Source organism: Emys orbicularis, chromosome 22, assembly GCF_028017835.1.
Source record: "Emys orbicularis isolate rEmyOrb1 chromosome 22, rEmyOrb1.hap1, whole genome shotgun sequence".
In the NCBI taxonomy this organism is placed as follows: domain Eukaryota; kingdom Metazoa; phylum Chordata; order Testudines; family Emydidae; genus Emys; species Emys orbicularis.
In genome coordinates this window covers 2582822-2653467 of record NC_088704.1, presented here as the reverse complement: position 1 = coordinate 2653467, position 70646 = coordinate 2582822, and the positions used below count along the sequence as shown (strand labels likewise).

The 70646-nt window shown below is 52.9% G+C and overlaps 1 protein-coding gene across 1 annotated transcript; it reads left to right on the top strand.

Annotated features, from left to right (window-relative positions):
- Positions 1 to 20653: 20653 nt before the first annotated feature.
- Positions 20654 to 65539, top strand: TRIM62 (tripartite motif containing 62). Its single transcript, XM_065421454.1, has 5 exons — positions 20654 to 21061; positions 34532 to 34627; positions 60252 to 60508; positions 61112 to 61227; positions 64989 to 65539. The coding sequence occupies exons 1-5, from the start codon at positions 20654 to 20656 to the stop codon at positions 65537 to 65539; spliced, it is 1428 nt and encodes a 475-aa protein (XP_065277526.1).
- Positions 65540 to 70646: the final 5107 nt, after the last annotated feature.

Below are 70646 nucleotides of genomic sequence, written 5' to 3'. Positions count from 1 at the left end.
ACGACAGTGGGTGCTATTGACACACAGCTCTGCTATGCAGCCGGTAAAGGGTGGGCACCGATGCCAGTGCCTGCGGGAAGGGTCAGCCCTGCCTGAGCTCAGCAAGCAGTGGGAGCTGGTACACGCACCAGCAGGTCCTTGTGTCAGCTGCAGCATGGGTGCCAGTGCAGGCGTGGCTCAGATGTTGTTCCCAGTATGGAGCAGGGGTTCGTGACACTGAGCCCAGCCGGTACTGGCCCTGATGTTGCCAGGACGAGTGCAGCTGTCCCATTTCTGGAATGTGGGTACTGATTTGGCTAGAGGGCAGTGCCCAGGGATCTACAATGCTGCCTATTGTGTAGTCGCTGTGGGGTTTCCATCTCAGCCTGCTGCCCCTGTCTCTGGAGTGGATTCTCCTGCCCCTCCCCTGGCACGGAAGGGATCCCAGGATGGCCCTGCCCTGCTCAGTGCCATGGGTGGTGGGAGTTTCTGGCATGGCGCAAGTTTGTGGCCTGGGCCCTGCTGCAGAGGCCTATGTTAATCCATCCTTATTGCTGCCGCACTCCATTCCCAGCACCCCACCAGCACACACCAGTGGGGGCTGAGAAATCTGAGGATGTGGGGTCCCCAGGCAGAGCACCAGGTATTGGGCACTGTCAGAGGGAAGCGGCTGGATGCTCGCTGGCCCAGTGGTTTGCTCCGGAGGGGCAGGAGATGGGACACAGCACTAGCCGGATCAGTGTGTCAGTGTCTGCGTTACTCATCAATGGAGAGTGCTGCTCAGAGCGCCGCTGCACTGGGGACATCCCAATATACAACTCTGAGATACAACAGCTGTGTGTCCCACACAAACCGTCTCCCGGCCTGGCACGTGGGGTAGGAGATCCATGGGGCAGGAGATGTGTGTGTATCAGTGGGCCAGGTCTGTGGGGTTCCAGGTGCCTTTCCTGGGTGGAGCTGAGGCTGCAGCTCCTCTATTCAATTCTGTTCTATCTCGGTTCTTATACTGCGTTCATCACCAGATAGGCTGACCAGACAGCAAGTGTGAAAAATCGGGACAGGGGGTGGGGGGTAATAGGAGCCTATATAAAAAAAAGACCCAAAAATCGGGACATCTGGTCACCCTATCACCAGACTACCTGAGCACGAAGATGCTGAGCGCAGTATAGGAGCCTAGACACCCTCCAATGGTGCACTGAGCCCCGTGACTACACAGCTCTCACGTGTTTGGTCTCTCACGCTCACCTCAAAGGAAGAAGCACGTGCAGGGATGGTGCCCTAGCCTCTGTTTGCCAGAAGCTGGGAGTGGACGACAGCGGATGGATCACTCAGTGGCCTGTTCTGTTCATTCCCTCTGAAGCACTTGGCACTGGCCATTGTCGGAAGACAGGATACTGGGCTAGATGGATCTTTGGGCTGACCCAGGGCGTTCTTACGTGCAGTGGCTTGGCTTGGCTTGGCAGTGTGTGTATTTTTTTTAAATATAACCTTGGCTGTGTGTTTCTGTTAGCGAAGGCAGGCCAAAGAATGTGCCTCACACTTGGAGTTGGGGCACTGGAACAGGGGGAAGGGGCAGAGTGAGCAACAGGGGGGAGGAGGCAGAGAGGAATGAGTGAGGGGCAGGGTCTTGAGGGGAAGATACAGCATGGGGCTGGGGCCTTGGGGAAAGAGAGGGTGCAGGGGCAGGGTCTTGGGGGAAGGGGCAGTGCGAGGGCGGCGGCTCAGGGAGAAGGGCGGGGCCTTGGGGGACACATGATGTGGGGGCGGGGCCATGGTTCAGGTGCCTGCAGCCCCTCCCCCCCACTTTTAGGGTGCCTCTGCTGCTCCTGCTTGGACTGGAAGGTGGGTGTGTGTGTGATGGGGGAGTTCACTGCAGTGTCAGAGCAGCCCCCGGAGAAGGGTCTGCCTCCCGCACAGACCAGCTTTGCTCTTGTTGAGATTCCACTGGGCCAGAGGAGCGGAGCTGTCGATCGTGGTCTTCATCCTGGATCTTGCCCCTGGCAGCACCGTGGTGAGGGATATGCACCAACTCCCCCATTCCCAGACATTTTCACAGGGGAGGGGAACCTGGGCCCCAGAAGATTATTGCCCCACTGTGCACCCCTGGGGAGGGGTAATCTGGCAGATCAGACTCAGGTTCAGGTAGAGGGAAACCGAGGGGAGAGCACAGGTCGAGTACCCCTCCTCCTCCACAGCCGGGCTGGAGACAGCACATTCCCCAGGGGAAGAACTGAGCTCTCGGGTCCAACCAGGTGCTAAGCTGGCTGAGGGAAAGCACGGGGCAGGCTAGGGTTTCACTTCACCAGCTCAGCACAAGCCTACAGAGACTTGCCTGGACTCTACAGAGCTGCTAGCTAGAGCAGCTTAGCAGGCGCCTTCTGACCCTGCTCTGTTTATCCCAGACTGGGCCCTGGGGCTGCCTGGCTGTGGGATCGGGGTAATTGTGGAGTCTAACCAAGAGGGAGCGAGCGCGTTCCCAGCAGGCGCCCGGGAGCACATGTAATGTCAGTGTTGATCGGCAGCACTGTGAATTACAAGCAGCAGAGGCTGGACGTGAACAGACAGGTGAGCCTGTCCTGAGCAATGCGCCGGGCTCTGTCAGTGGAGCTGCCCCTCTGCATTATGGCACTGAGCTGGTCAGGAGATGGTTCTGCTCCCACATCGCTGACGTCGGGACATTAGAGCATGTGGCTGTGAAACAAATACATCACTAGCTGCTTAGCCACGAGACCTGTGCTATGGACCCTGGCCCCAGTCCTGCCCCCAGCAAAGCCACTGGCCCTGTCTGTATCCCCAGACACAACTTCATTGCACCTTTAGCAAGGGATCATCACTGCTTAGCCAGGGATCATAGAATCATAGAATCTCAGGGTTGGAAGGGACCTCAGGAGGTCATCTAGTCCAACCCCCTGCTCAAAGCAGGACCAATCCCCAACTAAATCATCCCAGCCAGGGCTTTGCCAAGCCTGACCTTAAAAACCTCTAAGGAAGGAGATTCCACCACCTCCCTACGGAACCCATTCCAGTGCTTCACCACCCTCCTAGTGAAATAGTTTTTCCTAATATCCAACCTAAACCTCCCCCACTGCAACTTGAGACCATTACTCCTTGTTCTGTCATCTGCTACCACTGAGAACAGCCTAGCTCCATCCTCTTTGGAACCCCCTTTCAGGTAGTTGAAAGCAGCTATCAAATCCCCCCTCATTCTTCTCTTCTGCAGACTAAATAATCCCAGTTCCCCCAGCCTCTCCTCATAAGTCATGTGCTCCAGCCCCCTAATCATTTTTGTTGCTTTCCGCTGGACTCTTTCCAGTTTTTCCACATCCTTCTTGTAGTGTGGGGCCCATAACTGGACACAGTACTCCAGATGAGGCCTCACCAATATCGAATAGAGAGGAACGATCACGTTCCTCGATCTGCTGGCAATGCCCCTACTTATACAGCCCAAAATGCCATTAGCCTTCTTGGAAACAAGGGCACACTGTCGACTCATATCCAGCTTCTCGTCCACTGTAACCCCTAGGTCCTTTTCTAAGGATGCCCGAAGGGGCACTGTTAGCAGAACCCTCCTCTCGTCTCTGGGACTCCTTCCATGAGGCCCCTATGGTAGAAGCCCCCTTCCTGACTTGATCCACTATCCCTCCATCCTCCCCAGCTCCGAGCCTCCCGCCTGCTCAGGACACCTTTCTCCCAAGAGGCCTCAACCTGACCCACTGAAGGCACCTGACACAGCTGATGATGGAGCAGGCAGAGGAGGACACAGACACGGCAGACTCGAAATGACTGGTGCTGCTCATGACTCAGCACAGCCGCTGATGTCCCCTTCATAGACGGGCGTGTCTGGAGCAGCACCACAAGCACAGAGTCATGCAGACCTGAGATGACCAGCAGTGGGTCCAGAACTTTTGCCTGAAGAAAGCTACATATGTGGAGCTTTGTGTGAGCAGCTTGCCCCACCCCTCCATCTTCACGATATACGCATGCATGAGGGCAGCCATGCTGGTCCTGACACTGGTTGCTATAGCCCTCTGAAGCTACCTCAGACTGTTCCAGGTCCATTGCCAACCACTCTGGGACTGGAAACTGAACTGTGGGTACAGCAGTGGTGGAGATTTCTGAGGGGATCCAGCATGTGGGTTACCCCACAGTGGCAAGCATTAGATATTCCAGAGGTAGCTGCTGGCTTTGAGAGAATGGGGTTTCCAAACTGGGCCGGGGCCATTGATGGGACTCATGCCCAGAGTTTGCCCTCCTCAAGGAGCACATGAGTATGTAAACCGCAGCGGATTCTATTCCATTGGTACGCAGGCCCTTGGGGACCACAGAGGCTAATTTATGAATGGCAACCTGGCTGCACTGGGAAAGATCATGATGCCAGGGTTTTCTGCTGATCAGGAATCTACGTCCAAGGACAGGCTGTGCACTATTCCCACCAAGTGACGTTGTCTTAAATGGAGTTAGTGTCCCCACTGTTCCTCTTAGGGACCCTGCGCACCCCTTTTTGCCTTGGCTTATGGAATTGATCTCAGAAGCTCTGCCAAAAGATTGACTTACACTCTCAGCAGGCGTAATTACATCAACAATGTAACAAGCCGCCTGCTAGCAGTGAACTGGGGAAGGGGGGATTGAAATGGGGTCCATTTACAATTGTAGTCCAGTTCAGTTCAGTGTAGTCCATCTGGTCCACAGGTGGCAAAATCTTTTGTCCAGAATACACTGGGGTGTTGAGTGCAGCCTAGAAATGTGCAAGGGGGGGGGGGTGGAGGGGGGGGAAAGGAAGGGGAGCGCCAGCAGAGTTCTGTGGGTTTCCATACAGTCATAATGGGCTGTACTGGACACCATGGGGCGGCACCAACCCATATGGATGCTAATGTAGCATCCTGTAGTTTCCCTTATGAATTTTGAGCTAATCCCAGGTGCTGATAGCTGTAAGCTTTTCCCAGAGCAGGAACTCCAGATAGGCAGCCACGTTTTGGGGAAGGGGATATTTTTCAGGGCCACCTCGGTAGCTGACCAGCCCACTCCACTCACAGATGTGCTGGTCATCGCCATACATTTGAATACTTCGGCTGGCTTGCCACTGGCAGCTTGGAATAAACCCTTGTGTCCTCCAAGATGTGGAATGTCTGAAATGGTAGAGGCGCCTTATGTGGAACGCCCCAGGAGCTGCCCTGCCCCAGAGCCCAGACTGGTCTGCACTTCGTAGAAAAAAGCCGTTGTGATTTTTCATTTCCCATTCTCTGCAGTGCCCAGCACCCAGGCAAAGTCCTGGTAAAAGATGCGCGATGCCGGCGAGTTCCCAGAGGTGGGGTTCTCGTCCCTTGCTTTGCAATGGTTGGGCTTGAGCTGCTTAATCTGCTCCCTGCATTGACATCCTGGTCTGGGGAATTTCCAATGCCACCAGCTGCTTTGCGGTTTGCGGGTAGATGCAGTCATTCCTTGGACTTACTAAAAGCAAATGGTTAGTTTTGCTGGCCTCACCCCAGAGGCACCGAAATCTGGTTGTGCTCCTGCCACCTGGAAGTTGTGGATCTTGTGGGTCCTACATTTGTCCTGTGAGGAAGGGGCAGAAAACAAGGGCTGGTCAGTGGCCATTGCAAGTGCCGGAGGTTCCCGCATTTTGCAGCTCAGCGGTTAGACACCGAGCTGTATTGGAACAAAGCGAGTTGACTGGCATGTTGTCGGATAGAGACGACAAAGAACACCGGCCCATGGGGTTGTGGGATAGAGTTGGTACATTCTCCAGGGATGACAAGTCCAGCATGGCTGCATCACACTGCAAAATAATAGGGCTTGAACCCTGGGTCCCAGATGGACTCAGGTTTGGAACCCCCCGTGGGATCCTAGGACCCTGAGTCTGAGCCCAAGTCTGAGAGATGTGTGTGTAGACAGAAGCGGGATTCGGGACTGAGCCTGAGCCTGGGCTCACACTGCAGTGTAGACATACACTGAGGCACAGCGACTTCTCTCAGGCCTGTGGTGGAGTCAGGAATGGAGGCCCGATTCCCAATCCCCTGTGCTAGGCACTAGACTTCCCTGATGACTGGGAAGTCAGCTCTCAGGCTGTACAGTGCTGAGCCACAGACTAACTTGAACCGAGCGGAGGAGAGTAGCTGTTTGAAATGTAGGAAGGAGCAGCCCACACACAGACCAGCCCTCTGGGTTACACTGCAGGATGCCTAGAGGTTTCAGCTGAGGTCAGGGCTCCTTGGTGCTTGGAGCTGTACAAACATGCAGCCAGTGACAGTCCTGGCCCCAAGGTGAAGCTTAGCAGGCAGATACAGCAAAGGAGTGGGTGGGGATTAACAAATGTGATAGCACCAGCTAGCTGTATGGACCACGCTTAGTCAATCAGGAGCAGCGGTCACAGATTGCCGCCTGGTTTGCCATTTGCAGATGGTGATTTTCTGGCTGCAGAGGTGAGTTTGGAGAAGGGACTCAAATGGAGACAAAGGGGAGCGTTGTGGATTTTGACTGAGCTTTTTTCCCCATGAGTAAGGGGCAGAAAACCAGGGCATAAATCATGGTTGGAACCAGTAAACCTCAGCTTGTAATATCAGTGGCTCTTAGTTTGCTTGTTTGTTTTTATTTTTTGTAGGGGAAGAGATTCTTAGTTCAAAATAATGCAACAAAAGTTTTTAAAAATGGTAAGTCCGTTTCATATTATTGCTGAACCCAGGCTTTCAAATCCCATGAGTCAGGCCCCCCCAAATCAGAAAACTGGCTTAAAAATCAGGAGATTTCAAAATATAATATATGTTGGAGTCTTTTTCTTTGCCTTCGGGGGGTCACATTTTCAAACTCTTCTGTGCAACCAGGCGGGCTAGAAACTTACTTTTTAAAAAAAAGAAAGCTGAGATCCTCATACATATACTTAACTGCAGGAGCTGGGCTTTCCAGCAAAACTCCAAGTATTGCAAGACTCGTGACAAAATCACAACATTGGGTTACATGGAAATGTTTGAAAATGTTTTGTTTTCTGATTTTTCCTCAAAAATAAAACTGAAAAATTGCTGGCGTTTGGGGTCTCCGCCTTTCCCGTGTTTTCCCTTTTTCAGTGGCAAAGCTGAAAAAGGGGGGGAAAGAGGGAGAGAAAGGGGAAGAAAACAACGCACACAGACACAAAACAAAAAATAACAAAATTTTTAGTGGTCATATTTTTTTCGGCAAATTGGAACATTTTGAAAAATCCCCCCAAAAGTATTTCCTTTCAACAAAAGGCCATTGTTCACTGAGAAAGATTTTGGAATGAAAAAGTTCAACTGACTCCACCACAGGCCAAAATCTTGTGTCCCAGGGAGAATCTCAAAGCCTCTTCGAGTCTGTCTGTGCTGGGGCTAGAAGTTCTAGTTCCAGATCAGGTAGAAATATCTGATTGAGCTAATGCGCTGCTGGCGCAGGAGGCCAGCCAGGCTAACCAGCCTTAGGGTGACCAGATGTCCCGTTTTTAAAGAGACAGTCCCGTTTTCTGGGACTTTTTCTTATATAGGCGCCTATTACCCTCTACCCCCGTCCCGTTTTTTCACAGTTGCTATCTGGTCACCCTAGCCAGCCTGAGTATGTACCAAGGATTGTGGATGGGATTGGGTTTCATCGAAGCAGAGATATATTGTACCAGGCTTCAATGAGATCCCAGCACCAAGCCCTCAGAGCGAGTTGTCGGGGCGGAAGCTGGGCTGGTGGCTTGAGACTCTGAAAGGAGAAATCTGCAGCCTTTCTGAATCCATTTTCTAAAAGAAGAATTGCAGCTGATATTGACGCAGGGATATTTTCTTCCCAACCTCTTTCGATCCTTGGATGAACGTCCCGCCGTGCACAAAATGATGATTTGTTTTTCTCTGCATTGTGTGAAAATGCTGCTTCATAATTGTAGGGTGGCTGGCAGGCACTGGGCTGTGCACCCTGGCTTGTTGTTGCAGGGGCCTCCCTAATTAACATAGAGCGGCACAGGCTTGTTTGTTATTGTAGGGTTGCTGATGAGCACTGGGCTGCACACACAGGTTTGTTATTGCAGGGTTGCTGACAGGAGCGGCTCCAGGGTTTTTGCCGCCCCAAGCGGCGGGGAAAAAAACCACAAAAAAAACCAAAAAGCCACGATCGCAATTGCGATCGGCGGCACTCCGGTGGCAGCTCCACCGCGCCGCTTTCTTCTTCGGCGGGAATTCAGCGGCAGGTGCTTCCCTCCGAGAGGGACCCGCCGCCGAATTGCCGCCGAACAGCCCGACGTGCCGCCCCTTCCCCTTGGCCGCCCCAAGCACCTGTTTGCTGGGCTGGTGCCTGGAGCCGGCCCTGGTTGCTGATGAGCGCTAGGCTGTACACACAGGTTTGTTATTGTAGGGTTGCACACAGTGACAAAAGGGCTGCTGACTGATTTTTTTAAAAGCAGAAAACAGCACAGAAATATTTGCTTTGATAAAAAACCACAATTTGAAGAACTCATAGACTCATAGACTCATAGACTTTAAGGTCAGAAGGGACCAATATGGTCATCTAGTCTGACCTCCCGCATGATGCAGGCCACAAAAGCTGACTCACCCACAACAGAATCTTCCAGCCTGCGACCCCTGCCCTATGCTGCGGAGGAAGGCGAAAAACCTCCAGGGCCTCTGCCAATCTACCCTGGAGGAAAATTCCTTCCCGACCCCAAATATGGCGATCAGCAGAACCCCGAGCATACAGGCAAGATTCTACAGCCGGACTCTCATTTTACCCGCGATGGCCCGTTAATGCCTATTTGACTAAAATCACATTATCCCATCAAACCATTCCCTCCATAAACTTATCAAGCCTAATCTTGAAGCCAGAGAGGTCCTTTGCCCCCACCGTTTCCCTCGGAAGGCTGTTCCAAAATTTTACCCCTCTGACGGTCAGAAACCTTCGTCTAATTTCAAGCCTAAACTTCCCCACGGCCAGTTTATATCCATTCGTTCTCGAACGGCCTGAAACTTGCGAATTTTGGATCAGACAGCGGAGGGGGGGCGGAGGGGGAGGGATTTTGAACTAATCCCCACCTCTAGCAATCTTCCAGCACCCACATGACTAGTGAGAAGCGATACGTGCTCCCGGAGCTGCCGCTCACCCAGCCAGCAGCCTGTGCAGCGCAGATATATGACACCCCACCTTCAATATGAGCAAATTCCATCTTTCTGATATGATGGCTCGCTCATTGCCAAACTAAATACACGGGGAGGTTGGCTGCTGGCCAGGGCTGTGAGGGCCCCGCAAATAGCCCCAGGGGGAGTTTCTGTGCAATGCTGTTATGGCTCTGCCAGGAATGTGCTGCTCCCTGGCCTCACAATGCTGCCTCACAGCTCGCTGGGGCAGCTCCAGCGCCATGTTTGCAGTCCAGGCTGTATGGCACTGCGGGTTCTGCAGGGTGGCCTAAGCCCAGAGGAGCACAACCCATTCTCCCTGCCCCGAATGCCCTGGGGCAGCAGCAGCAGACGCCCAGCTACGAAACCCTCTGATTGAATCCCAAGGAGAATCCAAAACAGAGTCCATCTCATCCAGCATCCGCCCTGAGAGCAACCAGCACCTCTCAGACCAAGGTGCAAGAAACCCCCTAGTGAAGCACTAAGGAATAACCTGCCCATGGGTGAATCATGGCCGGCTGAGAGCAATTTTAGCCCTTCTAAGGCCTGGTCTACACTAGGCGGTTATGTCGAATTTAGCGCCGTTACATCGAATTAACCCTGCCCCCGTCCACACAACGAAGCTATTTAGTTCGACATAGAGGTCTCTTAAATTCGACTTCTGTACTCCTCCCCAACGAGGGGAGTAGCACTAAATTCGACACGGCCATGTCGAATTAGGCTTGGTGTGGATGGAAATCGACGGTAATAGCTCCGGGAGCTATCCCACAGTGCACCACTCTGTTGACGCTCTGGACAGCACTTCGAGCTCGGATGCTCTGACCAGCCACACAGGAAAAGCCCCGGGAAAATTTGAATTCCTTTTCCTGTCTGGGCAGTTTGAATCTCATTTCCTGTTTGGACATCGTGGCGAGCTCAGCAGCACTGGCAACGATGCAGAGCTCTCCAGCCGAGATGGCCGTGCAATCCCAGAATAGAAAGAGGGCCCCAACATGGACTGATCGGGAAGTCTTGGATCTCATCGCTGTGTGGGGCGCTGCGCTCCAAAAGACGGAATGCAAAGATCTACGAGAAGATCTCTAAAGCCATGGCAGAGAGAGGATACAGCCGGGATGCAACGCAGTGCCGCGTGAAAATCAAGGAGCTGAGACAAGGCTACCAGAAGACCAAAGAGGCAAATGGACGATCCGGATCCCAGCCCCAGACATCCCGTTTCTACGAGGCACTGCATTCCATCCTAGGTGCGGCCGCCACCACTACCCCACCACTGACCGTGGACTCTGAGGATGGGATATTGTCCACGGCTGGTTCCTCGGACATGTTAGCGGACGGGGAAGATGAGGAAGGAGATGAGGAGGACGAGGCAGTCGACAGCGCTTACCAAGCTGATTTCCCCGACAGCCAGGATCTCTTCATCACCCTTACAGAGATCCCCTACCAACCGTCCCCAGCATTTAACCCGGACACAGATTCAGGGGAAGGATCAAGCAGTAAGTGTTTTAAACATCTAAACATTTATTTTTAACAGAACTGGAATATTAACAATAAGAACAATGTGTTTTTCATGATTTGTTTGCCCTAGGCGCTTAACTATTCAGTCCCAACTATTTAAAAAAAATCTAACAGTGTCCGGTAGTGCATGATTCTGCTGCCAAAGACGCTCCACTCTTTAGTCTCTGCCAGTGCAGCTATATTAAAATGCGGTCTATGTGTCCGGGGATAGAGCTGAAATCCTCCAGGGACATCTCGAGGAAGCTCTCCTGGAGGTAATTGGAATGCCTGTTCATCAGGTTCCTGGGGAGAGCGGCCTTATTGGGTCCTCCGAAGTAGGAGACGTTTCCGCGCCAGGAGATCCTCAAGTACTCCGGGATCATTGCCTTGCAGAGCATGGCGGCATAGGGCCCTGGTCTTTGCAGGCTTTCCCGAAGCATTCTTTCCTTCTCGCTGTCTGAGATCCTCATTATTGTGATGTCGCTCATGACGACCTGCTTTGAATTAGGTAGGGGACTGTTAGTATTGGGACTGCTTGCCCGTTCCTTTACAGAACTGTAACCGCCGGTTTACAGCCACGCGGTGGAAGCGGGAGAGGGGCAGCATACAGGGATCTTTCCCTGGGACAGCGAGGGGGTGGGACAGGGGCAGAGTTCATGCTTGGCCGATTGCTGGCAGCAGAGACTGGCATTGCTTTCAATGTGAAAGGAGGCCAGTGGTACTACTAAAGTTTTAAGCAGCCACAAGTCTACGGCTTACCATGTCTGCCTGCTACAGAAATTCCGGTGTCCTGCCCCGCTTCCCAGATCGGCAGTGCAAGACCCCAGGCACTGAAAGCGAGGTCCGAAAATTCGACCTTGTCCTGAGTGCGCATGTGATAGGTGCAGTGCATGGTCTTGTTCACAGAGAAAGACTATGTTCTTTGTTCACAACTACATTTATCTTTCGGAGGAATTCACTACCTTTTTCTCATTCCCACAGCCACATCTGCGGCTGTCTCCCAACCCAGCCTGGCATCACACTCCCAGAGGCTAGCGCACATTAGGCGGAGGAAGAAGAAGACGCGAGAGGACATGTTCTCAGAACTAATGGGCTGCTCCCGAGCCCAGGCAGCACAGCAGAACCAGTGGAGGGAGAATTTGTCCCAAATGCACCGAACACACATGGAACGTGAGGAGAGGTGGCGGCAGGAAGACCAGCAGGCGACTCAAACGCTGCTTGGACTTATGAGGGAGCAAACGGACACGCTCCGGCACCTTGTTGATGTTCTGCAGGAACGGAGGCAGGAGGACAGAGCCCTGCTGCAGTCTATCAGTAACCGCCCTCCCCCGCCACCAAGTCCCATACCCCCCTCGCCTAAAGTCCAAAGAAGGAGGGGCGGCAGAGTCCGTGAAAACTCTCACTCGACCCCTGCAGACTGCTCAAGCACCAGAAGGCTGTCATTCCCCAAAATTTGAAAAGTCCTTTCCTTCCCGCCTCACACAAGCCCCCGTCGAAGTTTCACCCCCCAGTTTCATGTGTGGTTGTTAATAAAAAATACGTTTCTGTTCATTACTGTTTCCATCATGTTCTTTTGGAGGAGAGTCTGTCTGAAGGGGGGGAAGGGGCTTGGTAATTGGACAGGACAGTCACCTTTAGCAGGGTACAGAGGCGGGGGCAGGTCCAGCAGCACGGCACATACACAGTGCAGTGACTAGTTACCCTGGTCAGTCTAGGAGGTGGTTTTCATGTTCTGTGGGGGGGGGGGGGGGGGTTGCTCTGTGACTTTGTGGCGGGGGAGGGCAGTTACAGATCTTATGCAGCGGTCCTTTTCCTGGATCACAGAGCCACGCAGCAGGGGATCTGTAACCCTCCTCCCCCTGCCATACAGTCACATAGCCCCCACATAAACGCAGTCCCGCTCAGGAGGGCTGGCAGGCTCCGTTGAAACAACCAGTCCACCACTGCGAATCCTGTCATTCCTGGAGTTTAGAAGCATCATTTGCATCAGTACACTACACCCGCTCCCCACCACAGTCTGCGTCCCACGTTTAAAACATTCCCGCGAAAACAGTAATAAAGACAACGGTGTTCATTAACAAAATAAAACTGATTTTATTTTTTTGGAAGGGGGTGAAGGGGGTATGTAGCTGGATAGGATAGACAACATTAACCGGGTAAAGAAACGGGGGCAGGTTCAGCTTCTCTTTAAACAAACTTAAAAGTCACTGGTTACCCTGCTCACTGAGGAACCTAGCTTTCAAAGCCTCCCGGATGCACAGCGCGTCCCGCTGGGATCTTCTAATCACCCGGCTGTCTGGCTGGGCGTAATCAGAAGCCAGGCTATTTGCCTCAACCTCCCACCCCGCCATAAAGGTCTCCCCCTTGCTCTCACAGAGATTGTGGAGCACACAGCAAGCTGCTATAACAATGGGGATATTGGTTTCGCTGAGATCACAGCGAGTCAGTAAGCTTCTCCATCTCCCCTTGAGACGGCCAAAAGCACACTCCACCACCATTCTGCACTTGCTCAGCCGGTAGTTGAACAGTTCTTTTTCAGTGTCCAGGGCGCCAGTATAGGGCTTCATGAGCCAGGGCATTAGCGGGTAGGCTGGGTCCCCGAGGATCACTGTAGGCATCTCCACATCCCCAAGAGTTATTTTGTGGTCCGGGAAGTAAATACCTTCCTGCAGCCGTCTAAACAGACCAGAGTTCCTGAAGACGCGAGCGTCATGAACCTTGCCCGGCCATCCGACGTTGATGTTGGTAAAACGTCCCCTGTGGTCCACCAGTGCTTGCAGCACCATTGAAAAGTAGCCCTTTCGGTTGATGTACTGGCTGGCCTGGTGCTCCGGTCCCAGGATAGGGATGTGAGTTCCATCTATAGCCCCACCGCAGTTTGGGAATCCCATCGCGGCGAAGCCATCTATGATGACCTCCACGTTTCCCAGGGTCACTACCTTTGAGAGCAGTACCTTAACGATTGCGTTGGCTACTTGCATCACAACAACCCCCACGGTAGATTTGCCCACGCCAAAGTGGTTCGCGACTGACCGGTAGCTGTCTGGCGTTGCAAGCTTCCAGAGGGCTATGGCCACTCGCTTCTGGACAGTCAGGGCTGCTCGCATCCGGGTGTCATTGCGCTTCAGGGCAGGGGACAGCAACTCACAAAGTTCAAGGAAAGTCCCCTTCCGCATGCGAAAGTTTCGCAGCCACTGGGATTCATCCCAGACCTGCAGCACTATGTGGTCCCACCAGTCCGTGCTTGTTTCCCGTGCCCAGAATCGCCGTTCCACAACATCCACATGACCCATTGTCACCGTGATGTCCTCGGCGCTGGGTCCTGTGCTTTCTGACAGGCCTGTGCTACTCTCAGACTTCAGACCCTCACCGCGGTGCCGTAGCCTCCTCGCCTGGTTTATCTGCATCTGCCTCTGGGAAAGGTGGATGATAAGCTGCGAGGCATTGACAACGGCCACAACTGCAGCGATGGTCGCAGCGGGATCCATGCTCGCAGTGCTGTGGCGTCCGCGCTGTCACTGACCAGAAAAGTGCGCGAACTGATTTCCCGCCGGCGCTTTCAGGGAGGGAGGGAGGGCGGTAGTGACGGACGGATGACGACAATTACCCAAAAGCACCCTAGACACATTTTTTTTACCCAGAAGGCATTGGCGGCTCGACCCAGAATTCCAATGGGCAGCGGGGACTGCGGGAACTGTGGGATAGCTGCCCACAGTGCACCGCTTCCAATGTCGACGCTTTCCCCGTTAGTGTGGACTCACAAAGTCGAATTACTGTCCTTAGTGTGGACACACACGTTCGACTTTGCAATATCGATTCCACATATTCGATTTAAGTGAAATCGAACTACCCTCGTAGTGTAGACATACCCTAAGAATGTATATTTCCTATCTATGGGGGTTCTCATTAGCCATTTAAATGTCCACTCCCTATTTTAATCCTGCTGAGCTCCTCGCCTATCTATCATAGGTATTTGCCTGGCCTCTGATAACTTCCCAGTCTTTAATGTATTTATCCTCACAACAGTTATGGGGGGGCTATTCTCCCCATGGGAAAATGAGACACACACAAACTAAAATAACGTGTCTAAGGTCACACAGGAAGTCTATGGGGAGCAGAGAATTGAAGCCAGGTCTCCCAAGTGGCTAGGCTACTGCCTTGATCATCCTCCCTCTCTCAGAGATATCTTCTGGCAGTGAGTTCCACAGGTTCCACAATGTTTCCTTTTTCTGTGGTCATTGCCAGTGTGTTGGTTTTGTATTATGAGAAACGGTAAATGGGAGAATCTGGGCCATTTAGTGTCATATCCTCGCTTATTCATCTTCTCTCTAAACTAAACAGTTACAATCTTTGCAGTCTCCCTTTGTGTAGAAGTCTCGCTAGGCCTCTAACCATTTTCAGTGCCCATCTCTGAACCCCTCTATCTTGCTGAGAAGGGGTCTACACACACTATTCCTAGCGGAGGTATAGAATGGCATTATAACGTTTGCTGTGTTATTCTCTATCCCACTCTTTTGGCATCCCAATATCATGTTTCCATTTCTGACTGTCGCTGTGCAAAGGATCTGAAAACATTTTACAAACTATTTGCCCAACATTTTCAGATGCGGCCCTGAAATTACAGGTGCCTCAGTTTTGGGGGGATCACACTGAGACACCCCAATAATGAGGGCGGCATCCAAACCTCAAAGGCCACTTTTGAAAATGTTGGCCTATATCTGTAGGGATGACTTCACCCACCACTGGAATGCAGCCACCTCTGGGATGCTGCAGCTGTTTAACAGCGTAGAGCAATGTTACATAACAGTTTAGGACAAGTGAAGGAGAATATCATATCTTCATGAAATATAGGGGAATTTAAGGATGCTGAAGGTAATGAACTGCACTGGAATTTGCCCTGGATGTGTATACTAACAATTTGGCAGAACTTGCCACAGCAGCTAAATGACAGGGTTACTCGAACAGATCTCTTCGTCTCCCTCCCAAGTGGTCCAGCCCAGCCAAGAAGGTTCTGTGCCCTGCATTGCCAGTTGCTGTTCTGCCCCAAGGCTGCAACCAGGCTCCCTCTGATCATGGGGCCCAGACCCTATTGATCCTACACAGCGGATGGTGGGAAGGGTTAGAGAAGGCAAAGTTGAGGAAGGTGTATATGCACCTGGGGGATGAAGAAAGGAGGCAGCCAACCTATCCAGTTGCTTATGTAGCTTGGGGCAGGGACTGTGCCCTCCCGGATGTTTCATGATGCTAGTGCTCAACAAATATTGATGATCACAATCAGCTCTGACTGCCTGTGAGCAGTGGTCATTACCCTGGGCTTGTGGGGGAATTTGCCATGCCTCCCACTGTGCAGTCTCAAGAACTATTGACACCAGGGCAGTATTTTTGTGCTGGTGACCTGATACCATCACTGGACTCTGAGCAGCAGCAGGGTAATTGTAGGGACCAGTTCCCCTCAACTCAGCTGCTCATCTAGCCTGGGTAATAAAATTGCTGGTTAACTCATCACCTACAGGGACTGAACGCATGACCTGGGGATCTCAGACCCAGAGTCTCTAGTGCCTGAGCTCAAGGACAAGGTCCCCTGCAGGCAGCAGCAGCCTCATCAGAGAGCCGCACGGTGTGAACACAGGGTACATCAGGCACAGGTGGATTGCTGCAGAGCTGCTCATAGGAAGTGCTCCAGGTGTGGTGGCAGCACAGAGTGTGCCCAATCAGCACCCGGGCATCGCTGCCAGTAGAAGGTGCCTACCCAGTGGCTATTGCCAGGGCAAGCCAGGGTGGGAGACGGCAGAGAAGAACTGGGAAAGGGAGGGGAGGAGGGAATGCTGTGGAAAGGGATGGGTGAGCAGAGAGTGAGATGGACCAACAGCCCCTTCCATCTGAACACCTCATTTTGCAGATGTGAAGGAATTTAGTCTCACAGCCTGAGAGGTGGGGGGTTGTCTACAAGTCTTTGGAGCAAGAAATCACTTGGCAGCCCCGGGTAGCAGTGTGAGGGACTGTCCTCTCATGACAGCAGTGTCATGGAAGGCTGAGATGAAGCCGGCCTGTCATGACCTGATCTGATTTAAAGGTGGACAGAAAATGTGCTGTAAAGAAACCATCCTTATTCTCCATCCAGCTCTGAGTTCTAAACCTGCTCTGGGCTAGTCCCTGCACCAGTCACTCCCATAGAGCAGAAAGCGAGAGCCAGCCTTTGGATTCTCACTTGACTCCTCGCTTCCCCAAGCTCCTGTGGGTGCTGAGGACACAACAATCAGGTTCAATCAGAGAGTCTGAGACGGACAGCTTTTGATTTCCTCTCACAAGCTATCATCATTCAGCTCCACTCACTGTCATGGTTTCCATCAATGTCGTTATCCTCACTGGAGCTTGAAAGGCCTGTGATTGATGTTTCCCCCGAAGGGGAGGCCAGCTGGGCTACATCTCTCTAGGGAGCTGCTGAAGGAGACCGGGGCTGCTGCAGATCCTGCCAGCATTCAGAGAGGGCACAGCCTTCCCAGCTGTGAACTCCGTGGCTTTCCTCCCAGAGGACCAGCCTCTCTCATTCACACAGCTGCACTCCCAGCAGCTCTTCTCTTGTGTCTCTGGCTCAGAAGTCACAGCTCCCTTTCAAACGTTGTGTCCCTGGTGCCGTCGGTGGGGAAACAATGTCTTAGGATGTGCTGCAGACTTCATTTCCCATCGTCCACACACAGGCTACATGCTGAGCATCCTCATCTGGAGTCCGAGACGCATCTGGTGCCTGTTTCCTGATTCTGGTCTGATTACACTGTCACTAGGCCTGGATATCGGTAATACGCTGTTTGGATTTGGATTTCCAGCCTTATAATTGCTCAGCGTTTGTTGTCGTAATAAGAATGTGGCATCTGTAAAGTAAGGAACAACAGTCTCCTTAAGGAACTTTTTAGGATGCAAATCTTTGTCAGATTTCAAACTGCCAAGCGAGGGGATAGGTGAGGGGGGCTGGAAGAGGGGCCAGACAGATGTGGGGGAGGAAGATAAATAGATAATTAGATTCACAACAATGGCACTATACACATACTGTAAAAAATAATAGATAGGTCAGTACAAAGAGGTGAGGTTGAAATACCCGAGTCAGATTAGATAGATAGCGGGCAGTATAGGGATAGATGGATGGATAGATAGAAGGACTGTATAGGGACAGATAGATAGATGTGAGGGGCTTGAAATAAAGCATATGGTAGAGAAGCAAAGATACAATGTGGGAAATGGTTTCAAGGGATAGGGATAAAACAAAAGAGAACATTGTATTTTATAATCAAGTATACCATTAAATACTGTCCCCTCCTAGCCACTGAAATGTCCCTCCGTTAAGGCTCTAAATCCAGCTTCAGGCTGTGGTCTCATGCTCTGTAGTATCACCAGACACACATGTTGTGTGGTCTCTAGTCATTAAAGCGGGGAACTAGAAGTCAGGACTCCTGGGTTCTGCTCCCAGCTATGGGAAGGACTGTGATCTAGGTTCCTGCCCTGGTTCCACCACTGCTATTGGGCAAGTCATCTCAGTAGCTGAGTAGCTCTGCTGATGAAATTGGGACAATGATAGTTATCTTGGGAGACTGAGGGAGGCTTTAAAGCTTAGAAGGACAATTTAAAAATCACTCCTTGGTCTGAAAATGTATTCGCTGTTACAAGTAACATATAAGGGGACTAGAACTACCAGAGAGGAGAGTGGTCTTTTCCAAAGCAACTGATTGATTTAGGAGCACAAGCCCCGTTGTCAATGGGACATACACTGTTGATTGTAATGGGAGTTAGGAGCCTAAATACCTTTACGGATCTGGCTCTTAGGGCTTTCAGGATCCCACCTGTGTTTGAGCCAAGGCAGTTGCTGCTTTCCCTGTTTATTGGGACCTCAGGCCCAGTGATATGGCAGGGACAAATGCCTACTCTCTAGTTGCAGGGATTTTGACCTTTGCTGGAGCAAATCAATTACAGCAGAAGCTTCAGCCCTAAGGGATTTCCAACCCCGCCCAGGGGAAACCCCCTCTGTTCCCCATCCTCCCGGGAAAAGCAACCCATCAGAGCTGCGGCAGGATGCATGCAGCACTCTCCCCCCTCCCCTCAGGAGCCCGAGGAGTTTTGGGTATGGGAGGAGGGAGAGGAGCAGCCCTGCCTTCCCTGGAGAGGCGGGTGAAGAGCCCTGGAGCTGCCCCCACCCAGGTGTGGGAAGGGGGAGAAGAGGAACCCACTGTGGCTACTGCCTTAGACCTGGAGGAGGGCTCAAGGGCCCCACAGTTGCGGGTGGGGCAGAGCTGGGAATGGGACTGGGAGTGTGGTGTAACTGGGACCCAACTGCCCTCACTTCCAATGGGGGAAAGAGGGGCTGGCAGAGCTGTAACTGCCCCAGCACTGTGCATGGGGGAGGGGCGGGGCTGGCAGAGCCAAAACTGCCCTAGCACTGTGTAGGGGGGGGGGCAGAGCTGTAACTGCCCCAGCACTGTGCATGGGGGGGGGGGGAGCTGGCAGAACCATAACTGCCCCACCCTATGCAATGGGGGGGGGGGGTTGGGGAGTGTGGAAAAAAACCCAGAATCATCTTATTTAAACCATCTGATGATTGTGGGGATCTGAGGCATGATTTTTGAACTTTTAGGGTTGGCAGCAGGGCGGATGCACCCACTAAGCCACAGACAGTGGCAGGGTCTCAGGCAGGGGAAGCCCCTGAAATGGGTAACTAGAGCTGGACTCACTCCTTCCCTTTCAGGGGGGGTTTCCATATGTCAGAATGTGGTTTGGGTCCGATTTGGAACCAAGCCCCGAAGTTCTAAATTCCCCGGCGGGGGGGCAGAGCCCCGGCTGCAGGGCAAGGGCACTGCGCCTGGCTAGCACCCAGCAACCTGCCCGGCGGGCTGCTAGAAGCCGAGCGGGGAACCTGCCTGATTTCTGCGAGTTTGGGCGAAATAGAACCAGTCCCACGACTTCGCCAAATCAGCAAATTCCAACCAAACATTTTCCTCTTGGAATTTTCCCCGCCAGCTCTCGAGTGAGTCCGGACGCGTGTGGGTTGTGCTGAGATTGGGGGTCGCAGGGCACATGTAGGGGACACTGACCCCCGCTGGGCACAGCCTGCTCCTCCTCCTCCCCGCCCCCCGAGCAGTCAGCTGTGTGCTGCGGCCGGGTCCCATGCGAATGGGGGGCAACTCCGAGCTCCCAGGGGGGCTGGGCACTGCAGGCTTCCCAGTGCCGAGGAGGCAGCAGGCGCCACACACGTGCAGGGGGCCGGCGGGGGGTGCGGGCTGCTTCACGTATTGTTCTGCGGCCAGTGCCTCTTGCGGGCTCCGCGTATCGCTGTCAGAAGCGGACGATCCCCGGACGGGCCCGCCGCATGGGCTCGGCTGCAGTCCGCTCCCAGCCCTCCCGAGCCCGCGGCACCATGTCAGCGGGAGGAGCGACCCCAGCCCGCCCCCGGCTCCCGGGATCCCTGCGCCTTTAGCCCCCGCCCCCGCCCAGCCAGTGCGCAGAACTAGGAGGAAATTCCCCGGTCGCCGCCACTGACGAACGGGGAGAGCAGGTGCGAGGGACACGGTGCGGAGCCCCGCGGTCTCCCTTTGTCCTGGCAGCGGCGAGGGGAGGGGAGGGGAGGGGAGACCCCCCCCGCTCCTGCCCCTGCCAGCGAGCCGGGCTTGGCTGGTTCCGCGCTAGCTGCTGCACCGGCGCCGCTCCCCGAGCTGGAGCCGCGGGAGAGTCCGGAGGCCGCTGCGCCCAGGGACACAGCGGGCCCGAGCCCCCCAAAGCAGCGTCCCCAGCTCGGATCGGCCCCCGGGGGCAGCTCGCCAAGGGGGGTGTGAACACGAAGTGCCGGTGGCCGCCCGGCTCCGCGGAAGCAGGGACACAAAGGCTGGGCGTGTGCGCGCTGCGGGGGCGGATCCGCTCCCTGAGCCGGGGCCATCCTGCCCGGGGGGCGCAGCTCCGCGGCTGAACCCCGCCGGGGGAGGCGCGAGGAGCCCGTGTCGGGGGCAGAGCCGCCCCCTGGGGCTTCCCGGCTTTAGGGCCCTGCGGGGCAGCCCCGCTTGGCGAGGGGCCCGGACCCGCGGCGCCTGCCCCCGCCTTGCCCCCCGGGCGCCATGGCCTGCAGCCTGAAAGACGAGCTGCTCTGCTCCATCTGCCTGAGCATCTACCAGGACCCGGTGAGCTTCGGCTGCGAGCACTACTTCTGCCGGAAATGCATCACGGAGCACTGGGTCCGGCAGGAGCACCAGGGCGCCCGCGACTGCCCCGAGTGCCGCCGCACCTTCGCCGAGCCCACGCTGGCGCCGAGCCTCAAGCTCGCCAACATCGTGGAGCGCTACGCGGCCTTCCCGCTGGACGCCATCCTGAGCGCGCGGCGCAGCTCCGCGCCCTGCAAGGACCACGAGAAGGTCAAGCTCTTCTGCCTGACAGACCGCGCCGTGGTCTGCTTCTTCTGCGACGAGCCCGCCGTGCACGAGCAGCACCAGGTCACCAACGTGGACGACGCCTTCGAGGAGCTGCAGGTGGGCGCCCCCGGGGCTGCAGACGGGATGGGCCCTGCCCCCGGCCGAGCCTCCCGGGGGAGGTGCCAGGCCCTGCTGGCTGGTGCTGGGGGAGCAGGGCTTGCCTGGCAGGGCCGAGCCCCGACCCGTCTGGCCCTGGCAGGGCTAGAAACAAGGAGTCTGGTGGCACTTGAAAGACTAACCGATTTATTTGGTCTTGAAAGTGCTAGCAGACTCCTGGTGGTTTTTGTGGACACCGACTATCCGGCCCCCCCAATACTCAGTTGTGAATGTAAAAAAATCGCTGGTGCCCCAGCACCTCTTTCATTACACACTGAGCTCTGCCAAAGAGGTGCCCCTAAGCTAAAACCCTGCGCTCAGCCTGGCTGCCCTGCTCTGAACTGGGCTCCCATTCCCCCTGCAGGGCGGTGCCTGCCCCCAGCCTGGCTCTGGACTGGTCCAGAGCCCTCAACCTGCTTGGCTCAGGCAGTAGCTCTCTACTGGGGCGGCTGACGAGAGCCCAGAGCCCCTGCCCCGTGCCAGGGGAGGGAGGGAGCGCCGTGTGGCAGGACCAGCATTAGCACATCAGCCCTATGCTGGGCTCCTGGAGAGAGCTTCTGCTGAGGGCACAGATGGTGCCACACGCCCCCCTTCTGTCCCTTCCCTGGAGGGGGCTGCCTTGTCTCATCCTCTACCCTCCCCTTGTTTCATTAACCACAGTTCTTGTTATCGGGGTTTCTAACAGCCCCCCCCGGGAGGGCCTGTTCCCCAGGCAGGTCCTGCTATGCTCCAGCTGCTTTACAAGGAGGGGTGGTGAACCCCTCATTTAACAAAAGGAGCAGCCAGCCCCTTTCTGAGCCATTTAGCAGGGATCATGCCCCCAAACTACCCTTAGCAAACTGGGCCTCCTCTTGACCCCATCCCCCACCCGCAGTTCTCTTCTCACCCCCATCTGCCTGCTTTGCTGCACTGTGCATCCGTCTGAGCATGCATCTCAGCTCCCCTGGGTACCGTCCAGTGATTCAAATGGTACTTGACTTGAGTAACATTGTAAGTGAAATGGACTGGCCGTATACTAGCTCCCAGGATCCTGCGGTCCACAGAGCTACAAATACCCACTAGGAAGATGCCAAAGACCAAATGGTGCAGAAAGACCAATAGCCCTGTGGAATGAATCCACTTCCCTCTGCTGGGGAGTGATATGGCGTTCCTTCTATCCTGAGTGCTGCTGAAAGGGGTAGCAAGGTAAACAGCTTTCTCTCTAGTCTGCAGTGTACCATGCCTTGGGGTCCTGTGGCACCTTATAGACTAACAGATGTATTGGAGCATAAGCTTTCGTGGGTGAATACCCACTTCGTCAGATGTATTCACCCACGAAAGCTTATGCTCCAATACATCTGTTAGTCTATAAGGTGCCACAGGACTCTGTTGCTTTTTACAGATCCAGACTAACACGGCTACCCCTCTGATAATTGATGCCTTGGGGGTGAGCAACAGAGGTTGAGATTTAAGATAGGGATGATTGAATGCCATGCTTCAGGGCATTCAATGATCACTTTTCAGGGGTCAGGAAGGAACGGTGTCCCTCCTGTGCAGCAATGCACAATTGGCCTGGGACATCATGAGGCTTTTCTTTCCCCTTCCTCTTGGAGCCTCAGGTGCCAGGATACAGGACATGATGGACCTCCTCTGTGTGACACCTTGCTGCGGAGGTTTTATTTGGGTAGATGTGAGTGGTCTGCGTTTACATCTCTCTCTGCTCTCAGTGACAAAGCTTGCTTGCCTCCAGGGCAAGAGGTGAGCTGAGCTTCCCAAACTTGAGACATCCATGAGCCTGTCTCCTGCATTTCCAATGGGTCACGTAGCCGGGCACAGTGCAGTGGATGATTTACAACGCATGCTCTGCCAGTATCGTTGGAGGCATCGTGTTGGGCAGAAAGCTGGAGAGCACATATCTGTTTGAATCTTTGGATTAATAATCTAGCAAGAGGGGGGCTGGGAGCTCGGTCTCCTGCTGCTTAGTACCCTTTGGGATTGTTAAAGCAAATTTCCTCTTCTGTACGAATTGGACTTTAACCAGGGGAGCTGTTTTTTTTTATGGCTATGAAGTGAAACTGGCTAAGCTCTCTGCCAGAGACCACTGACTCATCACTTCCCAGTTGATAGCAGCACTTATTACCTTATTAAGGATACATCTGGCTGGGATCAGGGCAGCATGCAGCCTGAGATCTCAGCGATAGGGCGCAGTTATTACCCTCCCCCTCCAGAGTGGGGTCTGAGCTGGCTTTAGGATCTTTGGGTTCCTGAACTATAGGTGGGGAAGGGGCTAGGGATGGTGGGGTGCTGATGAAGAAAAAAGGGGTAGCCTGTGAATTGCCCAAAAAATCAGAGGGCCTCAAAAAGTTGTGTGTGCTTTGGATTGTCCTAGGATGCCTGCAGGGTGGGAGATATATCTAATTGGGCTATGAGGGAAGGGGGGGTTCAGGAGGGAGACTAGTGGGGGTTCTCCATTGGGGACTGCTGATTATTTGGGAGTGGCCAAAGCACCCCTAGCATGAAGTTCCTGGGCTCATTCATGATTCAGAACTGCTCCCAAATTCCTCCTGCGGATTATTCTCGCCCTATGGGTGGTTCGCCCACTGAGTTTGTGAAATCAGGTTCTTTACTGGTTAGCACTAGAAGTCACATGGTATTGTTCCTGCTTCCTGATTGGGTGATTTATGTAACTAACCAGCAACTGCCATGGATTTTGAAATCATTTCAGAGATCAAATTTGAAAATTCCCCTAGTGCTGGTTCTGCTTTGCACTGAGGGACCCCAGACTGAAAAGTCTCTTAGGAAGACAGACATTGCCAGGCCAAATCAGAACAGGGACCTATCTAGCCTGGTATCCTGGCTCTGACATGGCCAGCACCAGTTGCTTCAGAGGAAGGTGCAAAGAGACTTCAGTTATGGAATGACCTGCCCACAAGGGATATTTTTACCTAACTGCTGTCAGTCAGTGGTTGGCTGATGCATGGAGCAGGAGGATTTATAGCCCTCATCCATATAAACCTCTCATCCTTTTTATTTAGGTCTCCTAATAAGTTCTTGAACTATGTGATATCTTGTGGCAGTGAGTTCCACAGGTTAATACTGTGCTGTGTAGAGAAATATTTGTTAGGATCCGTTTTAGGTTTTTCTGCCGTCCAGTTTTATGAGCTGCTGCCCTGTTCTTAGAAAGGGTGACTGGAGCTCCTCTTTCCAGGGAATTGAATGTGAGAGGATCACAAGGTGTTCACTCTGGCGTTGGTATACGCCGCTTTGCACTGCGCACTCTGCTCAGCCAGTGACAGGCAAATTGGCCTGATTTCAGAAGATATGTATTTTGCAAACATAAGTAGCTTCTGTCACTCAGTGAATCTCTAACAGGCTGGTCATCATGGCAACAACTGGTGACTGTGACCTTACCTCAGGCTCTATCTTGCTGCATTTGAAAGCTATTGGTATTTAGTAGCAGGTCTGGAGTTAGGGCTTTTGGTTGGGAAAGGGGGGTGCTCTGGGAGACTGGGAATCCAAGGTTGATTGGGGGCTGATTGGAGCTGGGAGGGGTTTGCCAGTCTTGTGGATCCTCTCTGAATCTGGTTGCCTTGCTCTTTGCTAGGTGGGGAATCCTGTGCCATCCCAGCACATGATGGTAGCTGTGCCTGGTTGAGCAGCTTCCTCCACTGCCTTTGCTAGATTGAGCGGTTGCTTTGCATGGCTAGGAACGGCGACCTCTCCTGCTTGGAGAATCCAGATGGGGCTCCGGCCATTTTTCCTCTTGCCATAGTGGTGCGTTGGCACTAGTCACATTAGCTGCGAAATGGCTGGGGGACTTGGCTGCTCAGAGCTCATATCGTATCTTAGGATTTTATCCTGACACTCATCATGATAGTATCTGGACATCTTCAGTGTAAAATCAGTAGCAATAGTGAAGTCCCTAGTAGAGGTCTCTGGCCTTTCTCCATTTTCAGGACCCAAACTCTGGCTGGGGTAGGTTTTTCTTTTTTTGCTGGTAGGGGCTTGTAGAGGGGATGTCGTGCTGTGTGTGTCATTCTTGTGGTGGAAAGGGCTTCTCAGAAAGGAAAGTTTTGCAGCCTTTCCTAAAGATGGTCCGGTTCAGGATGTCCCCATTCTGCTTGGAAGATTGCTTTGTCCCCTGCCCAGTCCTGCGTGCTTTGTCCTGGGCTTAGCGCTCCACATTGTCCCTGAAAAGCACAGCTGTTACAGTAGTTCATGGATCAGAATTCAGTCATTGATGTAGCTGGGGGTTGGGCTATAAATTGTTTTTTAAAATTAGGAACAAGGCGTTAAATTGGCATTGAAAGCGACTGGGAGCCAGTGGAGAGACTGACCCACGGCGGCCTGAGCCGTGGAGAAGGTGTGCAGCTGTATTCTGTTCCAGCAGGGATCGCTGACTGCCCCGAGAGGAATCTGCCCACCTCTCTGCTTCGCATGCCCCCCAATGTGTACTGCTTCTGCTCCACCCGTGCTGCCCAGCCAGGACGAGATGCAGCACTGCCATTAGCTAGCAACCCCCTTGAAGCGGTAGCTTACATCTAGCATACATGCTGCAAGGCCAGGTAGCAGAGTTAGTCTTTGTTGCTTGCATCGCATGGTAATTGTGCATGTTGTGAACGCAGTCATGCCAGGGCCCTGCCTCAAAGAGCTTGCTGGTGCAATATAGACAGTGAAGGGTGGCAACAGTGAGATCAAGGCTCTAACAGTGGAATCTAATGAGAGGTTTAATTGGGGAGAGGGAGGCTGCTAAGGGATCTATATGGTGTTTGCAGGAGGAAATGGTCATTTTTCCATCAGAAACTGTCCCCTTGTTTCACCCAGGTGGTCCAGGTACAGTCGGGGGAAAGCGTTTCATTCTCCTTGTGCAGCAGAGAGCGCGGCGCCATCAGCCGGGGGGAGGATGTTCTCTGCCTGGCCCCAGAAGCAGCTCCTCGGCCGCCCTGCTGGGCAGCCTGCTGCTCCTCCGATTGCTGTGGGCTTGAGCTGAAAGGCTCTTGTTCCTCCTCAATAAGGGCCCTTCCTGTGTCTCTATAGGACTGCATCTCAACCTGTGACTCATGCCTGTAGGTTCAGTATGTGGAGGGCTGGGAGTGGGGTTGGGCTGCTGGAATAAGAAGGTTGGCTATAGGTCAGGAGGGTCCAGCCAAGGGCTGCACTGGTACCTTCCCTGGAGACATGCGTGGTGCCACAGACTGCAGCAGCTCTCCCTTGTGAGGGTGGTATAGTCCCAGAGGCCTCCCGGCCTGCAGTGTGGCTTGGGTCAAGGTGGATTGTCGCATGCTGGCACCCACTGAACTTCGGGCCTGCCAGCTGCGCTTGCCATTGCCCGTCTGCAGGCGGCCTGGGAGATTTAGCCATCTGATGGGATTAGGCAGGTGGCCTCTATCTCGGCCCAGCTGTCTTCCTGAAGCCCCCTTTTAGGCTGCTGAGCAGAGTTCACCTTGGGGAGCTGCAGCTCCGCCCCTCGGTCCCAGGTTTACCCACCCCCTGCAGCACTTGCATCTCAGCCATTGCAGCAGGGTGCTCGAGGATAACCCAAAGGGAAATGCGTTTGCATGCAAAGTGTGATCAGGAGCCTGGGTTGGGGAACGCCAGCTGCAAAGCGTGACCCTGTGAGCAGGTTGCCCAGCCTGCCTGGCCGCGCCTGGGAGTGGGGAGGAGCCGGAGTGGGGTTGGCACTGGCTGTTGGAACACAGGCGGGGAATTTCTCTCTCTCTCTCTCCCTCGACGTGGGGATTAGGGATGGCTTAGTGCCTCTGCTGAGCGCCAGCGGCCAGCTCCCCAGCCTTGCTGTCGGGTAATAATCTGCCTGACAATTAGCAGAATCCCGCAGAGGCCAGCACTAAAGGGAGGTGGCTACCAGCCCGGCCTGTGCTCTGCTACCAATGGGGCACGTTAACGGAGGTGTGCTTCCTTTGTTTGGGGGGGGGGGGGGCAGTGCACTGGGAATAGCTCCCTGTCCCTTGAGGGGGTCTGTGCTTTAGCCTGGCACCGTGCAGAATCAGCCTAATAGTGCCCTCCTGGGGGCTGTCCTAGCCCTGGGTGACAGACGCCCCAGGGCCAGTGCACAGCAAGGATTCCCGTGTTATGGAGAACAAGCCGGGTGGGGTCTCATCTGCCCTGACTTAGAAACTGAGCCCCCCATTCCTGGCTCTGCTGTGGCTGCTTTCTAGCTGCTCAGCCGCTGTCAGGGGGCCACAGAGCCGGCTTAACTCGCCTCCAGCCCAGGGGAGGCATTGAGCTGGCATACCTGGCTCTTCCGCCACCCCTATCATGCAGCTGCTCGCAGGGGTCCTGCTGGCTGCTCTGAGTTACAGAGCAGCCCATTGGTGGCTGTGGAAGCTGCTATGAATTAGAACAAGGCTTGGGGCTGCTCTGATGTACACCACAGGCCAGCCCCCCCCCCCCAGCCCCCTCTCCCTAATGCCCTAGGAGGTGCAGCACTGAACCCCACTCTGGTCCCACCGAAATCCAGGCGCGTGCTGCCATTGCCTGCCTGGGAAGCAGATCCCTGCCTAGCGCTCTTTCAACCTGGCTTGTCCCTGTCAACATGCACAGTGCTGGCCAGCCTGGGAGACCAGCACGGCGAAACCGCATTCGGTGCAGGCCAGGCCTGTGGTTAGCTTGGCTCTGCGCTGCAGGCTGGCTGGGAGCATGAGGCTTGAAAGCACTTTGCCTGGAGAGTTAATCTCTGTGAAGGGTATCTGAGCCAGAGGCCTAGCAAACTCATTACCTGTGTGAGTGCCCAGCAGTGGGCAGTCACTGATGGAGTAATAGAGACCAGCCATCAGGAAATCTTGGGCTTATAGTCTTCAGTCAAATGCAGAGATGCATGGTGGCACCTAGATGCGCTGTGTGCAGGGTGGGGGAGATGGGAAGGGGCCGGCATCAGCTGGGTGAGGCTCTGGCCCGACCGAATTAACCAGGATGAGTGGGAGTCTTGAAAGTGGCCAGTGAGAAGCCTCCCTGCAGCAGCCGGGGTCTTCTGCTACCTCCATAGAGACCCTTGTCTCGCAGCAGCAGGAGTGATCCTGTCCCCACCCCCTGCAGCGCCCCGTCCCACCACCACCGATCCCCTGGGAGAAGGAGCATCCTTCAGGTACGGTGGCTTTGTGCGAGAGCAGTGCTGCTGGCACAGCAACAAGCTCTCTGCTTGCTGGCTCTCAGCTGACGTGGTACCTCCCGGGAGCTAGGATGATGTGTCATTAGCAGATGGCTGGGGGGTCCTGATTGCCCACCCCAGCAAACCCCCTTTTGCTGGCCCGGCTTCAGCCTCCTCCCGTCTGCCCCGGGGAGGGGGGATGGGGCTCGCTAATCAGCTGCCTCTCACTGATCTGCTGTGGCGGCAGAGCACTCTCTGCACAGCCCTCACTGAGCTGCCAGGAGGATCAGACGTCGATTGGCCTCGCTCCGCAGACGGTGTTAACGGGGACTCTGGCATGTGTCGGCGGCGCTCGAGGCAGGGAGATGGAGCGTGGTGCTGGAACGAAAGGGCTTGTTGCTCCTGCACGTCTTGATGGGAACACGACAGCGAGCGGCGCGAACACGCATAGGGGAGGTGGCGCCAGGAGCCTGTTGCTTCCTCAGCGAGATTCAGCCCTGTGGCGAGTGACCGCACTGCTGCCAGCACCATAGAATCATAGAATATCAGGGTTGGAAGGGACCTCAGGAGGTCATCTAGTCCAACCCCCTGCTCAAAGCAGGACCAATTCCCAACTAAATCATCCCAGCCAGGGCTTTGTCAAGCCTGACCTTAAAAACCTCTAAGGAAGGAAATTCCACCACCTCCCTAGGGAACCCATTCCAGTGCTTCACCACCCTCCTAGTGAAAAAGTTTTTCTTAATATCCAACCTAAACCTCCCCTGCTGCAACTTGAGACCATTGCTCCTTGTTCTGTCATCTGCTACCACTGAGAACAGTCTAGCTCCATCCTCTTTGGAACCCCCTTTCACGTAGTTGAAAGCAGCTATCAAATCCCTCCTCATTCTTCTCTTCTGCAGACTAAACAATCTCAGTTCCCTCAGCCTCTCCTCATAAGTCATGTGCTCCGGCCCCCTAATCATTTTTGTTGCCCTCCGCTGGACTCTTTCCAATTTTTCCACATCCTTCTTGTAGTGTGGGGCCCAAAACTGGACACAGTACTCCAGATGAGGCCTCACCAATGTTGAATAGAGGGGAATGATTACGTCGCTCGATCTGCTGGCAATGCCCCTACTTATACAGCCCAAAATGCCGTTAGACTTCTTGGCAACAAGGATGCACTGTTGACTCATATCCAGCTTCTCGTCCACTGTGACCCCTAGGTCCTTTCCTGCAGAACTGCTGCCTAGCCACTCGGTCCCTAGTCTGTAGCAGTGCATGGGATTCTTCCGTCCTAAGTGCAGGACTCTGCACTTGTCCTTGTTGAACCTCATCAGGGTTCTTTTGGCCCATCCTCTAATTTGTCTAGGTCCCTCTGTATCCTATCCCTACCCTCCAGCATATCTACCACTCCTCCCAATTTAATGTCATGTGCAAACTTGCTGAGGGTGCAGTCCACGCCATCCTCCAGATCATTAATGAAGATATTGAACAAAACCGGCCAAAGGACCGACCCTTGGGGCACTCCGCTTGATACCGGCTGCCAACTAGACGTGGAGCCATTGATCACTATCCGATGAGCCCGACGATCTAGCCAGCTTTCTATCCACCTTATAGTCCATTCATCCAGCCCATACTTCTTTAACTTGCTGGCAAGAATACTGTGGGAGACCGTATCAAAAGCTTTGCTAAAGTCAAGGAATAACATGTCCACTGCTTTTCCCTCATCCACAGAGCCAGTTACCTCCTCATAGAAAGTAATTAGGTGAGTCAGGCATGACTTGTCCTTGGTGAATCCATGCTGACTGTTCCTGATCACTTTCCTCTCCTCTAAGTGCTTCATAATTGATTCCTTGAGGACCTGCTCCATGATTTTTCCAGGGCCTGAGGTGAGGCTGACTGGCCTGTAGTTTCCCAGATCCTCCTCCTTTCCTTTCTTAAAGATGGGGACTACATTAGCCTTTTTCCAGTCATCCAGGACCTCCCCTGATCACCATGAGTTTTCAAAGATAATGGCCAATGGCTCTGCAATCACATCTGCCAACTCCTTTAGCACCCTCGGATCCAGCGCATCCAGCCCCATGGACTTGTGCTCGTCCAGCTTTTCTAAATAGTCCCAAACCACTTCTTTCTCCACAGAGGGCTGGTCGCCTCCTCCCCATGCTGTGCTGCCCAGTGCAGCAGTCTGGGAGCTGACCTTGTTCGTGAAGACAGAGGCAAAAAAAGCATTGAGTACATTAGCTTTTTCCACATCCTCTGTTACTAGGTTGCTTCCCTCATTCGGTAAGGGGCCCACATTTTCCTTGACTTTCTTCTTGTTTTAACATACCTAAAGAAACCCTTCTTGTTACTCTTAACATCCCTTGCTAGCTGCAACTCCAAGTGTGATTTGGCCCTCCTGATTTCACTCCTGCATGCCTGAGCAATATTTTTATACTCCTCCCTGGTTATTTGTCCAATCTTCCACTTCTTGTAAGCTTCTTTTTTGTGTTTAAGATCAGCAAGGATTTCACTGGTTGCCTGCCATATTTACTGTTCTTTCTACACATCGGGATGGTTTGTTCCTGCATCCTCAATAAGGATTCTTTAAAATACAGCCAGCTTTCCTGGGCTCCTTTCCCCCTCATGTTATTCTCCCAGGGGATCCTGCCCATCAGTTCCCTGAGGGAGTCAAAGTCTGCTTTTCTGAAGTCCAGGGTCCGTATTCTGCTGCTCTCCTTTCTTTCTTGTGTCAGGATCCTGAACTCAACCATCTCTTGGTCACTGCCTCCCAGGTTCCCATCCAGTTTTGCTTCCCCTACTAATTCTTCCCGGTTTGTGAGCAGCAGGTCAAGAAGAGCTCTGCCCCTAGTTGGTTCCTCCAGCACTTGCACCAGGAAATTGTCCCCTACATTTTCCCAAAACTTCCTGGATTGTCTGTGCACCTCTGTATTGCTCTCCCAACAGATATCAGGGTGATTAAATTCTCCCATGAGAACCAGGGCCTGTGATCTGTTAATTGCCGGAAGAAAGCCTTGTCCACCTCATCCCCCTGGTTTGGTGGTCTATAGCAGACTCCCACCACGACATCACCCTTGTTGCTCACACTTCTAAACTTAATCCAGAGACTCTCAGGTTTTTCTGCAGTTTCATACCGGAGCTCTGAGCAGTCATACTGCTCTCTTACATACAATGCAACTCCCCCACCTTTTCTGCCCTGCCTGTCTTTCCTGAACAGTTTATATCCATCCATGACAGTGCTCCAGTCATGTGAGTTATCCCACCAAGTCTCTGTTATTCTAATCACATCATAGTTCCTTGACTGTGCCAGGACTTCCTGTTCTCCCTGCTTGGTTCCCAGACTTCTTGCAGTTGTGTATAGGCACTTAAGATAACTCGCTCATCGTCCTGCTTTCTCAGTCTGAGACAGGAGTCCTCCCCTCTTGCGCTCTCCTGCTCGTGCTTCCTCCCGGTATCCCACTTACCTCAGGGCTTTGGTCTCCTTCCTCCGGTGAACCTAGTTTAAAGCCCTCCAGCTTTGGTCATGGCCACCTCGCCATGTATAGGCGATGGAGAGCCGTCAGCGCGGAGCCTGCTGTAGCACTGGCTCCCCGGAGCAGGCGAGGCCAGGCAATGAGAGAGAGGAGAGGCCTCCCTCGTTGGCCAGGAACAGTGATCCTAGCTCCTGGCTTTTCCATTGCACCCCTCAGTCCCCTGCCTTCTAGTAGCTGTACAAGTATAATACTGCTTCAAGGGCAGTTTTCTAGTAATTGCACTTTTCACTCCAGCTCTGGGAGCACTGTACAGAGGAGGTGAGGATCTTATCCTCATTGTACAGATGCAGAAACTGAGGCACACAGCAGCAAAGTGACTTGCCCAAGGTCACCCAGAAGGCCAGTGGCAGAGCTGGGAGTAGAACCCAGCTCTCATGGGTGTCAGGTCAGTGCCCTGGCCATTAGGCCTCACTGCTTCTAAATAGTTCTGTTGCATTGTAGCTGTATTGTTTAAATAATTAACTTTCACCATCTCCCCCTTTCTCTGCTAGTTTAGTTCCCTCCTTCTGCTGCACATCTTGGTTTGAAGGCTTCCTCCCTTCCCTTCACCGCACCCTCCCTCTCTGGTCTCTCTTTACGTGAGGATAATGCTTCCCTCTTCTCCTCTGTTGTTTTCACAAACCGTGGCTGTGCACATACAGGTGCTACAGTCCTTGGCAGGGATCAAATCGGTGACCTCAAGCCCCTGCCCCTGGAGCTAACAAGCAGGGAGGCTAAATCCATCGATGCTCGTGCAGCACTTTGAGCTCCCCAGAGGAAGGGCATTGGGAAAGGGCGAAGTGTTGTGAGATCTTTGATACAACCTTCGTTTCCCCCCTGCAGCTCCAGGGAGACGCGCAAAAACTGGGAAATCAGAGGCCCATACGTTCGGTAGAGTGGGCCTGATTCTAGGGATCGCTGCCTGGCTCTGCAGACCTGCCAGCATTAGGAGGGCTTTGGGCTCTGCGGGCGCAGTGTCCCATGCTGCGCTGGCTGGTGGCACCTTGCAATGGTCTGCCATGGCCAGACTTAAGCACACTTCAGTTCTGGGGCCGTCTGAGCATCAGGGCTGGAGTAACCCGGAAAGTATTTAGCAGGCTCCTTTTACAGGACATAGTAAAAACAACTCTAACTGTTAGAGTGACCAGATGTCCCAAATGTATAGGGACAGTCCCGATTTTTTGGGTCTTTTTCTTATATAGGCTCCTATTACCCCCCACCCCCGTCCCGATTTTTCACACTTGCTGTCTGGTCAGCCTACTAACTGTAAGCATTCTGATGGGAGCGTGTGTGTGGGATGTTGAGGGGTTCTGTATTTGTGGGGGTGGGGAAGTGTGTGTGTTAAGGGGTGTGTTTGGGGGGGGGGGTCTGTGTGGGAGGATATGGGGGGTATTGGGGTGGCTGCTCCTGGCCCCTGCACTTGTCTCTGTTCTGAACATGGCCCCTACTGCGCCATCACACTCCGTTTACCCAGGCTCTGGCCAACCCCCCCCCCCCCCCCCCCCCCCGCCCCCCCCGTTAGATGCTACAGAGTGGGCGTGAGTGACTGTGGCAGAGAGCACAGAGCTGAATTCCCTCCTACATTGAACGGGGCCCACACGCATCCCAGCACTGACTGCCAGGCTGGAGGCCTGTCACAGGCCCCTTCTGCGAAAAGGGCCTGAGCATCACATTGCAGTAGGCGGGGCCCTCCCGGGGTGGAGCAGCCCTCTCCTGGCTCTGACTGTGCTGTGGGGAGACGGGCTAATGCCGCAATACCAGCACTAGCCCTTTGGCACTGAGCACATCCGTTGGCTCCTCCGAAATCGAAAGCTGTAGTGGCTGAAATGGGTCAGATCCAGCCCGGGGGGTTCCCCTCCATCCTCACTGCAGCTCACTGCCCCCAGGAGTGGTCTCTCCTGTGCATGGCGCTGCCTGCCAGGGAGCAGCGGGAGGTGCTCTGGCATCTGGGCTTGGCATGGCATGGCATGTCCTGCACTGATGCCTGGTGAGGGGGTTGGCTGTGTGGCAGCCAGAGAGGGGCACTTGTCATGGCTGCTTCTCCCGGAGTGCAGGATGGGCGGCTGCTCCCCCATCATGCTCTGGCTGCGATTTCCATCGCTGCCGTGGGGATCTGGGCACAACATTCCCAGGGCCCACGGGCTGCTTTGAACATCACAGCCTGTCCAGCACTGGTGAGCCGAGTGTGCACAGGGTGGGGGGTGAGGGACTGGATTGTGGGTGCCAGCACTGCACACCCCAGCAATGGAGGCTCTTCCTTGCTCCCCCATGCGTTCTCTCTGGCTCCCCCATTGATAGATCCCCCCCCATCCATAAACCTCTGCCCAGACTCTCCGATGGGGTGGGTGTCCATCACGACAGGTTGGTCACCTGGGAGCCTGGAAGTCTGAGCTTGTGGGGAGTGAGGGGATGGGCTAGGAGAGAAGACAGCTGTGAGCACAGCAAGGCAGTGTGATCTAGTGGCGTGAGCACTGGGCTGGCTGCCCAGAGCTCGTGGGTTCGAGCCTTGGCTCTGATGTGGCCTTGGACAAACTGCTTCCTCTCTGTAGGATGGGGCTCGTGATCCCTACTCAATCCCAGGGGGGGTGGGGCAGAAGGCTGGCAAGCCTGTGCTGAGATCTGGCTGGGTAAAAGTCCCTCGGATTTATTAAAATGCTCTGGATCCACATCAGCACCTAACAGTCTCCGTATTCCTTACTGCCTTGAAAGGTGCAATGGCGCACGAGGTCGCCTCTCTCCTGAGTGGCTCTGGGGCTCATTGTAGCTCAGAGAACCCACCCCGCCCGGAGCAATGAGGCCGGGTGGCTCTGACCTTGCCTGACTGCTCTTTGTCTGTCTCCTCGCCTTGTGTTTCAGAGAGAACTGAAGGAGCAGCTCCAGGCACTGCAGGACAGCGAGCGCGGCCACACGGAGGCCCTGCACCTGCTCAAACGCCAGCTAGCCGAGACCAAGGTAACCGTGACTCCGGTGCAGAGCCCCTCCAGCTGTGGCCTGTGGAGATGAAGGTCCCAGCGAGCTTGGGTGTCTCAGACTGGGAGGAGCTGCTGTCCGTGGATGGGGCGACAGACCTTTCACAGCCTCATTCTCCCCCACCATCTCCAGTCCCCGTCGGCCTCCAGACAAAAGCCCAGCTCCCTCCAAACCTGGAGGCTTGTGTACCGGCGGCTGTGGGGTGTACTCCCAGGAACTGCAGACTAGAGGATCTCGGGCCAGATCATCAAAGGTATTCAGATGCCAAACTCCTACTGAAGTCAATTGGAGGTTGGTGCCTTAATACCTTTACCTGGTCCCTAGAGACCGAGCAGACCTGTTAGGTCCCATCTGCTGGCCAACGCAGGGCTGTGCCTATTGGACCATTTTCTCGTGCTGCACCCACCTTGTTCCCAGTGTCCCAGCGGTAGGACCTTCCCTTGGGCCGGTGACGCCACAGCCCAACTGGCCATGACAAATCTAGAAAGCCACCTGCTGTGGTTGGGCGTCACTGCCCCAGGCTGCCGTGCCCTGATGTGTGCCAGGCCTGGGGGGTGGCTCAGGAGTGCAGCCAGAGGCCTTGCATCATGTGCGGAGGCAGCAGATGTTTACTCTTCACTGGCCTGCGGCCCTTGGACTCCTGGTGATGTCTGTGCCTCGCAGTCCAGAGGAAAGTGCCCTTGCTGCCCCCCCTTTGAGCGCCTCTTGTGGATCCCTTTTGCTGTGTATTACAGGAGGGCCTAGAGGCCCTGGCTGAAATCAAGGCCCCATGGTACTAGGGGCTGCCCCAAAAAGCTTAGGCCAGCTCCACAAAGCTAGTTCGGGTCCTACCGCTGTCTGAAATCAGTGGAAGTGAGGAGCCTAAATGCCACTGTGGCTCTGAGCTTGCAGTGTAAGCAGGTGAGGCAGACAGCGGGCGGGACAAGGGCGGTGCTATGACCCCATGTACAGATGGGGAGGCAAGGCCTGGAGAGATTAATGGCAGAGGATCATGTGCCCCCACCCAGCAGCTCCTCTTGTTCTCTGCAGCTGGGAGGAGACTGCATTTGTCTCAACACCAGCTGCTGGAGGCTTTGTACTTGTGACTTGCCCAAGGTCATGCCAGGAGCCTGTGGCACAGCCAGGAATTCAGCCCACACCTCCAGAGCCTCAGGATCACCCTTCCCCTGGGGTGGGAGAGGTCAGCCTTAGAACTCCTCCCCGGCAGCCGCACTGCCCAGGGCTTCCCTTACTTCCTTGCGGGGGCTGTTTATGTGAGAAACGCCTCCCATTTCTCCCCAGTGCTTTTATGAAGTCGTATTTCAGATGACAGCCAGGTCTGGTTCCCTCCGCTGCAATGGCTTATCCATCACTCAGCTTTTTTTTAATGATCTGTTTTTATTTGACTCCTTCTTCTTCCTGCTTGCTTTAGTGGTTATTGGAAAGGTGACTTTTATTCCTGGAGAGGCTGCCATTTCTTACAGTGGCAGCTTAATTGTCTTTCTCAAGCAGCTGGTGATAGAGGCAAAGCGGATGGTTTTTAAGGGGGCAGGGTGAAGGGCCCTTTTATTTCAGCTGAGAGCTTTTTATTGAAGGTAGATGCACCCCAGGGGCATTTTTGTGGAAATGGAGCTGGTGCGTTTAAAGCAAGTGTTTCCCTTCAGGGGAGTGGCTGCTTTGAAGTGGTTTGCCCTTCTCTGGAAAGGGCTCTCGAGCCTTGCCTGCAAGTGTGAGTCTGATCTCCGGGTGTGTCAGCCCTTCCCAGACCCGCTGAAGGGTGAGGTCTCTCCCGCACTGCACCTGCCTGACCAGTTTGGCTGGAACCCTGCTGGATGCCATTAGCCCAGGCATTGCACCTATTTTCCACTGTGTCCCACCCCACTGCTGCTGACCGCACTAACTAGGAGAGGAAGAGGGACTGGTATTGCCACAAAGAATCATGAGATTGGCTTAAAAATCATGAGATTAAACAAAAATAATGTTGGGTTCACTTTATTTATGTGAAAAGCAACAGAGAGTCCTGTGGCACCTTTAAGACTAACAGATGTATTGGAGCATAAGCTTTCATGGGTGAATGCCCACTTCGTCATGCGTCTGACGAAGTGGGTATTCACCCACGAAAGCTTATGCTCCAATACATCTGTGAGTCTTAAAGGTGCCACAGGACTCAGTCTGGATCTGTAAAAAGCAACAAACACGGCTACCCCTCTGATACTTTATTTATGTGGTGGTTTTTGAGCTTTTAGGAAGCATTTAGGTCACGTTTTCATGCTTTTTTTTCCACAACCACTGGGACCGGAAACTTACTTTATTTTTAATGGTGACAGGTTTCCGAGTGGTAGCCGTGTTAGTCTGTATCAGCAAAAACAACAAGGAGTCCTTGTGGCACCTTAGAGACTAACAAATTTACTTGGGCATAAGCTTTCGTGGGCTAGAACCCACTTCATCAGATGCATGAGGTGAAAAATACAGGAGCAGGTATAAATACATGAAAGGATGGGGGTTGCTTTACCAAGTGTGAGGTCAGGCTAACGAGATAAATCAATTAACAGCAGGATACCAAGGGAGGAAAAATAACTTTTGAAGTGGTAAGAGAGTGGCCCATTACAGACAGTTGACAAGAAGGTGGGAGTAACAGTAGGGAGAAATTAGTATGGGGGAAATTAAGTTTAGGTTTGTAATGACCCAACCACTCCCAGTCTTTATTCAGGCCTAATCTGATGGTATCTAGTTTGCAAATTAATTCCAGTTCTGCAGCTTCACGTTGGAGTCTGGTTTTGAAGTTTTTTTGTTGAAGAATTGCCACTTTTAGGTCTGTTATTGAGGTACCAGAGAATCATAGAATATCAGGGTTGGAAGGGACCTCAGGAGGTCATCTAGTCCAACCCCCTGCTCAAAGCAGGACCAATCCCCAAGAGAGATTGAAGTGTTCTCCTACTGGTTTGAATGTTATGATTCCTGATGTCAGATTTGTGTCCATTTATTCTTTTGCATAGAGACTGTCCGGTTTGGCCAACGTACATGGCAGAGGGGCATTGCTGGCACATGATGGCATATATCACGTTGGTAGATGTGCAGGTGAATGAGCCCCTGATGGCACGGCTGATGTGATTAGGTCCTATGATGGTGTCCCTTGAATAGATATGTGGACAGAGTTGGCAGCAGGGTTTGGTTCCTGGGTTAGTGTTTTTGTTGTGTGGTGTGTAGTTGCTGGTGAGTATTTGCTTCAGGTCGGGGGGCTGTCTGTAGGCAAAGACTGGCCTGTCTCCCAAAGTTTGTGAGAGTGAGGGATCGTCCTTCAGGATAGGTTGTAAATCCTTGATGATGCGCTGGAGAGGTTTTAGTTGGGGGCTGTAGATGATGGCTAGTGGCGTTCTGTTACTTTCTATGTTGGGCCTGTCTTCTAATAGGTGACTTCTCGGTACCCTTCTGGCTTTGTCAGGCCTGGTCCCCACTAAGCCCCCACTTCGGACTAAGGTACGCAAATTCAGCTACGTTAATAACGTAGCTGAATTCGAAGTACCTTAGTCCGAAGTTACCGCGGTCCAGACGCGGCAGGCAGGCTCCCCCGTCGATGCCGCGTACTCCTCTCGCCGAGCTGGAGTACTGGCGTAGACGGCGAGCACTTCCGGGATCGATCCGGGATCGATTTATCGCGTCTAAACCAGACGCGATAAATCGATCCCAGAACATCGATTGCCTGCCGCCGGACCCTCCGGTAAGTGTAGACGTACCCTCAGTCTGTTTCTTCACTTCACCAGGTGGGTATTGCAGTTTAAGAACGCTTGATAGAGATTCTGTAGGTGTTTGTCTCTGTCTGAGGGATCGGATCAAATGCGGTTGTACCTTAGAGCTTGGCTGTAGAAAATGGATCGTGTGGTGTGGTCTGGATGAAAGCTGGAGGCATGTAGGTAAGTATAGCAGTCAGTAGGTTTCTGGTATAGGGTGGTGTTTATGTGACCATCACTTATTAGCACTGTAGTGTCTAGGAAGTGGACCCCTTGTGTGGACTGGTCCAGGCTGAGGTTGATGATAGGGTGGAAATCATTGAAATCTTGGTGGAATTCCTCAAGAGCCTCCTTCCCATAGGTCCAGATGATGAAGATGTCATCAATGTAGCGCAAGTAGAGTAGGGGCGTAAGAGGACGAGAGCTGAGGAAGCGTTGTTCTAAGTCAGCCATAAAAATGTTGGCATATTGAGGGGCCATGCGGATACCCATAGCAGTCCCACTGACTTGAAGGTATAAATTGTCCCCAAATCTGAAATAGTTGTGGGTGAGGACAAAGTCACAAAGTTCAGCCACCAGGTTTGCCGTGATGGTATCGGGGATACTGTTCCTGATGGCTTGTAGTCCATCTTTGTGTGGAATGTTGGTGTAGAGGGCTTCTACATCCATAGTGGCTAGGATAGTGTTTTCTGGAAGATCACCGATGGATTGTATTCAGAGTGGTAGCCATGTTAGTCTGTATCAGCAAAAAGAACGAGGTGTACTTGTGGCACCTTAGAGACTAAAAATTTTCGTCGAGCATAAGCTTTCGTGGGCTAAAACTCACTTCATCGGATGCATGCAGTGGAAAATACAGTAGGAAGATATATATACACAGAGAACATGGAAAAAATGGGGGTTGCCATACCAACTGTAACAAGACTAATCAATTAAGCTGGGCTATTATCAGCAGGAGAAAAAAAAACTTTTGTAGTAATAACCAGGATGCCCATTTCCAACAGTTGACAAGAAGGTGTGAGTATAACAGTAGGGAAAAAAAATTAGCATGGGGAAATAGTTTTTACTTTGTGTAATGACCCATCCACTCCCAGTCTTTATTCAAGCCTAATTTAATGGTGTCCAGTTTGCAAATTAATTCCAAAGGATTGTAGTTTCCTCAGGAAGTCAGTGGTGTCTCGAAGATAGCTGGGAGTGTAGGGCCTGAGGAGAGAGTCTACATAGCCAGATAAGGAAACTACAATCCTCTGGTGGGGGGCGGTGCCTGCAGGCGAGGGCAGCGCACAGTGCCCTCTGCCGCCCCTCACCCCTCCAGGGGCCGCAGGGACGTGGTGCCAGCTGCTTCCGGGAGCGGCGCGGGGCCAGGGCAGGCAGGAAGCCTGCCTTAGCCCTGCTGCGCCACGGGGCTGGCAATCCTGTGGGCCGGATCCAGCCACGGGCCGTAGTTTACCCTCCCCTGGGCTAGTGGAATATGAGGCTGAGATGTTGCTGAGAGGCTAAGGGTATGTTTATACTGCAGTCAAAGGTGTGACTGCAGCATATGTCGACAACCCCCAGCTAGCTTTGATCCCGGTAGCTCCAGTAATAATAGCAGTGACGCTGCATCAGCAGGGACTAGCCACTCAAATACACACCCAGGGTCCTGGGCAGCCTTGTTCAGTCCATGCTGCCGCTGCGTCACTGCTGTTGCTATTCACGCTAGCTAGGTCAGAGTTAGCTGGGGTCATGCTGCAGTCACACCTCTGACTGCAGTGTAGACATACCCTTGGAAGCACAGATCAGAACTCACAGCCCAGGGCAGGGAGGCTAAGGGAGCTTTGTCACCTTTAGGCCATCCCAGTTCTTGGCTGATCCATATCCTGGCCCAGGCAGCCTGTGAGCTGCAAAGTGGGGCAGAATCTCCACTGTGCTGCAGCCCCCAGCACACCCCTGCAGCAGGGCTTCCGTGGGGGTCCTCAGGGGGCTGCCTGGTGCATCTTCTGCAGCGCCTGCTGTAGGGGCATCTTCCCCCAGCTGGATCTGGGGCTTTTAGAGCCCTTTACATCGCTCCAGCCCTTTTACCTGGTGTAAAGGGGCTGGAGTGGGGGTGATAATCTCACCCTACGTCATTAGTGGTGAAACCACTTCTCAGGCTGGATCAGGTTGGGTTTGGCCTCTTTCAAATGCCATGTTTAATTGGCTGCTTTTTCTTGCCGTTTGTGAATGAATTTAGTGTTCATGAAAGAGAGGGATTGGCAGCTGAACCCAGGCATCTTGTGCCCCTGCCCACACCCAGCTCTGCCAGGGCACCTTGATCCTACTGCTATTTCAGTCCTGGGCCTCTCTCACACAGCTGTGCCGGTATAATTTCCTCCTGACCCGCACCCCACTCTGCCCTGCAGTTCCAGTCCTGGGGTGGGGCTCCACTGCTTTTCCACAGCTCCTCAGTCCTTACCTACAGCCTCCTGCTATTCCAGCCCTGGGGTCTCTGCTCACACAGCTCTGCTGATGCCCCTCGCTTCTGCTCCCCTGCTCCCCTTGTTCTAGTTCTGGACCTCTCCTCTCCAGGGACTGGCACAAATTGTGGGGGGCTTTGGTGCTGTGGATTCCCTAGAGCCTAAGGTGAATCCCCAAAACTCTCCTCATGAACTTAAAAGGACTGAACCCACCTCTCCATGGTTACAATCCTGGTGCATTGGGATAAAGTGCTACCTAAACTCTCTGAATTATGTTCCACCAGCTAGGCTCCTTGTAACTCGCCTGGAGCAAAGTGCCATGTTAACTTCCCCGGACATTTGTTTTTTAAAACAAATAAAATGTAACGACTGTTAATTACCTTTAAATGATGGGAGGCTAGGAGAACTGGAATTGTTGCTGAGACAGGACAGCTTAATGTGCCAGAACATTTTCTTTATACAAAGGCCTGCACCAAAGAGGAAGTTAAAAGTGAATGTGTGATTTAAATCAGATCATTCAGAATATTAAGCCATCAAATATCCCATTTCAGATATTCAGATTCCTTTACTTAAAATTAGCCCATCAAGATAAAAAAAAATCATATTTAAAAACATGATTTTTGCAGGGCTGCCCTAAAATGCCTCAGATTGTGGAAGCAGAAAGGACCATAAACCTTGGATTTACCTTTTCACTGCTTGTACAATCTATCCTTCACATTTTGTATTGCAAGGAGACCTGTCAATTTCACTTTGTTTCTAGTCAGTTTCATTTCATGTTTCTGATCTTGTTTCCTTCCCTACATTCCAGGACAGGTTTGGTATTGCCAGACCCTTGCATCCTAAAATCATGAGTCAGGCCCTAAAAATGCACAATAGACTTACAATTTATGAAATTAAATAAACTATTAATAAATACTTATAAAATTGTAAACAATAATAAATAACACTGAGGTACTTTTTCTTTCGCTTTCTGTTTTTTGAACCTTTAGGGGTCCCCTTTTTAAGCTTTTCTAATAAACCAGAAGGACTAGAAACTTAGGGCTTGATCCACAAAGGTACTTAGCTACCTAAGTCCAGTTTCTAGGTGCCACTCTGGGATCACAGAACTCCCACTTGGCTACCACCTAACTCTGTAGGTGCCTAAACTCACCTACATTTCTGCAGCAAAAGTTCCTTAGGTGCCCATGTTTCTGTCTCTGACCAGGCACACTGCTGCCTCCCTCTGGGCATCTGGGGGCTGATCTTCCATCCAAGCTCCAGAGAGCTTCATGAACTGGGGGAAGATAGGCATTCGGATACCTAACTCATCTGAGGGGCATGCTGTGGTAGGCATGTTCAGAGGCCGCCTAACTCGTGATAAGGTGGTGGAAGATGTCCCTTTAACCCAGTGGCTAGGGCACTCACCTGGGATGTGAGAGACCCCCACTTCAAGTCCCCCCTATGTCTAAGGAGGAGAATGGATTTGAACAGAGATCTGATCCCTTTCAAGTGCGCGTGCAGACTATAAAGGAAGAGATAGGTATAGTTAGGAAGAGACAGGTAATAATTATGGGGGATTCGATCATTAGAAACAGAGAGCTGGGTTTGCGATGACCGGGAGAACCGCATGGTGACTTGCCTGCCTGGTGTGAAGGTTGTGGATATCTCAAGACATCTAGATAGGCTTATGTGTAGTGCTGGGGAGGAGCCGGTGGTCGTGGTACATGTGGGTACCAATGACATAGGGAAGGATAGGAGAGAGGTCCTGGAGGCCAAATTTAGGCTGCTAGGTAAGTGATTGAAGTCCAGGGCCTCCATGGGAGCATTCTCTGAGATGCTCCCAGTTCCACACGCAGGGCCAGTTAGACAGGCAGAACTGCAGGGTCTCAATGCGTGGAGGAGACGATGGTTTAGGGAGGAGGGGTTTAGATTTATTAGAAACTGGGGAAACTTTTGGGAAAGGGGGAACCTGTACAGGAAGGATGGGCTCCACCTAAACCAAAATGGAACCAGATTGCTGGCACTTAACATTAAAAAGGTCGTAGAGCAGTTTTTAAACTAAGGGCTGGGGGAAAGCTGACAGTTGCGGAAGAGCACGTGATTCAGACAGAGACATCCCTTAGGGGAGGATCTATTAATGGAGATTTTCTATGTCGTAGTAAGCAGGAGAGGATGGAAGATAAAATACAGGTAGGATCTGATGAGAAACAGTCAAATGAAAGAGAGTCTCATTCAATTACATCATGTAATCGCAGACAGCTGAAAAGTTTCAATTTTTTTAAGTGCTTATATACCAATGCTAGAAGTCTAAATAATAAGATGGGTGAACTAGAGTGCCTCATTTTAAATGAGGCTATTGATATACTAGGCACCACCGAAACTTGGTGGAATGAGGATAATCAATATGACACAGTAATATCAGGGCACAAAATATATTGGAAGGATAGAACAGGTCGTGCTGGTGGGGGGGTGGCACTATATGGGAAAGAAAGCGTAGAATCAAATGAAGTAAAAATCTTAAATGAACCAAACTGTGCCATAGGATCTCTATGGATAGCAACTCCTTGCTCTAATAATAAGAATATAGCGTAGGGATATATTACCAACCACCTGACCAGGATGACAGGTTTCAGAGTGGTAGCTGTGTTAGTCTGTATCTGCAAAAAGAACAGGAGTACTTGTGGCACCTTAGAGATTAACACATTTATTTGAGCATAAGCTTTCGTGGGCTGATGAAGTGAGCTGTAGCCCACAAAAGCTTATGCTCAAATAAATGTGTTAATCTCTAAGGTGCCACAAGTACTCCTGTTCTTTCTGGCCAGGATGGTGATAGTGACTGTGAAATGCTCAGGGAGATGAGAGAGGCTATTAAAATAAAAAACCTCAATAATAATGGGGGATTTCAACTAGCCCCATATTGACTGGGTACATGTCACCTCAGGACGGGATGCAGAGATAAAGTTTCTTGACCCCTTAAATGACGGCTTCTTGGAGCAGCCAGTCCTGGAACCCACAGGAGAAGAGGCAATTCTTGATTTAGGCCTAAGTGGAGCACAGGATCTGGTCCAAGAGGTGAATATAGCTGGACTGCTTGGTAACAGTGACCATAATATAATTAAATTTAACATCCCTGTGGCAGGGAAAACACCACAGCAGCCCAACACTGTAGCATTTAATTTCAGAAAGGGAAACTACACAAAAATGAGGACGCTAATTCAACAGAAATTAAAAGGTACGGCGCCAAAAGTGAAATCCCTGCAAGCTGCATGGAAACTTTTTAGACGCACCATAACAGAGGCTCAACTTAAATGTATACCCCAAATTTAAAAAGCATAGTAAGAGAACCAAAGAAGTGCCATCGTAGCTAAACAACAAAGTAAAAGAAGCAGTGAGAGGCAAAAAGGCATCCTTTAAAAAGTGGAAGTTAAATCCTAGTGAGGAAAATAGAAAGGAGCATAGACTCTGGCAAATGAAGTGTAAAAATGTAATGAGGAAGGCCAAAAAAGAATTTGAAGAACAGCTAGCCAAAGACTCAAAAAATAACAGCAATTTTTTTCTTTTCTAAAGTACATCAGAAGCAGGAAGCTGCTAAACAACCAGTGGGGCCACTGGATGATCGAAATGCTAAAGGAACGCTCAAGGACGATTAAGGCCATTTCGGAGAAACTAAATGAATTCTTTGCATCAGTCTTCACAGCTGAGGATGTGAGGGAGATTCCCAAACCTGAGCCATTCTTTTTAGGTCACAAATCTGAGGAACTGTCCCAGATTGAGGTGTCATTAGAGGAGGTTTTGGAACAAATTGATAAACTAAACTGTAATAAGTCACCAGGACCAGATGGTATTCACCCAAGAGTTCTGAAGGAACTCAAATGTGAAATTGGAGAACTGCTAACTATAGTCTGTAACCTATCATTTAAATCAGCTTCTGTACCAAATGACTGGAGGATAGCTAATGTGACGCCAATTTTTAAAGAGGGCTCTAGAGGTGATCCCAGCAATTACAGGTCAGTAAGCCTCACTTCAGTACCGGACAAACCGGTTGAAACTATAGTAAAGAACAAAATTGTCACACACATAGATGAACGTAATTTGTTGGGGAAGACAACATGGTTTTTGTAAATGGAAATCTTGCCTCACCAATCTACTAGAATTCTTTGAGGAGGTCAACAAGCATATTGTCAAGAGGGATCCAGTGGATATAGTGTACTTAGTTTTTCAGAAAGCCTTTGACTAGGTCCCTCGCCAAAGGCTCTTAGGCGAAGTAAGCTCATAGACTCATAGACTTTAAGGTCAGAAGGGACCATTATGATCATCTAGGCTGACCTCCCGCATGATGCAGGCCACAAAAGCTGACCCACCCACTCCTGGAATAATTCTCTCCCTTGACTCAGCTGTTGAAGTCCCCAAATCATGATTTAAAGACTTCAAGTCGCAGAGAATCCTCCAGCCAGCGACCCCTGCCCCATGCTGCGGAGGAAGGCGAAAAACCTCCAGGGCCTCTGCCAATCTACCCTGGAGGAAAATTCCTTCCCGACCCCAAATATGGCGATCAGCAGAACCCCGAGCATGCGGGCAAGATTCTCCAGCCAGACCCGCATTGACCATTGATACTAATTACCAGCGATGGCACGTTATTGACCTATTGACTAAAATCATGTTATCCCATCAAACCATCCCATCCATAAACTTATCAAGCTTAATCTTAAAGCCAGAGAGGTCTTTCGCCCCCACTGTTTCCCTCGGAAGGCTGTTCCAGAACTTCACCCCTCTGACGGTTAGAAACCGTCGTCTAATTTCAAGCCTAAACTTCCCCACGGCCAGTTTATATCCATTTGTTCTTGTGTCCACATTAGTACTGAGCTGAAATAGTTCCTCTCCCTCCCTGGTATTTATCCCTCTGATATATTTAAAGAGAGCAGTCATATCCCCCCTCAGCCTCCTTTTGGTTAGGGTAAACAAACCGAGCTCCTCGAGTCTCCTTTCATACGACAGGTTTTCCATTCCTCGGATCATCCTAGTGGCCCTTCTCTGTACCCGTTCCAGTTTGAGTTCATCCTTTTTAAACATGGGAGACCAGAACTGCACACAGTACTCCAAATGAGGTCTCACCAGTGCCTTGTATAACGGAAGCAGCACCTCCTTATCCCTACTAGAAATACCTCGCCTAATGCATCCCAAGACCGCATTAGCTTTTTTCACGGCCACGTCACATTGCCGACTCATAGTCATCCTGCGATCAACCAGGACTCCGAGGTCCTTCTCCTCCTCCGTTACTTCCAACCGATGCGTCCCCAGCTTATAACTAAAATTCTTGTTAGTCATCCCTAAATGCATCACCTTACACTTCTCACTATTAAATTTCATCCTATTACTATTACTCCAGTTTACAAGGTCATCCAAGTCTCCCTGCAGGATATCTCGATCCTTCTCCGAATTGGCAATACCTCCCAACTTTGTGTCATCCACAAACTTTATCAGCCCACTTCTACATTTGGTTCCGAGGTCAGTAATAAATAGATTAAATAAAATCGGACCCAAAACCGAACCTTGAGGAACTCCACTGGTAACCTCCCTCCAACCTGACAGTTCACCTTTCAGTACGACCCGCTGCAGTCTCCCTGTTAACCAGTTCTTTATCCACCTCTGGATTTTCATATCGATCCCCATCTTTTCCAATTTAACCAATAATTCCTCATGCGGTACTGTATCAAACGCTTTACTGAAATCGAGGTATATTAGATCCACTGCATTTCCTTTATCTAAAAAATCTGTTACTTTCTCAAAGAAGGAGATCAGGTTGGTTTGGCACGATCTGCCTTTCGTAAAACCATGTTGTAATTTGTCCCAATTGCCATTGACCTCAAGGTCCTTAACTACTTTCTCCTTCAAAATTTTTTCCAAGACCTTGCATATTACAGATGTTAAACTAACAGGCCTGTAGTTACCCGGGTCACTTTTTTTCCCCTTCTTGAAAATAGGAACCACATTTGCTATTCTCCAGTCCAACGGTACCACCCCCGAGTTTACAGATTCATTAAAAATTATTGCTAACGGGCTTGCAATTTCTCGCGCCAGTTCCTTTAATATTCTCGGATGAAGATCATCCGGTCCGCCCGATTTAGTCCCGTTAAGCTGTTCGAGTTTGGCTTCTACCTCGGATACGGTAATGTCAACCCCCCCTCCTTTATTCCCCTCTGTCACGCTGCCTCTATTCCTAAACCCTTCATTAGCCTCATTAAAGACCGATGCAAAATATTCGTTTAGATATTGTGCCATGCCTAGATTATCCTTAATCTCCACTCCATCTACAGTCTTCAGCGGTCCCACTTCTTCTTTCTTTGTTTTCTTCTTATTTATATGGCTATAAAACCTCTTACTATTGGTTTTAATTCCCCTCGCAAGGTCCAACTCTACACGGCTTTTGGCCTTTCTCACTCCATCTCTACATGCTCTGACCTCAATAAGGTAGGTTTCTTTGCTGATCCCTCCCCTCTTCCACTCTTTGTACGCTTTCTGTTTTTTCTTAATCACCCCTCTGAGACGCTCGCTCATCCAGCTCGGTCTAAATCTCCTGCCTACGAACAGTTTTCCCTTTCTTGGGATACAGGCCTCTGACAGCTCCTGCAACTTCAACTTGAAATAATCCCAGGCGCCTTCCGCCTTTAGATCCATAAATATGTTAGTTCAATCCACTTCCCTAACTAGTTGCCTTAATTTATTAAAGTTAGCCCTTTTGAAATCGTAAACCCTAGTCTCTGATTTAATTCTGTTAATCCTTCCATTTAGTTTAAACCGAATTAGCTCATGATCACTCGAGCCAAGGTTGTCCCCTACAACCATTTCCTCAACGAGGTCCTCACTACTCACCAAAACCAAATCTAAAATGGCATCCCCCCTCGTCGGTTCAGCAACTACTTGATGAAGGAATTCATCAGCTAGCACGTCTAGGAAAATCTGAGCCCTATTATTGTTACTAGCATTTGTTCCCCAATCTATATCCGGGAAGTTAAAGTCTCCCATGATTACACAGTTCCTATTAGTATTTACTTCCCTAAAAACATTAAAGAGTTCTCTGTCCATATCCAGGGTAGATCCCGGCAATCTATAGCACACCCCAAGCACTATCCCAGGGGAGGCTCTAGTAGTTTTTTTACCCAATGTGAGTATTGCCCAGACAGACTCCGTCTTATCCATTCCATCACTTATTATTTCTTTACAGTTTACCTCATTGTTGACATACAATGCTACTCCCCCACCTTTACCTTTGTTCCGGTCGTTCCTAAACAGCACATACCCTTCCATACCTGTACTCCAGTCATGACCACCGTTCCACCACGTTTCAGTTATTCCTACGATATCCGGTTTCATTTCTCGGACCAGGAGCTCCAATTCCTCCATTTTGTTACCTAGGCTTCTCGCATTGGTGTATAAACATCTTAATTTATGCCGTTTAGCCTCTCTCACATTAGTTATCCAATTTGGTACGGACACCGTACTGCCAGTATGACCTATTAGTCTAGTATCCATCCCCCCCCTCCTCCTTATGTCCAATCTCTTCCCCCTGGCTATATCCGTTCTTATCTCGTCACCCTCCTTCTCAATGTTGTAATCTGGCGTGGAGATTAACTGGACATCTCCCAACCGTCTCCCCCAAATTCCTAGTTTAAAGCTCTTTTGATGAGATGAGCCAGCCTCCCTCCCAGAAGTCTATTTCCTTCCCTACTTAGGTGAAGTCCATCCCGTGAGAACAGTTGTCTGTCCCCGAAAGCCTCCCAGTGGCCATACATCCCAAAGCCCTCCTTATAGCACCACTCCCTTAGCCAACTATTTATCATCACAATCCTGTTAGCCCTTTGCTGCCCTTCTCTAGGAACAGGCAGAATCCCACTGAAGATGATCTGAGCCTCGATTTCCTTAAGCGTCTTCCCCAGCCTGGCATAATCTCCCTTGATTCTCTCTAGCGAGAACCTAGCCGTGTCATTCGTTCCTACGTGAAGGATGATCAAGGGGTTCTTACCTGCTCCTTTTAGGATCCTTTTCAACCGCAGGTCCACATCCCGTATCTTAGCGCCCGGTAGACATCACACCCTTCTGTTCTCTGGGTCCGCCCTGGTCACAGGCCTGTCTAACCTCCTCAGTAAGGAGTCCCCAATCACATAAACCTGCCTTTGCCTGGTGACAGTGCGATCTACTAATCTATCCCCTGTTCCCTCTAGTCGCAACCCCTGTCTGTTCCTATTTTCCCTTATAATCCCCCTTATGCCATCCTGTATCCTCCCGGGGCCCAGATTTGGTGCTGTCTCCATCAACTCCTCCTCTCTTTCTATGGGACTAGCCGCTCTTCTCTTCTTCCTCACCCTCCCACCTTCAGTTACCACCTGCTGCACCCCTTCCTCGTTATCCAAACACCAAAACCTGTTCCTGAGCTCTTTCTCCTTCACTGGCCCTCCTTTTCCTTGGCCTACTTCTCACGGTCACATGCTTCCACTGCCCTTGTTCTCCCCCCGACATTCCCCCCTCACAGACCTTAGCCCCTGCTTCCACCTGTATCCCTGAGCATTCCCCTTCAGCCACTCCTTGCCTTTGCTCCATTAGCTGCTCGAACCCCCTTCTAAACTCTACCAGGGTATCTACCTGCATCTCCAAACCTCGGATCTTTTCTTCCAGCAGCTCTGTTAGGCGGCACTTCATGCAGACATACCTCTGGTCAGGCACCCCCGCTAGGACCATGTACATACCGCAGCTGCCACATGCAATCATCTGCATTGTGTCCCCCGCTGCTTGGCTCATGGCTGCTGTTGTCTGGGCCCACCTGCTCACCTGTGCCCTCTGCACCTGGGCGAACACAACACCCGGGACACCGCGCCCTCCTGCCTCCCCTTCCACCTCCTCCAATGAGACTCCCACTCAAACTCCCCTGTTAGCAGCCCTGTTTGCCGGCTCCTGTGCCGCTGCTGTCATGGGATAAGAGGGAAGGTCCTCTCATGGATCAGTAACTGGTTTAAAGGTAGGAAACAAAGGATGGAGAGAGGTAAATAGTGGTGTCCCCCAGGGTCTGTACTGGGCCCAGTCCTATTCCACATATTCATAAATGATCTGGAAAAAGGGGTAAACAGGGAGGTGGCAAAATTTGCAGATGATACAAAACTTCTCAAGATAGATAAGTCCCAGGCAGACTGTGAAGAGCTACAAAAGGATCGCTCAAAACTGGGTGACTGGGCAGCAAAATGGCAGATGAAATTCAATGTTGATAAATGCAAAGTGATGCACATTGGAAAACATAATCCCAACTATACATACAAAATGATGGGGTCTAAATTACCACTCAAGAAAGAGATCTTAGAGTCATTGTGGATAGTTCTCTGAAAACATCCACTCAATGTGCAGCGGCAGTCAAAAAAGTGAACAGAATGTTGGGAATCTGTAAGAAGGGATAGATAATAAGACAGAAAATATCATATTGCCTCTATATAAATCCATGGTACGCCCACATCTTGAATACTGCCTGCAGATGTGGTCGTACCTTCTCAAAAAAGATATATTGCAATTGGAAAAGGTTCAGAACGGGGCAACAGAAATGATTAGGGGTATGGAACAGCTGCAATATGAGGAGAGATTAATAAGACTGGGACTTTTCATCTTGGAAAAGAGATGACTAAGGGGGGGATATGATAGAGGTCTATAAAATCATGACTGGTGTGGAGAAAGTAAATAGAGAAGTGTTATTTACTCCTCATAACATAAGAACTAGGGGTCACCAAGTGAAATTAATAGGCAGTAGGTTTAAAACAAACAAAAGGAAGTATTTTTTCACACCACGCACAGTCAACCTGTGGAACTCCTTGCCAGAGAATGTTGTGAAGGCCAAGACTATAACAGGGTTCATAAAAGAACTAGATAAGTTCACGGAGGATAGGTCCATCAATGGCTGGTTTGAGCATTGGCCTGCTAAACCCAGGGTTGTGAATTCAATCCTTGAGGGGGCCACTTAGGGATCTGGGGCAAAATCAGTACTTGGTCCTGCTAGTGAAGGCAGGGGGCTGGACTTGATGACCTTTCAAGGTCCCTTCCAGTTCTAGGAGATAGGATATCTCCAATAATTTAATTTAATTTTATTAGCCAGGATGGGCAGGGATGGTATCCTTAGCCTCTGTTTGCCAGAAGCTGGGAATGGGCGACAGGGGATGGATCACTTGATGATTACCCGTTCTCTTCATTCCCTCTGGGACACCTGGCATTGGCCACTGTCGGAAGATAGGATACTAGGCTAGATGGACCTTTGGTCTGACCCAGTGTGGCCGTTCTTATGTTCTTAGTGATTTTTGGCACAGTCCCACAGGACACTCTCTTAAGTAAACTAGGGAATTGTGACCTAGATGAGATTACTATAAGGTGGATGCACAGCTGGTTGAAAGAACATACTCAAAGAGTAGTTATCAATGGTTTGCTATTAAACTAGGGGGAGGGGCACATATAGTGGGCTCCTGCAAGGGTCAGTTGTTAGTCTGGTATTATGCAATATTTTCATTAATGAATTGGATAATGGAGCAGAGAGTATGCTTATAAAATTTCAGATGCCACCAAGCTGGGAGGGGTTGCCAGCACTTTGGAGGACAGGATTAGAATTCAAAATGACCTTGACAAAGTGGTGAGTTGGTCTGAAATCAACAAGATGAAATTTAATAAAGATAAGTGCAAAGTACTGGACTTAGGAAAGAAAAATCAAATGTACAGCTACAAACTGGGGAATAATTGCCAAGGTGGTTGTACTGCTGGAAAGGATTTGGGGGTTAGAGTGGATCACAAATTGAATGTGAGTCAACGGTGTGATGCTGTTGTGAAAAGGCGGATATCATTGTGGGGTGTGTTAACAGGAGTGTCGTGAGACATGGGAGGTCATGGTTCCATTCCACTCAGCACTGGGGAGGCCTCAGCTGGAGTCCGGGGTCCAGTTCTGGGTGCTGCCCTTCAGGAAAGAGGTGGAGAAATTGGAGGGAGTCCAGAGGAGAGCAACAAGAATGAGAAATGGTTTAGAAAACCCGACCTGGGAGGAAAAGTTAAAAAAAGAACTGGGGTGGTTGAGTCTTGAGGAAAGACAACGGAGGGGGGACCTGATAACAGTCACCAAATCTGTTAAGGGCTCTTATAAAGAGGACAGGGTTCAATGTTCACCCCAAGTAGGACAAAAAGTGATGATCTTAATCTGCTGCAAGGGAGATTCAGGTTAGATATTAGGCAAAACTTTCTCAGTATAACAGTAGTTAAACGCTGGAACAGGCTTCCAAGGGGGGTTGTGAAATCCCCATCACTGGAGGTTTTTAACAGCAGGTTGGATAAACCCATGTCAGGGATGGTCTAGGTTTACTTGGCCCTGCCTCAACATAGGTTGCTGGACTAGATGACTTCTCAAGGTCCCTTCCAGCCTGATATTTCTATGATTCTCATGCTTTTTCTGGCCCAAATAATATTAAATTATTCAATTAAACTGGAACAACTTCAACAGGAGAAATTGAGGGAGAATAGCCCCTAGCCCTCATTGAACGGTGGCAGGTCCCTGTTCAGATCCCTTCTCCCTGAGGGGGGACATGACCGAGTGAGTACTTGAACCACTGGGCTAAAGTCTATAGGGTGGGCCTCTCTCTTTTCTCCTCCTCCATCTGTTTTGTGTGAGCCAGGCGGCCTCTGAACACGCCTGCCAGACTGAGCCCTGCGTGTTAGTTAGGCAGAGGAATGACTTTCTTTCCCCAGTTTGTGGATCACATTCTAGGGCACCTGGCTCTCCCTGTTCACTGTATAGGGAGCCTAAAGCAGCAGAGTCAGCCTTCCTTACTTCCTTTAAATGAAAGCTGAGAGTCTCACTTTGGGTATGTCTACACTACGGGATTAATCCGAATTTATATAATTCGAATTTGGAAAACAGATTGTATAAAGTCGAATGTATGCAGCCACACTAAGCACATTAATTCGGCGGTGTGCGTCCATGTACCGGGGCTAGCGTCGATTTCTGGAGCGTTGCACTGTGGGTAGCTATCCCATAGCTATCCCATAGTTCCTGCAGTCTCCTCCGCCCATTGGAATTCTGGGTTGAGATCCCAATGCCTGATGGGGCCAAAAACATTGTCGCGGGTGGTTCTGGGTATATCCTCCCCCCTCTCCAGGAAGCAACGGCAGACAACCGTTTCGCGCCTTTTTCCTGGGTGAACAGTGCAGACGCCATACCACGGCAAGCATGGAGCCCGCTCAGCTCAAGACAGCAGTCATGAACATTGTAAATACCTCGCGCCTTATCGTGCAGTTTATGCTGAACAAGAACCTGCAAAACCAGGCGGCGAGGAGCAGGCTACGGCAGCGCGGCGGCGAGAGTGATGAGGATATGGACATGGAATTCTATCGAACCGCGGGACCCGGTGCTTTGGAGATCATGCTGTTAATGGGGCAGGTTATAGCCGTGGAACGCCGATTCTGGGCCCGGGAAACAAGCACAGACTGGTGGGACCGCATAGTGTTGCAGGTGTGGGACGATTCCCAGTGGCTGCGAAACTTTCGCATGCGTAAGGGCACTTTCTTGGAACTTTGTGACTTGCTTTCCCCTGCCCTGAAGCGCCAGAATACCAAGATGAGAGCAGCCCTCACAGTTGAGAAGCGAGTGGCAATAGCCCTGTGGAAGCTTGCAACGCCAGACAGCTACCGGTCAGTCGGGAATCAATTTGGAGTGGGCAAATCTACTGTGGGGGCTGCTGTGATGCAAGTAGCCAAAGCAATCACTGAGGTGCTGCTACGAAAGCTAGTGACTCTGGGAGATGTGCAGGTCATAGTGGATGGCTTTGCTGCAATGGGATTCCCTAACTGTGGTGGGGCGATAGATGGAACCCACATCCCTATCTTGGCACCGGAGTACCAGGATACCCAGTACATAAACCACAAGGGGTACTTTTCAATGGTGCTGCAAGCACTTGTGGATCACAAGGGACGTTTCACCAACATCAACGTGGGCTGGCCGGGAAGGGTTCATGATGCTCGCGTCTTCAGGAACACTGCTCTGTTTAAAGGGCTGCAGCAAGGGACTTACTTCCCGGACCAGAAAATAACCGTTGGGGATGTTGAAATGCCAATAGTTATTCTTGGGGACCCAGCCTACCCCTTAATGCCATGGCTCATGAAGCCATACACAGGCAGCCTGGACAGGAGTCAGGAGCTGTTTAACTACAGGCTGAGCAAGTGCAGAATGGTGGTAGAATGTGCATTTGGCCGTTTAAAAGGTCGCTGGCGATCGCTATTGACTCGCTCTGACCTCAGCCAAAGAAATCTCCCCATTGTTATTTCTGCTTGCTGTGTGCTCCACAATCTCTGTGAAAGTAAGGGGGAGACCTTTATGGCAGGGTGGGAGGCTGAGGCAAATCGCCTGGCTGCTGATTACGCGCAGCCAGACACCAGGGCGATTAGAAGAGCACACCAGGAAGCGCTGTGCATCAGAGAAGCTTTGAAAACCAGTTTCATGACTGGCCAGGCTACAGTGTGAAATTTCTGTTTGTTTCTCCTTCATGAAAACCCGCCCCCTTTATTGACTCATTCATTCTCTGTAAGGAAACCACCTTCGCCGTTCCCCCAGCTTGCTTTCAAAGGAAATAAAGTCACTATCGTTTAAAAATCATGTATTCTTTATTAAGTGATTATAAACATAGGGAGAGAACCAACAAGGTAATCTGGGTGAGGTTTGGGAGGAGGATAGGAGGGAAGTAAAAGGCCACTGAACAAATTCAATATAATGACAGCCTTTTGGTTGGGCTGTCCACTGGGGTGGAGTGGGAGGGTGCACGGAGCCTCCCCCCCGCGTTCTTACACGTCTGGGTGAGGGGGATATGGAACATGGTGAGTGGGGAGGGAGGTTATACAGCGGCTGCAGCGGCACTCTGTCATCCTGCTGCCGTTCCTGAAGCTCCACCAGACGCCGGAGCATGTCCGTTTGCTCACGCAGCAGCCCCAGCGTTGCAGACTGCCACCTCTCATCTCGAGCGTCCCTCATGACCTCACGTTCACTGGCATCTTTCCTAAATTTAGATACAGTGTCCTTCCACTCATTCAAATGAGCTCTTTCATTGCGGGTGGATTCCATTATTTCCGTGAACATGTCGTCTCGCGTCCTCTTTCTACGCCGCCTTATCTGAGATAGCCTTCGGGACGGAGGAGGGAGGCTTGAAAAATTTGCAGCTGCTGGAGGGAGGGTTGAAAAAAAGGAGAGAAGTTTTTAAAATGATACATTTTACAGAACAATGCTTATACTCTTTCACGGTGAAAAACACTATTCACATTACATAGCGCACGTGATTTCAGTACAAGGTCGCATTTTCCATCTTAATATTGAGTGCCTGTGGCTTTGGTGTTAGAAATCACAAACGCAGGTCCGGGCAACAGAATTCAGCTTGCATGCAGCCATGGTAAGCCATTGTCTTTCGGCTTCTGCGCCCTCCTTTCCCACATACCAAGCAAAGCCCGTTGACTGCTGCGGTTTTCCTGTTAACCTTCAGCAGCAGAAAACAAACTAACCCCCCCCCCCATCCAATTCTCTGGGATGATCGCTTTATCCCTCCCCCCACCGCGTGGCAGGTATCAGGGAAGATCCCTGCAGAAACCAAACTAACCCCCCCCGCCCCCCCTCCCGCCATGAATTCTCTGGGATGATCGCTGTACCCCTCCCCCCACCGCGTGGCTGGTAACAGGGAAGATCCCTGCTAGCCAAACGCGAAAAGCTCAGGGCCAATTCCCCCCCCGCGCTTGGCTAACTGCAGGGAAGGATTTCTTTTCAGCCACAGGCAAACAGCCCAGTAGGAACGGCCACCTCTGTCCCCTTAATTAAGTTCCCGTATTTCAACCAGGTTACCATGAGCGATATCACTCTCCTGAGGATTACACAGCAAGATAAAGAACGGATGTTGCTTGAATGCCAGCAAACACCGGGACCATACGCTGCCAGGCTTTGTCAGGCAATGATACCAGATTACTTGCTGCAAGCATGGCGTGGTCAAGTGTCCTACCATGGAGGACGGAATAAGGCTGCACTGCCCAGAAACCTTGTGGCAAGGCTTTTGGAGTACCTCCAGGAGAGCTTCATGGAGATGTCCCTGGAGGATTTCCGCTCCATCCCCAGACACGTTAACAGACTTTTCCAGTAGCTGTACTGGCCGCGAATGCATCCCAAGTCCTCAGGGCAAAGTAATCATTAAAAAACGCTTGCTTTTAAAACAAGTTTTATATTTTAAAAGGTAAACTCACCTGAGGTCCCTTCCATGGGGTCATGGTCTTGGATACTGGGTTGGGAGGGTACTTCAGTCAGGCTGAGAAAAAGATCCTGGCCGTTGGGGAGAACGGAGTGCTGGGTGCTCTCTGCAAGCTCGTCCTCCTCCTCCTCCTCCTCCTCCTCATCCGCAGAATCCTCAGGTGTAGCTGATGAGACTATCCCCGACCCGGAATCCACGGTCACAGGTGGGGTAGTGGTGGCGGCCCCCCCTAGAATTGCATTCAGCTCGGCGTAGAAGCGGCATGTCCGCGGCTCTGACCCGGAACGACCATTTGCCTCCTTTGTTTTTTGATAGGCTTGTCTGAGCTCCTTGACTTTCACGCGGCACTGATCTGAGTCCCTATTGTGGCCTCTCTCCATCATGCCCTTGGAGATTTTTTCAAAAGTTTTGGCATTTCGTCTTTTCGAACGAAGTTCTGCTAGCACTGAATCCTCTCCCCATATAGCGATCAGATCCAGTACTTCACGTACGGTCCATGCTGGTGCTCTTTTTCGATTATCGGCCTGCATGGTTACCTGTGCTGATGAGCTGAGCTATCTGTGGTCACCTGTGCTCTCCACGCTGGGCAAACAGGAAATGAAATTCAAATTTTCCTGGGGCTTTTCCTGTCTACCTGGCCAGTGCATGCGAGTTCAGATTGCTGTCCAGAGCGGTCACAATGGTGCACTCTGGGACAGCTCCCGGAGGCCAATACCATCGAATTGCGGCCACACTAACCCTAATTCGAAATGACAAAATCGATTTTGGCGTTACTCCGCTCGTCGGGGTGGAGTACAGAAATCGATTTTAAGAGCCCTTTATTTCGAAATAAATGGCTCCGTTGTGTGGACGGGTGCAGGGTTAATTCGATTTAACGCTGCTAAATCCGAATTAAAGTCATAGTGTAGACCAGGCCTTAGTCACATGATTCCAGGAGCAGGGGCTTTAAGAAAACCTGTACATAGCACTGGACTTGCAATACAATTACAAGAGTTGGCCATGCTGAAAAAGCCATTTGTTTTCACTGAAATTAAGAATAAAACAAAAACCTATTCCTAGTCAGAATTATGTTTCCTAAGAGCCCTTTTCTATTGCATCGAAATGTTGGGCCTGAATTAACAGGGACAGTCTCAACTTAAAAAACATGCTCTACCTGAAAATGTTGTGCCCACTGTGCTTACAAGTCACATCCGGTCTCCAAACTCTCTTTTGCTGAGATGCTTACAAGAGCTTGGTAGTGGTTAGGCAACTAGGACCACAGCCCATGTGCTGGCCAGTATTGTCTTATCCCTCTGTTGTCTCTTGTCTCACTCTTGCACTGTGAGCAGGGCTGTCCTTACCCATACGCAAACTACGCAGCTGCGTGCTGCTCCAGCAGCCAGCCCGATCCCCCGGCCAGCTGAGCCGGCCAGGAAAGCTGCCCCCACCCCTGTTCCACCCCTTCCCCAAAGCCCCTGCCCCTGCTCCACCCCAGCCCTGCCCCCCACTCCACCCCTTCCCCTGAGCTACATCCCGGGGGACTGCAGAAGGGGTTGGGCCTGCCCTGCAATCACTGGGCGGTGGGAAGTGGGGCTGTGTAGGGCACCAAAATGTCTAGGGATGGCCCTGACTGTGAGCTCTGAGGAGCAGGGGCCATCTCTTTGTTCTGTGTTTGTGCAGCACTAGGGCCATGGGGTCCTGGCCAGGTGCTGTCACAATACCAGTATTAAATCATTAGAATTCCTGCAGGGTCAGATTTTCAAAAGAGCCCCAGGCTCAGCCCTTACAGCTGGGGCCAGATGTTCCAGAGACCTCAGCTCCCATTGGATAAGATCTGTGTTTGCACAAGCGCTTTGCTTCCAGCAGCCCCCATTCTGACACTTATGGCTGCGTTGGCAAAAGTGCCCTGCACCCAGTGTGCCGAGTCCCTGAGCATCCTAAATGGGAACAGCTCTTTGGAAAACATGTCCCCTTTGTGGATAGTCGGTTCCCCACTTTCTCTTTCACTGCTTCTCCTGGGTGTCCTCAGTAAGTCAAGTATCAAAGGGGTAGCCGTGTTAGTCTGGATCTGTAAAAAGCAACAGAGATGCCCACTTCGTTGGATGCATGCATCCGACGAAGTGGGCATTCACCCACGAAAGCTTATGCTCCAATACATCTATTAGTCTTAAAGGTGCCATAGGACTCTCGGTTGCTCAGTAAGTCAGTCCACCCATCCCCCCATTCTGCAAGGATATTTTGACAGTGTCAGGGGAGAGAATCATTTTTTTTAAACAATAGGGAAATGTGATTGTAAAAAGGGGATGGAGGCAGACACACCTGAGCCTCCCGTTTTTAAACTGACTAGATTTCAAGCCGACTGTGTCCCTTGGGGGGGAAAAAATCTCATTAACAGGGTTTGCAGTAGCAGTGTGATTCTTACAGTGGATCCTGGGGCAAAGTGTCCCATGGGGCGTGGGAGGCAGGCCGAGGCAGCACTCAGGAGTGGGGCGTGGAGTGGTGTATGGTGAAGGGGAAGCTGAGATTTAATGGCAGTGAAGGTGCTGTTAAATATCCTTAACGTTCTTTCCACAGGCAAGCAACTGGGGGGGAGGGGGAAGGTCAGCGGTGCTGGGTGCTGTAGGGAGGAGAGATGAGTCAAGTGTGGGGCGAGGTACCAGGGGCTGCAGTCCCGGCTCTGTCACTGACCTCAGGTGACCAGCTCCCCGGCTGTAATACTGACCGGCCTCGCAGAGTGACTGTGCAGTGCCATGAAGGCGCTGGGGGCAGTGTCAGTGCCTGGCAGAGCCAGAGAGCAGGGCTGGCTGCTATAGTGAGGGAGTAATGGTCAGAGCAGGGAGGTGCTTGGGGAGCCCAGGGCTGGAATAGTTCTGGGGACGCAGGTCTGGAGAAGGGGTCTCAGCAAACCTGTAGAGATGATTCATAGATTCCACGGCCAGGGGATCACGGTGATCGTCGAGTCCTGGGGCAGAGCTTTCAGAAACCAGCCAGTCTGCAGTGCACTTCTAATTCAGAATGAGAGAGATGAGCCCTGAAAGGAGAGTGGAAGGGCTGCACATATAGAGCAAGGGGCACTGGCAGAGCTGGGTGTGGGGAGCTCAGGGCCGGACGGGCCGTGGGTGAGGCATGGGGGCACTGGCAGAGCTGGGTGTGGGGAGCTCAGGGCCGGACGGGCTGTGGGTGAGGCATGGGGGGCACTGGCAGAGCTGGGTGTGGGGAGCTCAGGGCCGTGGGTGAGGCATGGGGGGCACTGGCAGAGCTGGGTGTGGGGAGCTCAGGGCCGGGCGGGCCGTGGGTGAGGAATGGGAGGCACTGGCAGAGCTGGGCGTGGGGAGCTCAGGGCCGGGCGGGCCGTGGGTGAGGCATGGGGGGCACTGGCAGAGCTGGGTGTGGGGAGCTCAGAGCCGGACAGGCCGTGGGTGAGGAATGGGAGGCACTGGCAGAGCTGGGCGTGGGGAGCTCAGGGCTGGGTGGGCTGTGGGTGAGGCATGGGGGGCACTGGCAGAGCTGGGTGTGGGGAGCTCAGGGCCGGACGTGCCATGGGTGAGGAATGGGGGTCACTGGCAGAGCTGGGTGTGGGGAGCTCAGGGCCGGACGGGCCGTGGGTGAGGCATGGGGGGCACTGGCAGAGCTGGGTGTGGGGAGCTCAGGGCCGAATGGGCTGTGGGTGAGGCATGGGGGCACTGGCAGAGCTGGGTGTGGGGAGCTCAGGGCCGGACGGGCTGTGGGTGAGGCATGGGGGGCACTGGCAGAGCTGGGCGTGGGGAGCTCAGGGCCGGACGGGCCGTGGGTGAGGCATGGGGGCACTGGCAGAGCTGGGTGTGGGGAGCTCAGGGCCGTGGGTGAGGCATGGGGGCACTGGCAGAGCTGGGTGTGGGGAGCTCAGGGCCGGACGGGCCGTGGGTGAGGCATGGGGGCACTGGCAGAGCTGGGTGTGGGGAGCTCAGGGCTGGGCGGGCTGTGGGTGAGGCATGGGGGGGCACTGGCAGAGCTGGGTGTGGGAAGCTCAGGGCTGGGCGGGCTGTGGGAGAGGCATGGGGGGCACTGGCAGAGCTGGGCGTGGGGAGCTCAGGGCCGGGTGGGCTGTGGGTGAGGCATGGGGGGCACTGGCAGAGCTGAGGGGAAAGCTAGCCTTGCTGGGAATCCTGCCGCTAACCAGCGTACGGGTGGAGCTGTCTGGGAAGTAGTGAGGGTGGTGTGTGACTCTTCTCTGCTTGTCTGTCCTGTGCAGTCCTCTGCCAAGAGCCTGCGAGCCACCATTGGGGAGGCCTTTGAGCGGCTGCACCGACTCCTGCGCGAGCGCCAAAAGGCCATGCTGGAGGAGCTGGAGGCTGACACCGCCAGGACTCTGACCGACATCGAGCAGAAGATCCAGCGCTATAGCCAGCAGCTGCGCAAAGTGCAGGAGGGCAGCCAGATCCTGCAGGAGCGGCTGGCTGAGGTGGACAGGCACGCCTTCCTGGCAGGCATCGCCTCGCTCTCGGAGAGGTACGGGGGGGGGGGGGGGGGGGGGCGTCGCCTGGCTCTCGGAGGGCTACGGGGGGGAGGGGCGGGGGGGCGTCGCCTGGCTCTCGGAGAGGTGCATATGGTCTTTGCAGCCCAGCACTGCCTCAGTCCATCTCCCTGGACAATGGCTCTTTCCTCTTTAGCCACCCAGCCCAGCCCAGTGCAGGACAAAGACCTTCCTATTGTTGCTCCCTCTCATCCATTCCTAGTCCCTGTCCATCCTGAAGGCCTGCTTAGCCCCACACCCATGCAAGGGTGGACCTTCCTAGTCCAGAGCATCTCCCCATACCCACCCTGGCACCAACGGGGCACTGCCAGGGAGTGCACACCGGCTGGCCTCACTCAGTGCTCCCATGGTGTATGTACCCCAGGGCCCATGTGGCTGTGACACGAGAGGCAGTGCCCTATGCCCTGAGACCCGCTGCCCAGCAAGAGAGGCATGGGCAGAGCTCCTACCTCTAGTCCAGGCCCTCACTCAATTGACCCCCTACCCCTGTAACCTCTCCCCTTCCTCCCCAGCAAACCCCACATTGCGGTAGGGGAACTGCAGGGGCTCCGTGCTAACCAGCTTGACTCTCCAACCAGGCTCAAGGGAAAGATCCATGAAACAAACCTCACCTATGAAGACTTTCCTACCTCCAAATACATGGGCCCCCTGCAGTACACGATCTGGAAATCGCTCTTCCAGGACATCCATCCGGGTAAGGTTCCCCAGCCCAGGGAGGGCGGCCTGCGCCCTCTAACGTACTATAGGCCTTTCCTGGCATAATGTGGCAGCCAGGGCCTCTGGCGTGATTATCAGAAGTGCTGAGCACCCACAAGTCTACTGGCCTGAGGGCGGCGACGCTCAGCCTCCCTGCAAAGCCTGCCATGTGGGAAGAGTCGCCTTAGCTAGGTAGATACAGCCTGCTGGGCCCAGCCTGTGTGCTGGGGGGATTAAACTGCAGACAGGCGGCCCCGGCGGCCTCCTCAGGGCATTGTGGTCTGACGCTGGCAGGAATACCCGGCATGTAGGGCCAGATTCTGAACTGGGAGTCGCAGGGCTGCAGGACTCAGCACATGTGCTGGGGGCGAGCAGCAGGAGGCTGTCTGACAGCAGTGCCTGGGATCCAGCGCCTGGCATGTCCGTGATGCGTCTCTGTCAAAGGGGCTCCGGTTGCGTGGTTTGATGTTTCTCCTGTTCTCGGGCTCTGCGGGAGTGCTGGGGGCTTCTACTTTAGAGACCTGCAAGGGGCAGACTGGTGAGGGGACAGAACTCTTTGCCTCCAGGTCACTGGTTCAACCCCCCCCCCAGCCAGTAGTTGCATGTGGCTGCTCCATGACCCATGCAAAATCCGAATGGGCAGAAGGCTGAGCGCCGAGGCAACAAAGCGCCCATTGACTGCAGTGGGGGTGAGAGTGCCTTGGGGAGAACACTCTGTATCTGGGGGGCCCTGAGATCCTGCAGGGACGGGGACCACAGCCTACGCACCAGTCTCTGGTGATGCAATCTGCCCCTTGCAAAGCAGCCAAGCCCTGAGTGGGCCATGGGACTGACTTCCCCTCTCACTCCCTCTACCGGCCAGCTTCAAAGGCATTCGTGGGGAATCAGTGCTGGCCATACAGAGCCCCAGCTCCTAGGGGAGCCCCTGAGAGCTCTCCACTCCCCTGGGGGTCGTGGGAGCTCGGCTCCTCCGGGCCCAGCTCGGAAGCTGCTGCACCAGGGCTTAGCTCACAGCAAGGGGCCCATCGCTCCTTCAAACAGGGGAACAGCCTCCCCCACGTGGGACCTTCCTGCCAGGCACATGGCCTCATTAAAGGAAAGCAGCAGCTGTAGGTGTGATGACATGGGGTCCCCTCCCGTCCCCTGCTGTGGCAGTGCAGCATCGGGGAGCTCTCCTGCTCCACTCCCTTTCTCCCCCTGCCCCTTTCAATCTGTTCTCCTTTGCTCTTCCTCCCTCCCCCCCGCTGCTGCTGTTCCCCCAGCCAGGGCCAAGCGTGTCCTAGTGTGCAGCCCAGACACCAGCTCCTGTTCCTGGGAGAAGGGAGAACACATCAGAGGCTGACAAAGGCCCTCTCTGCAGGGCTTCTTCCACTGCTGTGGTAACGGGAGCATGGGGGCTTGCAGTGCAAGGATATGGCCCCAGCTGGAGCTGGCCTGGAGACCAGCTGGGGGAGGCAGGGCCCTGGGGGCAGGCTGGGGAGGGAGGGTTAATCCAGGGAGGTGGGGGTTAATTCCATTTCTAGCTGGGTTTCTTGCCACTGAGCTCCGTGCCTAATACAGACATTCACAACTGATGTTTATTAATTAGCCGATCTGTCCTCTGGGACATCGAGCTGTTCTGCTGAGACACGGACCTGTACGAGAGCTTGCTCCAGGCCTGCTGGCCTTTCTGCTCTTGCTTATTCAGGCCTCACCCTCTGTCCCTCCTGGCCGTAAGGTCTGTCAAGTGCAATGGCACTGTGCCAGCTCTGCCACTGCTCCAAACCCGCCTGTCTCTGCACTCTGCTCAGCAGCTGTCACGCTCCCTGCAGCCTCCGTGGGGACTAGCTCCTTTGACGGGCTGGCGGGATCTGGGTTGCAAAGAGCCAGATTCCGAGTGGTGCCCACCCATTGTGACTGTGGGTTTCCCTTTTAGACCAAGTTTTCTCCCCCTGTCCCTCCTCCATCCACAAAATAAGTCAGATTGGCCTCAGAATTGGTGAGTTAGACCTGGGGCCATGGTCAAATTTGTCTATAAATTTTGAAGCGACTTGGACAAGGGCTTCCTGAATTATGACTGTCTAATCATGGAAGCATCCCTCACCATTCCAAAAGCGCGTGTGAGGGGGTGGAATTTACCACTCTGCAGCAAAACCAAGAGAAAGGAGAGGGATGAAATCACCGTGCCTGGCTCCCCTCACTGAGCTCGAGTGCCTGGCACCAGCCTTTCGCTGATGAATGGGAAGTTACCGATGGTGTTAATTAATATCACTAGGCAGCATCAGCTCTGCCAAGCCCAGCATGGGACATCAGTGAGCACTGGGAACCTGAGCTTCCATGGAGGAGGCTGTGGGCCTTTCCCCCCAGGAACCCCCTCACTGGGGTGGGCTGGGCAATGGGAAAAGAGAACTGCTTGTCCAAAGCTTGTGAGGGAGCCAGTCTCTCTGGATCCTGGGGCCCCCAGCAAGGCGCCCCATGCATGTACTGCCCCAGCCAGCCTGGAGCTGGCCTTGTACCCTGCCCCGTGGTTCCGAGCAGCGTGGGGCTCCTCTGCCAAACCCCAGGAGGTCTGTTAGATGGAGCAGGCAGGGAGCTCTGGTGCTTCCCTCCAGCCGCCCCACCTTCTCCTGCGGCACCTCTGAGCTGCTCTCCAGTGCCCTACTCCCCCTTGCAGCAAGATTCCTGCCCCCTCGGGCCTCCTGGCTCCACTCTCCCCTATTCCCCTGTATCCATAGACCCACCCTCATCAAAGATTCCTTGAGGCCGGGTGGGGGCAAGGGCTGTCACCCTCTGTAGCTCGCTGGGGGGATCCTGCTACAGACACCAAGGAAGCTGCTGCTTGTGCTGGGGCATCACACACGGAGGCTACATCTGCACTGGCGCTGGGGTGTAATTTCCAGATGTATCCACACTAGCTTTGATCGAGCTGCAGCCACAGCTGCACAGGCGGGGGAGCGTTAGCCACCCTGCATCTGCACCTAGGGTCTCGTGGGGCGGCCGGCCCCTGGTGCCGCCGTGGCTACCTGTCTGTTTTTAGCGTGCTCGCTCAGTCAGAGCTAGCCTGATACATCTCGAGCTGGGAGCCCAGCAGAGCCATGCGCTGCGACACACCTGGTTGGTGTGTTTGTTAGCCCACCCCAGAGCAGCTCACCCAGGGCATTGATCTGTGTCTCTAACTCCCACCACTGGGGGAGCTCTCGGGACAGAGGGGGAGGGGGTCCCCCAGAAAGACCCCAAAGCATCAGCCCCCATCTCCGAGGCCCTGGCGCATTTGTGCATGTGGTCTGCACTCTGATAAGAGCACTCCCTAGCTCTTTGCATCTTCCTCCTCCTAAAGGAAGCCTCAGTGCCAAAGGGATTGCTAAGCAGTGTCACAGGTGTGATTTTAAATGCAGCTGAGTCCCGGGGGCCGGTTAGAGGCTAGCTCTGCGGCCTCTCCCATGCTCCAGGGTCCCAAGAAGGTCCCTCCAACAGCTTTCCCGGCCTGTGGGGCCAGTCCCTGCATGCAGCACAGGGGCAGATGGGGAGTTACAGGGGGCTGGCTGCCCAGCCACCTGACTGACCCCATCACACGTGCCTCAGCACAGTGCCCTCTGGTGTCCCTGTGGATCATTGCTCAGTGTTGTCTGTGAGGGGTAGCTGGGTGGGTACTTGCAGGCCCCTATTTTGGGGGCATTTACATTCCCTTTACATAATCCAGTGCTTTGCCTGTAATTGACTAGCCGTGTGGAGGTGTGGCTAGCTTCTGAGCCCCTTCCTGTCCCTCCTTTGCTTTCCCAGTGCCAGCAGCCCTCACGCTGGACCCTGTCACAGCTCACCAGCGCCTCATCCTCTCGGATGACTGCACCATCGTGGCCTACGGCAACTTGCACCCGCAGCCGCTGCAGGAGTCACCCAAGCGCTTTGACGTGGAGGTGTCGGTGCTGGGCTCAGAGGCCTTCGGCAGCGGCGTGCACTACTGGGAGGTCATCGTCTCGGAGAAGACCCAGTGGATGATCGGGCTGGCGCATGAGGCTGTCACCCGCAAGGGGAGCATTCAGATCCAGCCCAGCCGCGGCTTTTACTGCATCGTCATGCACGACGGCAACCAGTACAGCGCCTGCACCGAGCCCTGGACCCGGCTCAATGTTAAGAGCAAGCTGGAGAAAGTAGGTGTCTTCTTGGACTATGACAAAGGGCTCCTGATCTTCTACAACGCTGATGACATGTCGTGGCTGTACACCTTCCGGGAGAAGTTCCCCGGCAAGCTCTGCTCGTACTTTAGTCCTGGCCAGAGCCACGCCAATGGCAAGAACGTACAGCCACTCCGCATCAACACCGTCCGGATCTAGGAGGGAGCAGGGAAGGGAGCCTGGAGCCGTCCAGCTCCCTCCTGGCCGGCAGGCTGATCGAGAGTCCCTGCTCAGACAGTTCCCACCTACCCCTTCCTGCAGGGCTCCGGGGCTGTGCTGTTCCTAGCTCAGACCTCCTGGCATTATCCGGGTGTGGGAGGGTGCAGGGCTGGGGCAGGGGGGTTGTGGCACTGTTGGTATTTCAGTGTGCGAGGATGCAGCATTCCTGCCTCCCTGTCTGCGTCAGTTTCCAGACTAACCCAAGGATCCGGGCTGAGTATGGACATACAGCTGGCTATCCCTGGCATGATCCCGGCATCGCCATGGCCACTCTGCCAGGATGGATGCAGACTGGACCCTGTGCTGGCATGGAGCAGAGATCAGGGCACCTTGCAGAGCTGCTGCTGAACTGCTGTGTGGTATCTCAGCTCACCTGTGAGCTCCCAGCTGGGTTTGCTCCTGGGGACAGAGCATGAACCATCCTCCACAGGGCTAGTGACCTGGCAGCATCTGCTCCTAGTATGTGTTACGTTGGCATTCAGGGGCCCAAGGATCATTAATGGTCTGGAGGATGGCGTGGATTGCACCCTCAGCAAGTTTGCAGATGACACTAAACTGGGAGGCGTGGTAGATACACTGGAGGGTAGGGATAGGATACAGAGGGACCTAGACAAATTAGAGGACTGGGCCAAAAGAAACCTGATGAGGTTCAACAAGGACAAGTGCAGAGTCCTGCACTCTAGGACGGAAGGATCCCATGCACTGCTACAGACTAGGGACCGAATGGCTAGGCAGCAGTTCTGCAGAAAAGGACCTAGGGGTTACAGTGGACAAGAAGCTGGATGTGAGTCGACAGTGTGCCCTTGTTGCCAAGAAGGCTAACGGCATTTTGGGCTGTATAAGTAGGGGCATTACCAGCAGATCGAGGGACGTGATCATTCCCCTCTATTCGACATTGGTGAGGCCTCATCTGGAGTACTGTGTCCAGTTTTGGGCCCCACACTACAAGAAGGATGTGGAAAAATTGGAAAGAGTCCAGAGGAGGGCAACAAAAATGATTAGGGGGCTGGAGCACATGACTTATGAGGAGAGGCTGAGGGAACTGGGATTGTTTAGTCTGCAGAAGAGAAGAATGAGGGGGGATTTGTTAGCTGCTTTCAACTACCTGAAAGGGGGTTCCAAAGAGGATGGATCTAGACTGTTCTCAGTGGTACCAGATGACAGAACAAGGAGCAATGGTCTCAAGTTGCAGTGGGGGGCAGATAGATGCTGGGACCGTGCTCAGCTCAGGGCAGCCTGTCATACAGGCACTGTGAGCGACGTGCTCACACACTACCCTGGGCAATGGCGTTTTTCCAGGCTCTGCTAGCAGTACAGAGGCAGCCAGAAGGCGGCAGCCTTGGCAAGTACCCCTGCCGTGGGTGGGGCCGGGATCGCCTGAGGAGCATTCAGCCCGACAGGGTCTCTGCGCAGAGCCGCAGTCAGTTCTGGCACTTTCACGGGCTTCAGCCCCAAACACTGTGTCCTCCAAAGGCCTGTAACAGGAAGCATGATGGGCTGGGCTCCTCGTTAATGAGTTGGGCACCCAAGCAGGGGGCAGAAGCTAGAGCATGTGACCCAGGTGGCCAACACAGTCAGCGCGATCAGCTCCTGCATGGCCCAGCAGCCAAGTGGGACTGGAAACACTCCAATGCATACAGGTGGGGGGGGACCTTGGCCGGGAATCTGGATCGAGTCAGCTAACAAAAGGCTGAGGCCCAGACTTTCCTAACGAGGGCTTCTGTTTTGGGGGGCCCTTTGGGCCTGATATCTAGGGGCACTGAGCCAGCACCACCGGTGCCCACCAACACTAGCTAGAACCTCAGAGAACAGGCCAAAAGGGGCTCATACCAGGCACCCAAAAGCAGCTGCTAGGACTGAAGACATAGGCCTCACATTGCAGTCGGTTAGTGGTAGCACCTCGCCCAGCTGGCGCTAAGCCCGTAGCTGGCCCCGGAGCCAGGGTCGCTGGTCTGCACCCAGAGCAGCAAGGAGGCTAGCTGGGGGATGTCCTGCCACCGGGAGGCATGGAGCCAGCATATTTGCCTTGGGGCTGTGGCAAGGGGTTGAAGGACAGAGATCTGGACAGAAGTCAAAGCCGGGCCGTGTCTGTGGAGATCCTCGCAGGGCACTGGGGAGTTACGCACAATGGTGGGGAGCAGGTACAAAGCTGAACATTGAGGTAATTCTCTTGAGGCTGCCTAGGGCCCATCTGGTGCTAGCCTGACGCCCTTACTCAGGTCAAAGGCTCTGTGGCTTCAGCAGGAGTGTGTTTGTGACAGGCCCTTGGGAATCGGTTCCATAACAGTGAGAACCCTGAGGCAGTGAAATAGACCCCCGAGGAGGCAGGTGGGGCCCTGCACACCAGGGCTTCGTGAAGGGCAGGAGGCTGATGAGACTTTCCACTCTATAATCACTGATCTCAAAGCACCTGACAACAGAGCAAGAGCATCACAATCTGCAGTTACAGCTGATTCCTGGTTCTGGGCCCTGCCACCTTCCCCAGACCCAGGCTGGGTGCCCCAAGGGAGAAGTCCATAGCTGGCAGTGGATGTCATCAAACCCCACCCCTCCCTGCACCAAGAAACCAATGGCAGCACAGGGGCCTTGGACTTGATGTGGTGCCTCTGTGGGCAATAGCGCCATGGTAGTGTCTGGTTGGCAGCCAGGAGGCCCATGGGCAATGGGTGCAGAGACCATGTGGCAACATGACGGGTAGAGTGGCAGCCCCACACACGTGTGGCTCCAGTCTGGTGTGTGGTGAATTTCACATGGCAACAGGCCTGCAAAGTCCAGGTTTTGTGAGCAGCAAGGAGCCAGTGTCTGCAGGCGTTTGGAGAGACAAACAGGGTGTTCCCCACTGGTGTTTCTTGGCTCTGGGGCCTCCAGGCTGAACATGTTACTTTGTAAACGAATGAACTTGGGATATGTCAGGGGGTCTGGTCTGAGTAAAACGTGGGCAGCAGCCTGGCACCTCGCTGTCTTGGGCACATCTGCTCTGCATTGAGGGGAGAAGGGTGTGGACAGGGATTGCTCTGGTTGTAGGAAGAACCCGTTCTCCCCTTCCTGAGATCCAGCTGGGACACATGAGCCACCCACCATAAGGACTCAAGAGCCAGAGGACACGAGATGTTGTGACTGGACTCAGGCCCCGTGAGCTGGATCCCATGCAGGGTTGTTTGCTTCTTGCCCCTTCTGGGGCCATGTCATGTCAGCCACCAGCTCCCTGGAGACTTTCTGTTCAGTGAGTGGCCTGGTATGGTGGCTCACTTGGTGACAGACAGGGGGAGAATGATGCTCCCCCATTTCATGGCTTCCACTGGAGGTAGCTGATGAGCAACACTTCATCCTACCAGGAGGGCAGAAAGCCCAACTCCAAGGCAGCAGCTGGCCACCCTGGCTGCAGACTCCCCCACCTCCCGGAGAGCTACTCCCCCCTCTGCGTACACTGCACACAGCCTGGTGGATGTAGGGGAGCAAAACCCAATGTCACTGGTGACACGTGGTGTCTGCCCCATCCTGGCCCAGTTCTTGCTGGGAAAACGGGTCCAGCTTGCAGACCAGGCTGAGGAAACTATTTGGAGGGAGTCGCTGAAACTCAGCCCCATCCCACTTTGGGGCCGAATCCTGAAAGCTCCTTCTCTGTGTAGGGAGTCCTAAGGGGTGTAGCCCCATAAGGTGACTCATCTGAGCAGGTTCAGCCTCTTGGTAAGGAGGCTGCTGTTGACATCACTGAGAAATCCCGTGGTATGGACAGGAGCTGCAGGGAGAGAGCTGGTGTGGTGGGGGGCAGCGTCCTGTAGCCTGGCAGGATGGAGTGTCGCAGGGTAGTGCACCCACACGCTACGATCCTGCAAGTCAAGCTCAGTGCCTGGCAGGAGTTGGCCCTTCCTGGCTACACCATCCAGGTGACTCCAGTGCCTGCTGGGCGCACTTCCACCTTCTGCCTGCGTGCTGTGCCAGCGCTGTGGTTTTTCCTTCTTCAGAAGCTGGTGGATTCTGTATTTATTCCTGGTTCCGTGGCATGTGGTCTCCGACTGCTGCAATAAAGGCAATTTTTTAAAAAAAGGAATGGAAACCACTTTCTGCAATCCCGCTGCCCCTGGGGCTCCTGCCTTCCCCTCCTGGCCCCCGTCTCCGTGCAGACGCCCTGGCGGATTGCATGCAGACACGGACAGAACAAGGACAACAATGCAGCTGGCAGCCAGCCCTGCACCAGGCTGCCATTTGCATGCTATTCTGCCTTCCATTCAGGGATCTCCCATTGGTTCATAACATTCCTACAGCACCCCCACGAGGTAGCAGGCATTATACACCGTTCTTGGGCCCGATTCTGTTCTCGCTGGTGCAGTTCTATTGGCCTGAGGCAAGTGACCGCTCATGGAGAACTAGAGATGAGAGCAGATCAGGTCCTTTAGCTATGTGCCCTACCACGAGATCTCAGCATCGGTGGAGTCATACACACTGGATTTTACACCATGGGTCCTGACCCTCCTCTCAGTTACAAAATATTACTGTTGGCAACTGTAATGGCCCTCTCGTGGGGAGCGTGGCCTAGTGGTCATGGCTGCAGCTCCTGCCAGTCAAGGGGATTGTGGGAGGGGAGCCCGGGCCCTCCCACTCCACTGAGCTCTGACCCAGGGCCCTTTGGGCTACTGGCAGTCTGGCAACCAAGGCTGCTTACGGCTGTCAACCCTGGGTCTCTTCCTCTCATCCACCCCCCTGGGGTCAGCTTAGTCCAGGCTTTCCCCTGATGGGGAAATCCAAACCAAAAGGAGTAAGAGGAGGTCACCCATATCCACTGGATACTTCCCTCTCCGGGGTGGGTCCTCCCTTCCCTCAGGGAAGGCCCCTCTGGGCAGAGTTTTTAGGCTTTCCTCTGCTCTGCTCTGCTCTGCTGGAGCTGTAGGCTGCAGATCTGCTCACCTCCAGCTCTGCCACCCAAATGAGCTAATTCCCTGTCTTTTAATTCCTCCAGCAGCTGGAGCATTTGCTGCAGATATGGTGGGGCTGGGGTGGCTGAGCCCAAAATAGTCCCTTAACCCCTTGTTTCCCAGTGTGGGGTTTG

Bases quoted from the DNA above. Each gene is read 5' to 3' on its own strand.
- TRIM62 (XM_065421454.1), top strand. From the start codon at position 20,654: ATGGCCTGCAGCCTGAAAGACGAGCTGCTCTGCTCCATCTGCCTGAGC. The intron at 21,062-34,531 runs GTGGGCGCCCCC...CTTGTGTTTCAG, and splicing joins ACGCCTTCGAGGAGCTGCAG to AGAGAACTGAAGGAGCAGCT. The intron at 61,228-64,988 runs GTAAGGTTCCCC...TTGCTTTCCCAG, and splicing joins CTTCCAGGACATCCATCCGG to TGCCAGCAGCCCTCACGCTG.